The sequence below is a fragment of the Pleurodeles waltl genome, chromosome 7 (genome assembly GCF_031143425.1).
Source record: "Pleurodeles waltl isolate 20211129_DDA chromosome 7, aPleWal1.hap1.20221129, whole genome shotgun sequence".
Classification (NCBI taxonomy): domain Eukaryota; kingdom Metazoa; phylum Chordata; class Amphibia; order Caudata; family Salamandridae; genus Pleurodeles; species Pleurodeles waltl.
This window is the reverse complement of record NC_090446.1, coordinates 1,373,542,460-1,373,614,548: the sequence shown is the minus strand read 5'-3', so window position 1 is coordinate 1,373,614,548 and position 72,089 is coordinate 1,373,542,460. Positions and strand designations below refer to the sequence as shown.

At 46.9% G+C, this 72,089-nt stretch overlaps 1 protein-coding gene across 1 annotated transcript; it reads right to left on the bottom strand.

Annotated features, from left to right (window-relative positions):
• Positions 1–35,422: 35,422 nt before the first annotated feature.
• LOC138246334 (ferritin, lower subunit-like) lies at positions 35,423–62,578 on the bottom strand. The gene is made up of 4 exons (XM_069200845.1): positions 62,295–62,578; positions 46,378–46,524; positions 38,081–38,206; positions 35,423–35,845 (listed from the first exon to the last, which is right to left on the bottom strand). The coding sequence occupies exons 1-4, from the start codon at positions 62,394–62,396 to the stop codon at positions 35,696–35,698; spliced, it is 525 nt and encodes a 174-aa protein (XP_069056946.1). The 5' UTR covers positions 62,397–62,578; the 3' UTR covers positions 35,423–35,695.
• Positions 62,579–72,089: the final 9,511 nt, after the last annotated feature.

Below are 72,089 nucleotides of genomic sequence, written 5' to 3'. Positions count from 1 at the left end.
CCTGCATTCCTTAACAAACTACTCCAATCTCTACCATCCAACCACACATCTACACTCAGCCTTACTCAACCTCGCACTAGTTCCCCAGCATCTGCAGACGCAAGTGAAGGGGAAGCTCCTTCCCATACATCGCCGCCAAGGCCTGGAGTGACCTCCTGCAACACATCAGGATAGGAATGCTGACATAAGATTCTTAAATTTGTAAACCTGTATACTTTGTATACTTTTTACTCCTCTGTCCATACTCTATCCTATTCAATTGGTGAAGTCACGATGTTGTAGACATTTTCCACAGTTTTTATAATAAAAGCATAATTGTCTTTTTTAGAGTGCTACGGGATGGTAATTTTAAAGTTTTGCAGGGGAGAAAGGTGGGGAACAAAGGTCTTCTCTTTGGACCACTTTTCGCTCATTGCAAGCCTTTTACAGAGAATAAAGGGCCTGTAAGAGCCCAATTTTAACCTGACGATGTCGGCCAAAATTTTGCAATCTTTTTGGTGGTTGAGCACGCTGGACCAGTTTTCTTTTCTGGTGGTACGCCCCCTTGGTCACCTCATGTGCCGGCAAATAGTATTTAGTCGGGCTAGACCATGGACGTGCAGCGGGTAAGAACGCTGACACAAAATTCTTAAATTTGTATACTTTTTATTCCTCTGTCGTTACTCTATGCTATTCAATTGGTGAAGTCACGATGTTGTAGGCATTTTTCCACTGCTTTTTTAATAAACACATAATCGTCTTTTTTAGTGTGTTACGGGATCGTACATTTTCAAGTTTTGCTTTTTTGTGGGGGAGGAAGGTGGGGAATGAAGGTATTCTCTCCAGGCCACTTTTCGCTCACTACGAGCCTTTTACAGAGAATAAAGGGCCTGTAAGAGCCCAATTTTAACCTGACGGTGTCGGCCATATTTAAGCAATCTTTTTGGTGGCTGAGGACGTCAGACCAGTTTTCTTTTCTGGTGCCATGCCCCTTTGGTCACCTCCTGTGCCAGTAAACCGTATTTAGCTGGGATAGACCGTGGACATGCAGCAGACGTGCTGCCGGCATCCCAAAGGCAAGCCTAAGGCAAGCCCATCTGCGCCCGTCCACGCCAGACCGGGTCCAGGGGCCAGAGATGCTGTTGCCCACAATAAAAACACTTCCCAGATACAGTATACAGGGGCACAGCTCAGAAGTTATATACCCAAATCATGCTGTGAGGGGGGGAGGAGTTTCCTCTCCTTTCTGTTGACAGTTGGAGCCACAGTCATTGTACTCGGAACCTTGGAAATGATCTATTATTGACTGCACAGGCGGTCCTACTGGAACCCTCAAGAGTGACCCTTCCAGGAAGGTGAAAACAGCCACTCTAAACCTTTTAAGATGTGGGTTGATCAATGCCCGCTCCCTAATTAAGCACAGTTTGGAGATAAGGGAACTAATTGTGGAATCCAAATTGGATTGCTTATTCCTGATGGAGACCTGGACCAGAGCTGACTCTGGCCCGAACTTCATCACAGCTCTGCCTATAGGCTACGGTGTGGAGAGACTAGATAAGCAAGATAGGAGGGGAGTGGCGTGGCAATTATTTGTAATCATTTCTTGGGCTGTAGTATAGATTCATTAATGGTCACTCTGGATATTTGTGAAGGTGGTTACTTTAAGCTCAAACAAGGGAATTTGCTAAGAATAGAAGGGCTCCTAGTCTATCGCCCACCTGGACCCAAGAAGAAATTCCTAGAGAATTGGTCCCATATTATCAAACCATTAACCTCCATGAATCACAGTTTAATTCTTGGAGAATTTAACTTTCACTTAGAGAATAGGGAAGATGGTGACAACCTTACCCTACTGGACTCTATGACCTGTTTTGGTTGGAATCAAGAGGTCACTTCAAATACACATACTGGGGGCCATGTACTAGATGGCATTTTCACCACTCAGGAATTTATCTCGTTAGGAAAGTGCAGGCAGCTGGATTGGACAGATCACAGCCTGATCCCCTTTGAAGTAATATACAGGAGAGGAAAGGAATCCAAGCAGACTCTCACTACTCCCAGTAGAAACTGGAACCTCATTGAGAAAGAGGGTCTCACCTTAGCTTTAGAGAGATGTCAGGTGAAGCTTGAGGGAAGCCTTGGATCGCAAGTGTCAGTCTTTGACTCCTGGGTTAGAGAAGCAATCAACATGGTGGCCCCTTTGAGGGAAATTAAAACCAAATCTGGGAAAAAGGTTTTAGCACCATGGTATACCGAAGAGCTTAAGGCTCTCCAGAGGTCATGTAGAATACAGGAAAGGAATTGGAAACTTGACCATGGACCCACTAGAAAGAACGAAACTCAGAGAACTATGGATAACATACAAAAGCGCTATAAAATGTGCCAAGTCACACTATTTTTCCCAGAAAAATTAGAAGTGCAGGCAATGCCCTGAAAGAGCTGTTTAAAGTAGTAAAGACCCTAGCTGTCCCCATCCCCTATCAGGAGTTGGAAAATTCCCAGAATTTCTGTGACAGTGTAGCTAATTTCTTCAAAGATAAGATCATGAAGATATTTGCTGAATTTTCAGCCCCCCATCCTATTCTAGGAGTACAGGTCACTGAGTGAATGATGAAATAGCTGGAGGTGCTACCCTGGCTAAATTTACACCCTTAACAGCTAACCAAGTCAACTCCCTGCTATTCAGGATTCACTCTGGCTTCCCAAATGATCCCTGCCCCCCCAGAGTACTGCAAATGGTCAGCAAATTCATAACAACACCATTAGAAAATATCTATGCAGAAGTTCTAGAATCAGGAAGGTTTCCTACCATTTGGAAAGGGACTGTTAACATGACCATTAAAAAAAAAAAGCCAGGAGGAGATCCAAGATGACCTTAAAAACGTACGGCCAACTGCTCTCCTACCGATGCTGACTAAATTATTAGAAAAGCATATTAATGAAGAACTTGTTACCTTTCTGCTGGCACATGATCAATTGAATCTCTCCCAACATAGATTTCGGAAACATCATAGTACGGAGTCCGCCTTACTGGCCACCACAAATATTATAGGAAAACAGGAGGATCAGGAAGGGGGCGCTATTCTAATCCTACTAGATCTGTCAGCTGCATTTGACACCATCTCGCCCCAAATACTGATACACTGACTATGCCAGGCAGGCCTGAGGGGCTCGGCTTTAAGCCTTCTCGAGACGCTTTCCTAAGAGAGAATATTGTCAGTCAAGTGCGGGGACTTCTGCTTGTTGTGTAGCCATTTTAGTTATAGCTCTATGCACGTTATTTTCATAAAACCAGGCCTGCAGCTATGCACCTTCAACTAGATATATTTTATTCAGATCTTTTATTATTTTAACAATAGCCACATTTGTGGTCTTGTTTTATTTTCTCTCTATCTAGCTGTTCTTTGCCTAGGCCAGCACTGCCTTCTTAAACAAGCACTCTGTGCTTCTCTCAAGGCTGCAGTAAGATAGGTTGCTGGTAAACATGGTAACACTTTGTCTCTGGTATTCATAGAAGCATACACATCCTTACGTGGGGACACTTTCTCAGAATATTAACTGTTTTATTATAAAAACACTTCCCTGTCACATACACTTTAGAGGTAGATTCCAGCCAGAGGACCATGACTGTATGCTGATTGCTGATCGCTTCGCTACAGCTGCTTATGCAGACTTCAGGCCTCTTGCTCAGGTATGAGGGATGATGTCTTCCCAGGGGATCCTGAAGGGCAGAACTAGAGCTTAACATGCTGTGCTCTAATATAGCCTAGGTAGGAATTAGTCTATTGACTCTAATGACAACATAGTAGTGTTATTTCTATGCTTTACTTTCCTTGGCACAATTTTAATCCTGTCATGCCTTATTGTCCTTGTTATTGAAGTACACCCTTTATTATCTAAGATGCAGTTGCTTCATTAAAAACCTTATTGAAACATATACTATCTCTGTTTGTCCTTGAATATGTGAGATTAATGTAAATGAGAGAAACCGATGCAACCTGAGTGACCACGATTTCCCTGAGGAGTCAACTGTCATGCGCTCGGCTGCCCAATCATCCCTGCTCTTGGGTAGAGATAAGGCACTGCTAGTTAGCCGGAGCAAAAAAAACAGATTAGGCCGACAGGTGTCACCTGCAGTGGTTTAGACTCAGTCCCCCCCACTGCAGGCGACTCTGCCACTCAAATCCAGTATTTCTCATTAGAATAATGAGAGCTTACACAACACACTCAGCCCCTTACCAGATCCCCTGTGGGGTCCCCCAGGGACCACCCTTGAGTCCGGCCCTCTTTAATTTGTATGTTGCCCCTCTGTCAAAACTGATTCGTTTTTGTTTTTACTTCCAGGTGTCCTCATATGCTGAAGACACCCAAATTATTGTTACCATTCAAGACAACGTTCATGTCACAGCTGACAGGTCTCGAACCTGTTTGAGAGAAGTCAAAAAGTGGATGCACCAAAGCTAGCTAAAATTGAATGGGGACAAAACCGAAGTTATAGTCTTCGGTGCGAAAACCACCATTTGGAATCAAAATTGATGGTCCGAGACATGCAGGACATTACCTATACTAACACCCGTGGTCAGGAATCTCAGGGGTATTTGCGACTCAGCATTAACGTTTGATGCTCAGGTAAATAAAGTTACTAACACATGCTTCTGGCTAATTCAAATTCTAAAGAAAGTCCTACCATTTATCCCACAGGAACTTAGAGTGACAGTAACCCCTGCACTTGTGTTCAGATTGGACTACTGTAACGCCCTATACCTTAATATTAACCAACTATCTTTGAACAAGCTTCAACTTGTTCAAAATTCAGCCGCCCGTCTGGTGCTCGGGTTATCCAGGATCTCTTCCATTAAGGAGGGCATGAGAAATGTGTTACCTTTAAGACGTTGTGCCTGGCGCACAAAGCTCTTTATTCCCAGGGTTCAGGATACTTACAAACCGCAATCAACTGGTATACACCTAGTCACTCACTTAGATCACTAAATCTTAAAATGGAGGGGCCATGGCCGAGGCACCAAGATGGCAGTCGCACTTTCATAGTGCTCCGGACCCCTCCGTCATCCGCCTCCAACAAACACCCCATCCAGCCCCATCATAGCCATGGAATGACCCCAGACAATTCCGCTGCCCTCCCAGGACAAGACAAAATAATTGTGGCTTGCGGGCACTCGCTGGCCTGGAACGACTTGCGGCCCCGGGGGAAAGGAGCAGAGCACTGTGTTGCGGGGGGCCGGCCTCGGCTGGTGCGGCACGCAGCCTTGGACGAGAAAGAGAGGGGCCCCGTGCTGTGGAGGGCCGGCCTTGACCGGCGCGGCCGGTGGCGGATTGGAGTCCGCGGTGCCTTTTTCTCTCCAACCCCCCTCCCTCTGGTGGCTGCGAGCGGGAGGAAGGACCCACAGGAACGCCCGCCCCGGGATGGGCCAAAGATCTCTCCGCTGCAGCCTGGCCCCAGATCGGGGCCCGGAGGCACCAGCTCGCCGTGCGGCGGGGAAGGGCCGGGACGCCGCGGGACCGACACACGCCTTGGGACATCCCCGCGAACAAGAAACGCTGCGCTCCAACAGCGACTCTATGGGACTCCAGGGAGGCGCTGCCCAGAAGGTGAGCAACAGACCGGGGCACCCATTTAAACATTGAGCCACAACCCGCACTACCGTGGGTCAGAAGACATTCCCCTGTGTGTCCTCCTTCCTCCCCCCCATCCAAGTCTTTTCCGGGGAGGGAGGCTTGGACCAGGACCGCAGATCAAGGCCGGGAGGCAATCAGCGCAGTACACGGCGGGGAGAGGCGGAGGTGCGGCGAGACTAACACAGGCCTGACGGCGCTCCCATACGCGAAGAACGCTACACTCCATCAAAGAAGCCTCTGTAGAGGCGCTAGTCGAGGGTGAGCTGAATACTGGGGCAACCACCCAGACACTGAACCAAAACCCACAATATTGTGGGACAAGATACAGTTCCCCAGTGTGCTCCCCCTCACCTACAACTTTTCTAAGGAAGGCGTGTCCCCGGACGAAGGGGTGGCGGTTGGCTATCCTTCTCCCCCCAAGATGTGAGCCTGAGACCTGGGAGCATTATTCACTCGACTGAACTGGAAATCTGGAGACCGCTGCCCCCTGGGGCCCCGGGGCTGCCTGGAGGTCTACGGAACACGGGTGGACACAGAGGAGCTGGCCCCCAGAGACATTCCTGGCCTTGTAGCTACATGCAGTGACCCAGCCAGGCTACACTACACCTTCAGCACTTGGCGGTCTTATGGGATTGGAACCACATTGGCACCACCATGGGTAAAGATAAACCAGCGCGGCAGACAACGGCGCAGACTCGTATGGACCAATTTACTATGGGCGCCACCGGGTCCCAGACTGACGATCGTGCTCCAGGCGGAAACAGTGAACCACAGACAACATCTGGAGATCTGGCGACGATACTATAAGCGATCCAGGCCTCCCAAGCGGCCATTGAATCTAAAATAGGGGAGATTAGGGTAGACGTGGCCCTGGTCCGGCAGGATCTCCGAAACGCTACGGCCCGACTCACAGAAGCCGAATCCAGGATCTCCACGGTGGAAGACGACGTGACCGCCCTCAAGGCCCAGTTCTCCGCTCTGACGGCTCGCACCTCAAAGCTACACAGAAGAGCTGAAGATGCAGAGAATAGATCCAGGCGCAATAACCTTCGTGTGGTGGACCTTCCTGAAAACACGGCAGAATCTTTGCTGGCCCAATACCTGGAAGATTGGTTCCGCTCCTGGATGCCGACTGATCAGCTCACGCCATGGTTCGCGATCGAACAAGCCCACAGGGCACTGCAATCAAAACCTCCTCCAGGCTCTCCGCCCAGATTGGTGATACTCCGCCTTTTTAACTTTAAAGACAGAGACGCGGTGCTACAAGAGGCACGTGTGAAAGGTGACCTCACCTGCAACGGAGCAAAGGTCCTACTTTTCCCAGACTACACGAGGGAAGTTCAACAACAAAGGCGCTCATTCACCGAAGTGAAACAAAAATTAAGAGCTATGGACGTTCAATATCGCCTTCTGTTTCCGGTGCGACTCCGCGTAATTTACAGAAACAAGACTCACTTTTTTGACCACCCAACCACGGCCTGGACTTGGCTGACAGAAGAGGTCCCCTTGGGTCGTTGCACAGATGGGGCTGGATCCCAGCAGGGGTCACGGCCATATCGACAAGGGGATCAGCGGTCAGATCGACACCATCGCACACGCTCACGACGGCGCAAAACACCACGAGGATCCTCTCCCTCGAAGCCATCACCGGGGGCCCACCGGGTGGACTCACAAAGCCCGCACTCCGACCGGGGCTCTGGACATACCGAGAAAGACCCGGACACATTGAGAGAGAAAGGGGCCCTCTCTGAACCTCTGGAAGACACAGACCTATCTCACAGTCCAGTGCTGTGACTTAGCCGGCGTGACATCTTCCAGATAGACAGATATTGCTGGGTGGATGAGGCCTGGGCTACACCAAGATTAACTTATTAACGCTCATTGTGTGTTACTTAGATCAGATACGGAAACATGGAGGGGTCCATCACCTCCGCCGCCACCACCCCCCTATCAGTTGAGGGTTCATTTTACTAGTTGTAAAGTAAGATGGTATATAAGGGCGACAGATGCTTCTGGGGGGAAGTATGGGGTGGGGAGGGAGTTGAGGGGAATGGGTGTTTTGGCCTAGTTCCAAAGGCCGAAGTTACTATGTTTAAAGTAGGGTACTATTTTTGTTTTATGTCTAGCACTCAGAGCAGAGAAAATAGAGACTCCACCAACATAGGAGAAACTTATGCCCCTCAAGGTCAGATACTTGAAAGGGGATCCTCAGCAATCCCAGGCCCGACAAATGGAGGCCCTAATAGTCATAACAGAACCTTTCCGTACACATATCCACGTGAGTCAGACACAAGTAATCTCCTGGAACGTTAACGGTCTCTTGGACAAAATTAAACGCACAGCTACGTTTACATATATACACCAATATAAACCGGAGATAGTCCTGTTGCGGGAAACTCATCTCTGGGGAGACAACTGCCCCTTCCTGACACGTAGAGGCTTTGACATGGTATATCACGCTGGGTTCACACGTGGCTCGAGAGGGATGGCTATATTGTTACATCAATCGTTCCCCATGACAAACATCCAAGTGCGAAGAGACCAGCAAGGACGTTGTATAGCCATCACGAGTAAGATTGATGGGAACATGAATAGTGTGATTAGTGTTTACGCCCCCCCCCTCCACTAGCCCGTAAAACCCTCGAAGATCTCTCCCAGGTGCTCCTCGACCTACCACCAGGGCTCACGATGGTAGGTGGTGATTTTAATGCTACCCCAAACCTGGCTATGGATGTAGCCGGTCCACTTTCCACACACAGACATACAGCGGCGGCAGGGCTCAGAGGGTGGCTTTCGGCAACAGAGTTCTGCGATGCGTGGCGGGTATGGAACCCAAGACGGCGACAATTTACTCACACTTCAGCAGCCCATGGCTCTCAATCCAGGATAGACCTGGTACTGCTCCCAAGCTCAGACTGCACAGCCCTCTCCCACATCGAAATATTGGCAAGGGGAATCTCTGACCATGCTCCACATAGATTTATAATAGGTCCAGCACGGTCTTGGGCCCGTCCTATGTGGCGGCTGAATGCTTGGTACCTCCAAGACACAAACTACACTGAACAGCTGCGTAGGGCAATACAGGAATACTTTGACCTAAACGAAGGGTGGGTGGCCTCCACAGGCGCCCTGTGGGCGGCAAGTAATGCAGTGCTTAGGGGCACAACGAGGAGCCTGATACGAACTCGGAAACGCACACAGGCCCAACATATCGAACAGTTGGAGCTTCGGGCCAGGGGCCTTGAAAGCGAGGAAGAAACCCACCCAAGTGAAAGGGTAGCACGGCTACTATTCCTAACCCGAGAGGAAATCAGAGACCAGTCCCTAGCGGGGGCGAAGCACCAGTGGAGGGCTAACACAGAGAAAATCTATGGATGGAGAGACAAAACGGGGAAAATGTTATACTGGCTGGTGTCGCATTATCAGGCCTCCAGGATCGTTCCCGAAATCCAAGGTAGGGATGGCGATCTCGTAGTGGGGCACACAGAAATAGCAAACGCCTTCGCCACATACTACCGAACACTGTATCAAGCATCGGATAGGGTGGATCTTGATTTGGCCCGCCAATTATTGGATGGAGTCCCCCTCCCTCGGTTACCTGCGGCAGAGGTGCGGGTCCTGGAGGACCCCATCAACGCGGAAGAAATACAAGCAGCTATCTCGACACTAGGCGTTGGGAAAACCCCGGGCCCGGACGGGTTCCCCTCAGAATATTATAAAGCTTTCAGGGAGGAGCTAACACCGCATTTATTAAAACTCTTCACAGACGTAGAAAATAATAGTACCTTCCCACGGGAATTGGATGCCGCTGCCATTGTGGTGCTCCCCAAGACCCAACCTCCCTCGGTGCACTGTGCTGACTACAGGCCAATCTCACTGATTAATACTGAAGCCAAGATCTTTGCTGCCATCCTTGCTGCCCGTCTTAAGAGGGTTCTGCCCCACCTAATACACCCAGACCAATGTGGATTCATGGCTACTCGTAGCACCCAACACTGTATCCATCGGTTACACGTGGCCTCAGCCGAACGTCACCAACTGCCCCGGGACCTTGGCCTTTTACTTATCGACTTTGAAAAAGCATTTGACTCAGTGGACTGGGGATTTCTCCTGTTGGTGCGCCGCCGCACGGGCCTGGGCCCGAGGTTCTGTCATCTGGTCCACACCTTATACGTTAGCCTTACTGCCCGGGTGCAGGTTAATGGGACCCTGTCCTCAACCTTAGAGGTTCGCCGGGGCACACGGCAGGGATGTCCCTTGTATCCCCTTTTATTTACTCTAGCCATCGAACCCCTAGCCCAGATGATCAGATCTGACTCGATATACCGAGGGTGGAACTGGGGCCACTCACAAGACAGAATAGCGCTCTATGCTGATGACGTCCTACTATATATGGAGGAACCCAGCATAACGGGTCCACGCAGCCTTGACCTGTTGCGGCGTTATGAGCAAGCCTCGGGATTAAAAATGAATCCAGCCAAGTCAATACTGATCCCACTGGCAAGCTCTGGAGACTGCTTTGACTGGCAAGATAGGATACCTCTGCGCAGACTCAGCTTCAAATACTTGGTTATATGGGTGTCCCTACTGCCTGAGATGACGTGGGCCAAAAACCTATCGCCGTGGTTGACACATATCAAGACAGACCTGCAGAGATGGCATACCCTGCCGCTGAATGTAATGGGTCGAGTAGCCCTGTACAAAATCATGATCCTGCCAAGGCTCCTATACACCTTTCAGAACTTTCCACTACCTATCCCCCACTCCTGGTTCAGGGCTCTGGATGGCGCTACAGGGCTGTTTCTCTGGAAAGGAGCCAGACACTGAGTAGCGGCTCAACACTGCAGAAGAGGGATATATGATGGAGGTCTAGGTGCCTCAGACCTCTACCTGTATTACCTGGCTACCCAATTAATAGTAATCCATGACTGGTTTAATGGGGGATGGGGAGACCCAGCCTATCGGTGGAACTGGGGCTCTTGGGATTCCCACTCCTTCTAAATGTGATGTACGGGGCACCCTTCCCGCAGGGGACTGGAGAAGTAACAAGAGCGGTCTTCCTTGTATGGCGTGCTGCTTTAAGATTCACCTGCTGGAATGCCGCTGTCACCCGACAGACTCCTCTGTGGCGAAGGAAATGGCTAAGCGCTACGGCAGCACTAGAGGGATTCGCAGAATGGGACCTGGTGGGTATCTCCCTGGTAGGAGATGTATGGTCAGGAGAATCCATGAAATCATTCCAAGAATTACAGGGGGATTTTCAACTCGCCCCAACACAGTTCTTCAGATACCTCCAACTTAGACATGCCCTGAGCGTTCACTTGCCGGCTGCGGGCCCCCTCCCGGAATTCAACCCATTAGAGGCCAAATTAACCATGGGAAACCTGGGGGGGAAAGGCATTTCCCAAATCTATAAAACACTGATAAACAACGCACCCGGAGATCTGGGACCCATTAGAACTAAATGGGAGTCTTGGGTTGGCGCCCTGGAGGACACGGAATGGGGGGAAGCCATGATGGCACCCAGGTCACTGGCAGTATCAGCCAGACTCTGCACAGTGCAATTCTATTATTTACACGGTGCTTACCTAGCACTGAACAGGCTACACCGAGCGGGCTTACGCCCCTCTGCCCAGTGCCCACGATGCCCAAATTGGCCAGTGGATTTTTTCCATATGGCCTGGTCCTCCCGAGTGATACAACCCTTCTGGGACGGGGTGCTCCAGGAGCTGGGTAGAGCCTTGGGGAAGGAGGTATAGAGCTCTGCAAAATTGGTCCTGCTAGGGGTGATGGAGGAGATGAGTGGATCACGGGCACAGGGGGCCTTGATAGCCACGGACCTGTTGATCGCCAAGAGAGATATAGCCGCAGCCTGGAGCTCTCCCGAAGGCCCATCACTTCGAAAACGGAGAAGGGGAGTTGACTGGTGTGCTAGCCAGGAGAAAGTGGTATATGAATCCAGAGGCTGCCCTTGGAAATTTGAAAAGATATGGGGGAAATGGGTGGATATGATGTAATAAAAGGAAATGGGAACGGGTCTCAAACTGTAGTACTGAAACATATGATGTGGTCCACCCTTTGGCTCAAACTTTTGTCCTAATATTGCTGTTGCCTGGGAAATATAATTGCAATTGTTATTAGTATTGTTATTGCCGATCCTGACTCTCATTGCAATATCACAATGTACCATGAACGCTTTGTTCGAATTGCTCGATGTGCTCCTTTGCTTTATTTTGCTTAATTTTCTTCCTTTTCTCAGAAAATAATAAAAATTTGTTTATCAAAAAAAAAAAAAATCTTAAAATGGCGAGGATCCCGAGGAGCGAAAATGTAAAATGACAGGGTTTCCTCAATAGCAGCTGCTAAGATATGGACTTCTCTTCCAATTGAGATCAGAGGAATCTCATCTTCCTTCCATTTCGTAAGCAACTCAAGACTTGGCTATTTTCCTCCTAGATCTTAGAATAGCTTCGGCCAACTTACCTGTTTTTTAGCGCTTCGATACCGCTGGTCTGAATGCGCTCTTACAAGAAACCTAAATACAAAATACAAATCAGAACCACCCCATCACCACTCAACTTCCACAAGAAACTGAAGACCTGGCTTTTCAAGTAGGAGCTCCGCCAACCTAGGTTCCCACTCCAACACCTCATGGGTGATAATTTGCAACCTACAAATCGACTTAACATAACAAATAAACGTTATCACAGACTATAATGGTTTATCCATGTATTACTGAAATTTACCCAAATATCCATCTTTAACATAGCGCTAGAAATCTACCCACAACAAATCAGTCTGTACCCTCTATCATCACATAATGTTGGTTTTATTGAAAATGTATCACTTTAATTCGCAAAAACTACTTTTTTGGTAGGGAACTTTATTGCACTTTTATGCATGATTTTTAAAAGAACTTTCTACGAAGCCATTTTTTAAATTTGGCTTTTAGGGATATTTGTAACTCTCAACCACGTTGAGTACTTGTGGGTACTTGTGCATTCCTTTCAGTCTGTGCTTAAATGCAGTCTCGCCTCACCCCTGCCTGCCCCACCAAGGTCTGTTTATCCTTCTTTTCACAGGTACTTGCCGTCAGTGCATTCCTTGATACCCATTCATTTTACATCATTTGATTTTCAAATTGTTTTCCAATCACCAATGGTTTCTTCACTCTTCTCAAGAGAAGCCTTGAGCTCAGCCTGACTTGCACAGGCTGAGCAGGTCGATGTTTTAAGGAAGCGCTGCTCCAGTCACGCGAGGGTGCGCTTAGCCTTCCTTTCAAGTCTGGCAGAAAAACGTTCTAAACTATGTCCCATGCTCATATCTTTGTAGATCAAAGAAAAATCTCATAAACTGACAATCAAGCTCGGATTCCAAATTTAAATACTAAGACGATTGTGCTGGCACGTCTGTGCAACAAGTGTCCCCACTTCTGAAAGTGGAGATGAGTTAACTTTTGAGCAGAAACCCAACTCCAGTCTCCTTAAGCTCAAAGATTCAAGTCCCCAATCCTCCTGGTGACATACACTGGAGAAGACAAGTCATATACAAGATATGCTGGAGAGACGAGAAAAGTTGTTTTGACGAAAGGTCTCCTAATATGACATCCAGTATTTTAGATTTAAAGGGATGGGTGGATGAGTGGGTAAAAGGGTGGGTAGACGAGTAAAAGAATGGGTTTGTGGATCAAAGGATGGCAATGTAACTGTACTCTGAGAGGATGGATGGCAGAGTAAATAAAATCTGAGAGGATGGATAGATGGAGGGGTGGGTGGTGGTTGGTGAAAGGATGGAAAATTGAATGGAAAAGGGAAGGATGGATGAGTGGGTGAAATGATGTCCGAGTAAATGGAAATCTGGGAGGGTGGATGGATAAATGGGTGGGTGAAAGGGTGGCCGAGTAAATGGGAATCTGAGTGGGTGAAAGGATGGCCGAGTAAAAGGGAATCTGAGTGGATGAAAGGATGGCCGAGTAAATGGGAATCTGAGTGGATGAAAGGATGGCAGAGTAAATAAGAATCTGAGAGGCTGGCTGGATGGATCTATGAGTGAAAGGACAGCAGAGTAAATGGAAAACTCCGAGGATGAGTGGGTGACAGGATGGGTGAATGGGTTGGTAAAAGGATGAGTGGACAAGTGGGTAAAAGGATGGATGGTGAGTGGGTGACAGGATGGATAGGTGGATGAAAGGATGGCAGAGTAAATTAAATCAGAGGATGGAAGGACGGATAGAACAGTGGGTGAAAGAATAACAAAGTAAATGGAAATCTGAGAGGATAAATGGATGGCATAGTGAATGAAAATCTGAGAGAATATATGGACAGAAAAATAAATGGAAATCTGAGAGGATGGATGAATAGATGGATGAAAGGATTAATAAAATGTTTAATTGATGGACGTGTAAGTCACATGAGGGATGTATAGGTGGATGGATGTATGGAGGGTGCATGCACAGATGATGGATGTTTTAACAGGTCTGGGGCATCTTGAATCCCCTGTTTAGCAGCTACAGTGGGGGTGAAGTTTGTTATGGGCTTCTTATCTGTACCTTGGCAGATAAAAGTTCATAACTATTGCTAAAACATAAATTAGGGATGGGTTGATAGAAAAGAAAAGGAGGGTGCCCAGGTGGATGCATGAGAGGGTGAAAGTATGGACGGATGAGTGGATGAAAGGATGGGCTGCTTGGCGAAAGGACAGATAGATGAATGGGTGTAAGGATGGATGGGTCAAAGGATGGATGGGTGGATAAAAGGATGGATGATGAATGTGTGAATGAATGGGTGGATGTAGGTATGGATAAGTGGGTGAAAGAATGCATTGGTAAAAGGTTGGGCAGATGGGTGGGTAAAAGGATGGATGGGTTGGTTGTTGAATGGATGAGTGGGTGAAAGGATTGGTGGGTTAGTGGATAAAAGAATGATGGATGAGTAGGTGAGAGGGAGGGTGGGTGAAAAGATGAGTGGGTGACAGGATGGGAACATGGGTGCATGAAAGAATGGCAGGGTAAATGGAAACCTGAGGATAGATGGATGGAAAAGAAAACTGAAATCTGATAAGGCGGATGGATCGTGAAAGGATGGTAGTAGAGTAAATAGAAATCCTAGAGGATAAATAGATGGGTGGGTGGATGAAAGTATGGCAGAGTAAATGTAAATCATGAAGGATGGATGGATCAGTGGGTGACAGGACAGCAGAGTAAATGGAAATCTGAGAGGTTGCATGGACAAAATGATCAACTGATGGATGCAAGACTTTATTGATGGATAGGTAAGTTAAGATGTATAGATTGATGCATGCATAGATGTAGGATGTGTGAACGGATGGGTGGATGGCCAATGGATGGATGTAACTGTGAATGATTGAATGATAGATGAAAGAATGTAATGGTGGATACAAGTGTATGGATAAAAGGATGAATGGCTAGATGCTTGGATGGAAGGGGGAAAGGAGTTCTTCTAGGCACGTTCAGGCTCACTTGATTGGTGCCATTACAGCTTGGGGAGTATTTTATTTGTCGGGCTACTCCCTTGTGCGGCTTAGACTCACACTTTTAAAGGAATACTAAACATGATGTTTTTGCAAATAAAAAGAAACAAGCTTTATTAATTCATAATATAGCTCCTGAACAATAATTCTCAAACCAATTAGTGCTATTAGTCCAGGTATGTTTGTGAGGAAAGTGATGCAGTTGAGACTGTGGATGGATCTGCTAACGTACTGAAAACCTCAGATAAAGTGTTCTGTTCACAGAAATGTTTTTGTCTTTTTCTGGAAAGACATAGCTTTTTGCAAAGGGCTCCACAAGTTGGTGAGCTCGTATAGGAGGATCTGATGCAACTTCACCAGCATTAGCAGCAACATCCGATTATCACGACTTAAAAAAGAGATCAACTCAATAAAAAAACGAACAACAAATGTAAGGCGAGGCTGTTGTTTACGAAGAACCTGGGTTGGAATCAGCTTTGAACATGGCAAAAGGAATAGGTCAGTGGTTCCCAACCTGTGATCCAGGGACCCCTGGGGGTCCGCGAAGCCTCCTCAGGGGATCCGCGACTGCTCAGAAAATTAAATAATATTAACATATTAGGTCCCCACCTTTCAGTAATGACTCAGTGTGGGGTCCCCAGATTCTAATAATGATTCAGTGGGGGTCCCCAGGTTCCAGCAATGATAAAGTGGGGGTCCACAGAAGTCAAAAGGTTGGGAACCACTGGAATAGAGCATTCTGAGATGTACATAAGGGAAGAGTTGATCTCTCGAAACACAACATTGTGCAAACAGATCAAGGCACAATGTGCCAAGTACAAGAAAATATCCAAGGTCAACTACGGTGTGATAGTGTCCTGATAAGACTTAAGAAGGGCTTGAAGGACTTTGGGGGCAATGTGTGCATTGGGTGCAAGAACAAGACCCACATGGGAGTAAGATACCACTGTAGCAAAACATGGGAAGGAAGGAGACAGAGAGGTGAAGAGGTTACTTTGCTGGAGTATGTAAAGCTGGTATTGCTGTCAGGAGGCAGCATAGTACTATAGCCAAGCTTGAGCAATGACTACGATGGAGGGAGAGTGGCTGTGTGTTTACTGTCAACAGGGGGTATTAGGATGTCACTCACATCAAGATGGGGAGGAAACTTTAGTGGCAGGGAAAATAAGGAACCCCCCCTCATTGTAGGTGGACCACCAAGTATAGGGATCAGACCCTGACCACTGATGATGGGAAGGGACGGAGTTCTGATGAGCCGTCCGTTGTGTAGAAGAGTGGATGAAAGTAGAGTGAAGGGAACTTCAAGAAAATACTATTTGCACGAGGCCCCGAAGGCATTTCTAACACTGCAGTATTCTGGAACGGAGTCGTCGTCCTACAAGGAATCTCCGCTTCCCCCATCATATGAAGGATTTAATAAGCTCACAACCATTTACGTTTTCCACTGCCACTGCCCGGTCCATGTTATTCAAGTTGTGGTTTGATATTGTGGTGTCTGGTCATATGCATCTTTCACACTGGCTTTACTTCTCTCTTGTTTTTTAGGGTTGAGCGCTTTTAACCACGCCCACTACTGCTATTCATTCTTTGTTGTGCTGGTCTTAAATGCTTCATTTTTATTGGTGCATTTTGTGAAATGTCCCTCCTTTGTGTACTGAGTTCCCTGCTAGGAGATTTCACTAAGTGAACATTTTTGTTGGCCATCACACTAAGTCATGCTTCCTCCTGTTATAGAGTGTGATAGTCCCGCCTCCAGTTTCGGTTTGCCTTTTATCCCAGCCACGATCCTTTCTAGCCATTCATGTAGGGAGCCAATAACTCGCGCTCACGGCGGCCGTTGCGCTTTGAATCGACTTGCTAAAGTAAACTGTTTTACTTTTTATTTTCAATTTTTGTGGCAAGAAAAGTGCAGTTAGGAATTTACAACGCTAATAACTAACTCGAACAACGTGAGACCCTTTGCAATGCAAATGCTTGTTTTGTTTGTTTCTTTACGTATTTTTTGCGTCTAGCATGGGAAGGTTTTGCACTTTGATGGGAAAGGTTCTGACACTTAAAGTCCCGTTCTGTGTTGGAGTTCTGTTATGGAATGCAGTGCATTGAAGCGCATTGCTTGCTGCCCGGGAGAGGTAATTGCGAATAAAAAAAATTCTAGCTATCACGTCAAGAATTTTCAATTCTATTGAGGACACGGAGGCGAGGATTATGCTTTCTCTTTCTTTACTGAAACAAAACAGCAGCCAATCAAATACAAGGAACAGAAAAAACTACACATCCCAGGATGCATAACATCCTATCACATGGTCCAATCACTGTCCATATCCTCTGCTATAAGTCTTTTGACCTTTGATGTCACTTCCTCTTTCTTTGGTCAATACAGATAATATCAACTTGAAAACTAAACTTCTTACGTCAACACGAACTCCGATGGCTTAACATCTATTCTTCCAGGATAACCTTCTCCTGGCCGACTCGATACCGGGCATCAGCCGAAGCAGAACATGAAAACCAAACTATTCCAGCTGAAAATAGCTTCAGGAATTTTTTTGATCAGATCCTGTAAGTATAAAACAGGCAGGTAATATCTCCACAAATTGAAAAGTCTCAATAAACCGATGGTTCAATAATAGACAATCAAATGGGAGGGAGATAATGACAATAATCATAATTATACACAATAATTGGCATTCACTTATTCATTATATTTTAAAGGGGGGAATAATCCTCGCCTCCGTGTCTTTAATAGAATTGAAAATTCTTGACGCGATAGCTAGAATTTTTTGTATTCTATGTCAGGACCGGAGGCTCCGATTATGCTAGTTTAAAGCTGTTCCATTACTACAGTAGCACGTCCAATACCGGTTTATGATAAAACTTACGAAAAGTGTTTTCTGAAGACCAGTCTGCTGCCTTCATAATGTCGTCTAACCGAGAACCCAAGGCAAATGATTTGGAAGCCATAGCTCCTCTCACAGAATGGTCCCCGAATATAGAAGTGTCAATTCCTGCTTCACTCATCAACCATCTCAACCATCTGGCCAGAGTGGCTGAAGTCACTGGTTTGAATGGTTTTTGCAAAGAAATGAATAATTGCCCTTTAGAATTTTGACGAAATTCTTCTGTGACTACTTCATAATCTTTTAAACATTGGACTACACACAATTTAGAATTTTCCGTGTAAATAGGGTAGGATACTGACCTGTAGTTAGTTTTAGTTCTCGTCACAGAAAAAGTGACCCCTTCTGGGGAAAAACCTCTACCAGCTAGATCCAGAGCTCTGACGTCTGAAACCCTCTTGCAAGAGATAAGGCACAAGAGCATGGTTAGTTTAGCCGAGAGCTGTTTGCGCGATAAATACCTGGTGGTAGGCCAAGAATCCAATTTTTTTTAAATAATGGTAACATCCCATAATACAGAATATTTAGCTTGAGGAGGTTTGGAAAGACGTATACCTCTTAAAAGCTTGCAAATTAATGGATGTTCACCAATGGGTTTACCCTCAAGATGAGCGTGCCCTGCTGAAATAGCTGATCTAAAGTTATTAATTGTCCGATAACCCAAACCCGAACTTGCTAGTTCTGCCAAAAAGTTAATCATACCAAGGTGTGCTTCCACTGGATTGGCACCCCTTCCATCACACCAACTAGACCATCTGCGCCAAGCTGAGTCATATCTTTTATGGGTACTATCGGCCCATGCCTGCTTAATGAATTCCGCAGCTTGCTTCGAAACATCTAGGGTACTCCATCTCGACCTGAAATTACCCAGGCTAGAAGGACCAACTTCCCTGACAAGACCAGTGGATGTTGAAGGCCCTCCGGACTCAACAGAAGATTCAGACGAGGCGGAATCAGAAGAGGAGAGGCACAAGCTAAATGAAGAGCTATAGGGAACCAAGGCTGTGCTCTCCAAAATGGGGTCACCAGAACAATTTCTGTCTTCTGTCTCCTCACCTGAGACAAGACCCTGGCAATCATCAGGAATGGAGGGAAGGCATAACCTCGAAACTGGGACCAATCCTGAAGAAAAGCATCTGTCTTTAGCGCATAAGGGTCTGGACGCCAACTGAAGAATTTTGGAAGTTGGCAATTGATCCTCGAGGCAAAGAGATCTATCTCGCAACTGCCCCACTCCCTGATTATCTGTGAGAAGATCAGAGGGTCCAATTTCCAATCGCTGGAATCCGAGAGGTATCTGGAATTCCAGTCTGCTATGATATTCTGATCCCCAGGGAGGTATTCCGCTATGACCACTAGACGTTGGGTTAGGCAATAATGCCAGAAATCCTTGGCAATCTCCACCAAAATTCTGGACTTTGTGCCTCCTAGGTTGTTGACATATCTTACTGCTGAGACATTGTCCATCCGTAAGAGTATGCAACAATCTGTTTTCTGAGGGGAGAGGCTCTTTATGGCAAAAGATCCCGCTAGAAGTTCCAGGCAATTGATATGTAGAGTTTGCTCCCATTCTGACCATCTGCCCCCGGTCACTAGGGAGTTGCAGCGTGCTCCCCAACCCCATCTGCTGGCATCGGATTCTATCACCACTTGTTGATGGGACCCGAAAATTGCCATGCCGTTCCAAGCCTCCATGTGATGAAGCCACCACTGGATCTCTGAGCGTACTTCAGCAGTCAAGGGGATTAATTCTGAGTAACTCAGACCCTGTTGCAGATGTCTGATCTTGAGCCTTTGAAGTGCTCGGTAGTGTAAGGGTGCGGGGAAGATCGCCTGAATAGATGAAGCTAGTAAGCCCACTATTCTGGCAATATTCCTCAGAGAGACGGTCTGTCTGGTTAGAACTGATCTCAATTCCCTCTTGATGTTGCGGATCTTCTGAGAGGGGAGAATGAGTTGACAAGATATGGAGTTTATCTGGAATCCCAGGAACTCTATCACCTGAGAGGGTTTCAAGAATGACTTCTGCACATTGATAAGGAAACCTAAATCCTGCAGAAGATTGATGGTCCAATCCAGGTGAGATAGGAGAACTTGAGGGGATTGAGCCATCAGCAGAATGTCGTCCAGATATATAATCAGTCTGACACCTTTGGCTCTGAGCCATTCCATCACAGGTCTCAGAAGCTTCGTGAAGCACCACTTCGACAGACCAAATGGAAGGGCTAGAAACTCCAAGTACTGTCCCTTCCATTGGAATTGTAGAAATCTCCTGTGAGGAGGAAAAATTGGGATCAACAGGTATGCATCTTTTAGATCCATACGAACCATCCAATCTCCTTCTAAAAGGATGTCCCTTAACATATGGATGCCTTCCATCTTGAAGTGTCTGTAAAGGATCCAATTATTGAAATCCTTCAGATTCAGGACCAATCTGTGACCTCCTCCTTTTTTGTCTACTACGAAAATAGAACTGATGAAACCGTAAGGGTGAGGGGAGGCAAACTGGACGGCTCCTTTGTCTAAAAGAGCTTGTACTTCTTTGTCTATAAAATTTTGATTTGCTAGGGAAAAACACATTTGTACAGGAGGGAGGAGCTGTTGGGGAGTGCTGATAAACTCCAAGCGAAAACCCTCTACTGTTTGGAGGATCCAAGGATCTCCTGAAATTCGCTTCCAATTTGTCAAGCATAGTGCTACCCTGCCCCCAAGTTTGACCTGAGAAAAGTGAATAATGCTCACCTGTGAAACTTGAGTCTTGTATGGCTCCTTGTTGCCCTCTGTGTTGACCTCTACGGAAATGGGGGCGTCCTCCTCTAGAACGTGTGGGGTAGAAGGTGGGGTCTTGATCTCCGTACCAGCCACCTCTGCCTCTTGGGTAGTAGTTCTGGGGACTATTGTAAGTTCCTCGGCCGGGCATACGTCCCCCGTAACGACCGGCCCTGAGAAAAAGGCCTCGTTTAAAGACCTTCTTGAGGGACATTTGAGCCTTTTCCAGCGTAGAAAAGGTGGAGCAAAACTTGGACAAATCTTTGATAAAAGAGGTGCCAAAGAGCAGTCCTTCAGCCGAGGGTCCTGCTTCCGAAGACGCAAGATCAGACTTAGGGTCAATGCGCATTAACACTGATTTTCTGCGTTCTGCAGAAATAGCGCAATTCGAGTTTCCCAGTAGACAAATGGATCTCTGTGCCCATCCTATTAGGACATCAGTGTCCACCGGATCTCCAGATTCTTTAGCCACGTACGCCATTTCAAGAATCTTGGTCAAAGGGCCTGAAAGGTCCAACAACTTGTCTTGGCAGTTACGCCAGGAGCGATCCAAACCTTTTTTGGGGTCCTTAGAGAATTTCCGCATAAAGGTGACCATTGTGGGATCTATTTCTGGGGTCTCGGACACCTTGCCCTCTAGGTCAGGTCTAGGGCATTCCGCTTGTAAGCGTGATCGAACTTCCTTGTCGAAGCATTTTCGTAAATTAGATTGTACATATTGAGCCACCTCGGGTGGGGGAACCCAATTAGAAGCTCTGGGATGAATGATTTCCGTGGGATCAAAGTCTAGCACTTGGCAGGGAGGAGGCGCTTTCCTAGCTTTTTTACTAGGTCTAGGAGCGTCGGAGTCATCTGAATCATCAGAGGAGGAATTTTGATCGGAAGACGAGGAATGAAGGAAGACTTCCTTTTTTGAGCTGTAATTATGCTCTCCACTAAGTTTTTTTGCGTAGTTTTTCAAAAGCGTCTGCATGCAGACTACTAACCTCTGCTCTAGGATCCAAGTTTTTTGCTTTGTCCTTCACTTTTTTGGCCTCGGGAGAGGTTGTTCTTCTTGTGTCCAGCCCTGTGCACGAGCATAGTCAAATAATTGTCCTGGAAAGGGGCCCAAAGCTTTCACTAGAGCATCATTTACCGATTGTTGGACTGGAATCAAGGGCTACAACTATATCAACTTCTAGTTGATTGCTCAAATCATCGGTGTAATATTCTGCTCCTTGATCCTCCCACTGAGCCATGGTCAGATTAATAAGGTAAAATACCTTTAAAGCAAGTCAGCTAAAGATCAAGGAAGGGGGGAGTGCAAAAACCCCAATTCAGGCAATAGAGTAATATGAGGCCCTAATAGAATGTGGAGGGAGCTGCCTGCAAAGCACTCTCGGCAGAAGCCTGTTAGCAATTTTACAACCCACGCAGTCTTACTGCTGGGCGTCCGGGAGCAATCTTCCAGAAACAGAAAAAGGGCCTAGAACGCCCTCGCCGCACCTCTCACAAGCCGATCGATTCTGAAAACGAAAGGAATCTGCTCGTCGAGACGTGCGCGCGCACAAGTAAAAATGAAAAGGAGACTGCAAATGCATCTCCGCTCCCGCTCCCACTCCACGAAGAAAGGGGCTCTAGAAAATTGGCAAAAGGCCAATAAATCAGAGCGTACAATCGCTCAAATCAAAGCAACTGAAGCGCGCTGAATCGCGATGCTAACTAAACAAATATAACGTTCTAAATCATTAAACAAACACACAGTTTTCATAAGAGAATTAAATCGTGTACTTATCTGCTGCGAAGCAGCAAAGAAAGAGGAAGTGACATCAAAGGTCAAAGTACATAGCAGAGGATATGGACAGTGATTGGACCATGTGATAGGATGTTAGGCATCCTGGGATGTGTAGTTTTTTCTGTTACTTGTACTTGATTGGTTGCTGTTTTGTTTCAGTAAAGAAAGAGAAAGCATAATCGGAGCCTCCGGTCCTGACATAGAATCTGTCTCTTAAAATAAACTCAAAGGAGTGTCCCTACTTGCCTGGTGCGCCGTTCTTTATTGCTATGAACCACAGACAATAAAAGAAGAATGATACATGTAAGCTGGTGAAAACAGTCTTTGAAGGGACCATAAAAACTTAACCAATTTGGGCAGAAAGGGGTTAAATGTAAAAGTATTTTTCAAAAACCAGAATAGTCAGTTCGGCAGGCAAATCGCATAACCATTTGCCAAGTTTTAATCACCAAAGACTCGTTCATCAAGTGTCCACTAGAGGACGTCAGCGTGTCACGGTAATAACTAGAGCGCCTTAAAGTGCCATATTCTGACAGGCACCGGAGGGGATACGCAAAGTTTCTTAACCAGCAAGGAAGATGCAGGTTGTTTCTTTGTGGTGCTGCATGAAATGGCCAAAACACGGAACTCTGTTGATCATCTATGAGCAGGCGATGAGCACGTGACATCACCCCGGCTTCAGGCTTTATCAGGCTGGTTGCTCGTGACTAGGCCCCAGGCACATCACAGGTTCAAATTGTGGCACTAGATTTGATTCCTGTTGTAAAGGCAAACGTGCCCTTAGAATAAAGAAATGTTGGCAAACCTAACGATAGAAAAGCAGCAGGTATCTTCATTCGTGCACTGTACATGGCGATGCAAATGCAACTCGGAGTTAAAGCGCCTGGTTCTCCAAGTGCCTTTTTAGTAAATAAAGTAGCAGTACCGCTTCCTAAAGAAGGCGATTCACAAAACCTCCGCCTTGCACCTTTTTTGCTCACCGTCTTGCACTGCACTACACCGTTGCACTTGTTATAAATCAACAGCAATTTTTGTTATGGCTTTTGGATAAATAAATACTCTTTACACTACGTTTCTATACGTTGACTTGTTTGGACTGTGACCTAAATTCTTTTGCGTGTGTTTCTTTATTCTTATAGATTCCTCTCCTCCCACCACGAACCAGTTACCTATTGCAATAAAGCCCTCATTTCATAGTTAAAATTCAAACTGGCATGCCTTTTCCCCGTGCAGACTTTAAAAAAAAGAGCAGTGCTTTTTTTGTTGGATATGAAAATATCCTAAAATAAATGCCCCCTTTCCATAATTAACGACTTTTCTAATTTCCTCAAAATAAACACTACTTTTTCAAAAATTACCATATTTTCTGGGACTTGTGTTTTTCCACATTTTTGTTTATGTTTTCCACAAATTATTATCAGTTGACAAGACTGAATAACTGAATCATTGTTCGGAAAATAATAGCCAACACTTTCTTTATACTTTGTGTGATTTGCCTTACCTACCACTAGTTCCCCTAGACCTGGCTAGCCATGTATTGTTGAACAAACTATAACTAGACATTCACGTTTACATAAACATCTGTCTGTGGTTACTGCACGTGTCTGAAAGCTGTTGACTTTTAGGTCCGTATGGAGCAGTGGTATTCAAACTTGTTAATGCTGTGCCCTCCAAGTGGGAAAAAATAAATCATAGCCTCCCCTCAGAATTTTTCCTAACCATTCTATTAAGTTGGCAATGTTTAATTACATCTGGACTTATTTAAACATTGCAGTTAAGTTCTGTTACCTTTTTACAAATGTAATAAAAAAAAATCTGCTTAAAACAAAGCACTATTATCTGCATAATTTTTCTTTTGGCCAGAGCCTGGAGCCCCCCCTTGGAATCCCTTGAGGCCCCGGGGGGGGGGGGGGGGGGGAGCCCTCAGTTTGAAGACCCCTGGCATGGAGTGATGGCTCGGGATGCTGAATGTATACCAGTGGATGAAGTATGCATTCACACACTAGTGCAGTGGGTCCAAACTTTTTAATGCTGCGCCCCCCAGTTGAAAAATAGAAATCACTGGGCCCTCTCAGAATTTTTCACAATTATTTCATAAAGATGGCAATGTTTAAATAGGTCTAGACCTATTTAAACATTGCAGTTAAGTACGGTTACCTTTTTAAATATGCAATAACTTGCTCCTGCTTAAAACAAAGGCCTGTTATCTGTATAATGCTTCTTTCAGCAAGAGTCTGGTGCCCCCCTTGGGATCACTTGAGGCCCCCCTAGGGGTCCCGCCTCCCAGTTTGAAGACCCCTGCACTAGTGATTAGTCTCTGGATTCCTATGGATGGCTATTCACTCAAACCTAAAGCTTGAGCCTCACGTAACAATCAGCACAGGACCAGATAGGGTCATTCACTGGTCAAGTGGGTATGTTGGAGAGCTAGCTGGACTGACTGTGATAGAGATCATCAGTGTTTCAAATTTTGGATTTACATATATTGGTATGTTTTTCCAGACTTAAATGTAACCTATAGTGGCATGCCCTATACTAAACTACAACATTTTTCAGCAATGTCGCCTCCCAAAATCTAATAAAATTTGTCCTGAGAATCTTACTCTTGTGTGGTTGGCTGTAAATCCAAAATGGTATAATTATTCCTAATCTTACTCTACTTCAGAAAGATCTCTCACGTGATGTGAGCAAACATAGGGATATCCCAACATGCTTCTTGGAGAGACTAGGCTGCCCTCAGGTATCACAAAGGATTCACAAACCACTGAATTACTGTGAAGTTGTCTTCATGGACAAATGAATAACTCTATCCAATGCAAGAAAGGTCACTGTTTATACATTGGTTAAGGTCCATCTGAATTTTTAAGAAATATTTGATCTCATGCAAAGTATGAGAGAATACATGTTCAACATCCATGACAAATGATCTAGTGCAGTACTATCCCTGCTGGACCTCTCATGCCACTATCACGTCACCTTCACATAGTCTGGTATTGGAAGAAAAGCACTCACTTGCGTAAACATATTCCTACAAACAGGAAACAGTCAAATTAGACCAATTCACTTCCAAAAACTCCAGTCACCCCTCTCACCAATATTTTTCAATATGTACATATGTCCCCTTGCAGATGTGAGTGCATCTTTTTGTCAGAGCTTTCTAACCTTGGAGTCATCCACATTTTCGTGGGGGGCTGGGGGGGGGGGTGGAGTTATACACATAGCAAGGGAATGTGGATGGGTATGTGCACCTGCCTTTTTTTTCCCACTTTGTGGTTTGTGGTTTGCAGTAACAGGATTCATAGTGGCCCCTATGACAGACTGTTATTTCTGATGGGAAGATAAGAAATTAAAACAAAGTAAATTCAAATGCAGATATCCACTGGTGGTTGCTTGTGATTCAGAATTCCAAAATGTCATTTTCATTCACTGTGTACTCACAAAAAGTTGAGATATCATGTTCTAACATTAGAAGTAATATGATCCATGGGTCCTACTTTTATAAAAGGGTGTAAAAGAGGAAGCCCTTTCTCCATAAACTGAAAGGATTAGGCTCAGTTGTTGGACGAATTCCTTAAGTAAAAAAAAGTGTTTTTTAAAATATTTTAGGCTGTACCGAAGTGATGTTATTGGCAAGCATCTTCACTTTGTTTCCAGCACTACTGCCTGTTGCACCGAAAAGATTTTTGGGGAAAAAACATTAATTTATGCAACAGAAGCCCTAACTTGTGATCTGCCTCGCTCACTGCAGTATAATATGTACATGAGTGAAATATTAGCCATAAAAAAACAGGAGGGCAGAGTCAGGTATATGGGCCTCAGCCCTCAGGGTGCAGACACTGTGAAGTGTAATGAGGCAGGTAGTAGTTGCCCCACTGCTCTGCATCTCTCAAACCAGCTATGGCCGTGGAACTATATCTGGATGGTCTGCCGTGGACAAGCTCCTTCTCTCTATGACCACCTGGATCCATGAAGAGTTCAGCATGACCCCGTTTCCACCCCAGGTGCGAGCACGGAATTCGGGAATGAAATAGATCCACTCTGAGGCCCTGTTTGAAACAGGCATTGAATGAGCCAGTGAATTTGGGGTCATATAACGAACCCAGATCTCACTACTTTGCCCATGTTCTGCCTGCTCTTGATCACATCCTCAACGGTCTCCCACTTCAATCCTCCGGTCTTATGGTAACAAACCATTGTCAATATTTGGCAGAACTCATGTCAGCCCTCCTCTCAGGTGTGTTGCTCTTTTCGGAAGATGGAAGCTCCTGAATCGGGGCTGCAGCTGGCTCGGTCAAAAGAGACACGCTTCCAACGGGCCTGACGTATACGGAAATAGCATTTCAGACGTCTGACGTCATTTCCTTTAGTGCGCCTTCCATTCTAGGGGCACCACTTAAAACATGGCAGCCCCGGAAAGAACGTTTAAAACGTCCCCTTCAGGGACGTTTTGTAGGTGTGACAGGCATCTTCTCTTCACAGCCAGTGGTCACTACTTCTTACCGGTCAACTCTTGGGTTGAGCACAGGATGTAGACTCCATACCAGGGTCCCAATGGTAATCACTGCTGAGTAAATGGAGCAGAGGAATCGATTAATTATCCAGATGCCCATCCAAAGGGCAGAGGCCTTCAAACTGTGGTACACCCTCCCCCCCCCCCCCCCCCCCCTTTTTGACCCCACCGCTTCCCGGCCCCCTACTTAAAAGTTGTGATGTACAATGTTCAGTTACACTAAAAGAATTGTGCTTCTAGGAAAGAGTTCGTTAGGGTGAGTGGCTCGCTTTCAAATATTTTTCTCTGACTGCCTTGTGTAAAGTGATCTTTTTCAAAGCCGAGGCTGGCTCCGAGCTGGAGCACCCAAAACATGGGCACAATTAAGTATGAGATCTCCCTGAAGCAGCCATCAGGGTCAAAGATCAGGCCTGGCCTAGGATTGTTTTCTTCTTGAAAAACAAACTGCAATTCCACCCCTACCATTCACTACATGAGTGCTTTGGAAAACAAATATGCATCTCCTTGCTAAGCAAAAAGGCTCCTGGATTTTTCGAAAAGGTAGAACAAAGTACCTCATTAACAACACAAAAGAATGATGGACGGAGTGCTGACAATGCAAACACTCACCCCCAGTCACAGATCTGGGTTTAATCCATCGTTTTTTTGCTGCCCATGCCATTCCAGTTTGGACCCAGCCATATGCAAATCAGTCTTGACCCTGTTCCCCATGGGAACAGTCCAGCCCGAACTGCCAGGCCAGGTCTTCCCTGGACTGGAAACAAGCATCCTGGGACCGGTTTCGGGGTTTCACCCCTCATCAGCCAGGCTAGCTTGAATCCAGTGGCATGGGAAGCACGGGACCCACGTCTGGGCATACCCTTCCCACTTAGGGCGACATTAACAACACAAAAGAATGATGTTCAGCATTCCGTCCATCACTTGTTGTTTTTGCTTTGTCGCCCTAAGTGGGAAGGGTATGCCCAGACGTGGGTCCCGTGCTTCCCATGCCACTGGATTCAAGCTAGCCTGGCTGATGAGGGGTGAAACCCCGAAACCGGTCCCAGGATGCTTGTTTCCGGTCCAGTGAGGACTTGGCTTGGCAGTTCGGTCTGGACTGTTCCCATGAGGAACAGGGTCAAGACTGATTTGCATATGGCTGGGTCCAAACTGGGGTGGCATGGTGAGCAAAAGAACGATGGATTAAACCCAGATTTATGACTGGGGGTGAGTGTTTGACAATGTTCAGCATTCCGTCCATCACTTGTTGTTTTTGCCAGAACAAAGTACCTCCCCACCTCACTTTAATACCCTACATAAATGCAGTAAATACACTTCCACTGTCTGGGGGATCAGGAGGTGTGGGTTCCAATTCTCACACCCATCCTGCAGAATACTAAACCAGGGACATTCACATGGATACCGCTTTGCTATTAGTACAGAGACAAACCTTAAGGGTTAACTTCAAAAGGCATTCACACCAGCTTTTATAGAATCATGCTTGTGTTCGAAGTTTCCATTACCACACTGCATATTCTCTCACGTGGCATTGATAAGGTTATGCTTTATTCCAGCACAGCCTAAAGCTCTTACTATTTCCCTATATCTGCATCCAACCATACATGTATGCTTACAATGTCTGGGCTAAGCTGCTGTTTTTGCTGAAGTGGTGATCTAGAAGCACCTTGGCAGCAGGCAGACTGTTTGCCTGGTTCTATGGCCTATCAAAATGTAACCAAAATTATCACTCTCTCATATGCAAATAATGATGTTTGTTTCTCACGTTTTGCATCCTCAGAGCACATGCTAACTCAAAGGTCTACTCCATGTTCCCAAAATACTGCATCAGAATGTTTTATCATGCCTCCTCTCTCATAGCACAGTCTACTCTAAATTGTGGGCATGTTTGCCTTATCTCTATTATTGTGTTTCAGCAAATCAGCACCTCATCACAAAGCTCAAAACCTGTCCTTCTTTAAAAGTCATACCCTGCAACCTAACAATACCCAATCTCTTTTTAGCTGATCTACTAATACAACCAACCGTCTGCATGAACTCACATACCCCACTAATGATCACACCCAGATCACACCCAAATCCTACTAATTTAATCTACCACAAACACACTGGAGAAAAATGCATGAAAAGGTCTCCTTCAGAGCACAAGATTAATCCCAGTAATTAACAACCACTGAACAACTCATTAACCTTGGGTTCCGGAGCTGCATGGTTCGTGGCGTAAAGCGCTTCAATACCTCGTCAGGGGTAGAAAAGTCTGTATAATGAAAATGTCACTTACCCAGTGTACATCTGTTCGTGGCGTCAGTCGCTGAGATTCACATGTTCTGCAATAGCTCGCCATCTGGTGTTGGGTCGGAGTGTTACAAGTTGTTTTTCTTCGAAGAAGTGTTTTCGAGTCACGGGACCGAGTGACTCCTCCTTCTGTGCTCATTGCGCATGGGCGTCGACTCCATCTTCGATTGTTTTCCCCGCAGAGGGTGAGGTAGGAGTTGTACTATAGTAATAGTGCCCGCGCAATGAAATGTGTAAGTATGTACCTATTAAAGGTTTAAATAATATATATACAAATGTACAAAATTGAAGGTAACTTCTGAACTGCTACAGGCTTCCGGGGAGGTGGGTGGGCACATGTGAATCTCAGCGACTGACGCCACGAACAGATGTACACTGGGTAAGTGACATTTTCAGTTCGATGGCATCTGTCGCTGTAGATACACATGTTCTGCATAGACTAGTAAGCAGTTATTTCCCCATAAGCGGTGGTTTAGCCTGTAGGAGTAGAAGTTGTCTGAAATAGAGTTCTTAATACAGCTTGACCTACTGTAGCTTGTTGTGCGGATAGCACATCTATACAGTAGTGTTTGGTGAATGTGTGAGGCGTAGACCATGTGGCTGCCTTACATATTTCATGCATTGGGATGTTTCCTAAAAAGGCCATTGAAGCACCTTTTTTCCTTGTTGAATGTGCCCTGGGAGTAATGGGCAGTTGTTGCATTTAACTATCCATCTGGCTATACCTTGTTTTGATATTGGGTTACCTGCATGAGGTTTTTGGAATGCAATAAATAGCTGTTTAGTCTTTCTGATGTTCTTTGTTCTGTCAATGTAGTACATTAATGCTCTTTTGACATCTAATGTATGTAGTGCTCTTTCAGCCACAGAATCTGGCTGTGGGAAAAAAACTGGTAGTTCTACCGTTTGATTTAGATGGAACGGTGAAATAACTTTTGGTAAAAATTTTGGATTAGGTCGTAGGACGACCTTATTTTTATGTATTTGTATAAAAGGTTCTTGTGTTGTGAACGCTTGAATTTCACTTACTCTTCTTAGAGATGTAATGGCGATGAGAAAGGCAACTTTCCAGGTTAGGAATTGTATTCCGCAAGAGTGCATGGGTTCGAAAGGTGGGCCCATGAGTCTTGTTAGGACCACGTTTAGGTTCCATGAAGGAACAGGTGGTGTTCTTGGTGGTATAATTCTTTTAAGACCTTCTATGAATGCTTTGATGACTGGTATCCTATACAAGGAAGTTGAATAGGTAGTCTGCAGGTATGCAGATATTGCTGCAAGGTGTATTTTAATAGAAAAGAAGGCTAGCTTTGCTTTTTGTAAATGGAGCAAGTAATTTACTATATGTTTTGGAGTTGCGTGTAGTGGTTGTATCTGATTATGATGGCAGTAACAAACAAATCTTTTCCACTTACTTGCGTAGCAGTGTCTAGTGGATGGCCTTCTGGCCTGCTTTATGACTTCCATACACTCTTGGCTAAGTTGTAAGTGTCCGAATTCTAGGATTTCAGGAGCCAGATTGCTAGATTCAGCGATGCTGGATCTGGGTGTCTGATCTGTTGGTTGTGTTGCGTTAACAGATCTGGTTTGTTGGGCAGTTTGATGTGGGGTACTACAGAGAGATCTAGCAGTGTTGTGTACCAGGGTTGTCTTGCCCACGTTGGTGCTATTAAAATGAGTTTGAGTTTGTTTTGACTCAATTTGTTTACTAGATAAGGAAGGAGAGGGAGAGGAGGAAAAGCGTAAGCAAATATTCCTGACCAGTTCATCCATAGGGCATTGCCTTGGGATTGCTTGTGTGGGTATCTGGACGCGAAGTTTTGGCATTTTGCGTTCTCTTTTGTTGCAAATAAGTCTATTTGAGGTGTTCCCCAGAGTGTGAAGTAGGTGTTTAGAATTTGTGGGTGGATTTCCCATTCGTGGACTTGCTGGTGATCTCGAGAGAGATTGTCTGCCAGTTGATTCTGGATCCCTGGAATAAACTGTGCTATTAGACAAATTTGATGGTGGATTGCCCACTTCCATATGTTTTGAGCTAATAAGCTTAACTGCGTTGAATGTGTTCCTCCTTGTTTGTTTAGATAATACATCGTTGTCATGTTGTCTGTTTTGACAAGGATGTATTTGTGGATTATGATTGGTTGGAAAGCTTTTAGTGCTTGAAAAACTGCTAATAATTCTAGATGATTTATATGCAGTTTTGTTTGATGTATGTTCCATTGTCCTCTTATGTTGTGTTGATTGAGATGTGCTCCCCACCCTGTCATGGAAGCATCTGTTGTTATTACGTACTGTGGCACTGGGTCTTGGAAAGGCCGCCCTTTGTTTAAATTTATACTGTTCCACCATAGAAGCGAGGTAAGTTTGGCGGTCTATTAACACCAGATCTAGAAGGTGACCCTGTGCTTGAGACCACTGTGAGGCTAGGCACTGTTGTAAGGGCCTCATGTGCAGTCTTGCGTTTGGGACAATGGCTATGCATGAGGACATCATGCCTAGGAGCTGTAGTATTGTTCTTGCTTGTATTGTCTGATTTGGAGACGTGTTGAATGACTCTGTTGAAATTGTGAATTCTTTGTGGAGTTGGCGTTGCTACTCCTTTTGTCGTGTCTATTATGGCTCCTAGATATTGCTGTACTTTGCTTGGCTGAATGTTGGATTTTGCAAAGTTGACGGTGAACCCTAGTTTGTAGAGGGTTTGTATGACTTGATTTGTGTGGTTTGAGCATTGTGTGAGCGAAGTGGTTTTGATTAGCCAGCCGTCTAGATACGGGAATACATGTATTTGCTGCCTTCTGATGTGTGCAGCGACTACTGCTAGGCATTTTGTGAATACTCTTGGAGCGGTTGTTAAACCAAAAGGCAATACTTTGAATTGGTAATGTATTCCTTTGAATACAAACCTTAGGTATTTTCTGTGTGATTGATGTATTGGTATATGGAAATATGCGTCTTTGAGGTCTAGGGTTGTCATGTAGTTGTGTTTTTTGAGCAATGGTAACACTTCTTGTAGTGTGACCATGTGAAAGTGGTCTGATTTGATGAATGTGTTTACTACTCTGAGGTGTAGAATTGGTCTCAGTGTTTTGTCCTTTTTTGGTATCAAAAAGTACAGTGAACAAAATCCTGTGTTTATTTCTGTGCTTGGTACTAATTCTATTGCATTTTTTTGCAGTAGTGCTTGAACTTCTATCTCTAGAAGCTGTGAATGGTGTTTTGATAAATTTTGTGATTTTGGTGGTATGTCTGGAGGGAATTGCAGGAATTCTATGCAATAACCATGTTGGATAATTGCTAGGACCCATGTGTCTGTAGTTATTTCCTCCCATGCTTCGTAATATTGACTTATCCTTCCCCCCACTGGTGTTGTGTGGGGGGGGTGAGTGACGTGTCAGTCACTGCTTGTTGGTAGTGGTTTTGGGGCTTTGAAATCTTCCTCTATTCCTAGGGAATTGCCCTCCTCTATACTGGCCCCGAAAGCCTCCCCTGTACTGTCCCTGGTAGGTGGACGGTGTGGACTGTGAGGTACTAGCTTGTGTGGCCTGACCCCGAAACCCTCCTCTAAAAGGTGTTTTGCGGAAGGTGGTATAAGATCCTCTGCTCTGCGGGGAGTAGAGTGCGCCCATGGCCTTGGCAGTGTCAGTGTCCTTTTTGAGCTTTTCTATGGCTGTGTCGACCTCCGGACCGAACAGAAGTTTTTCGTTTACTGGCATGTTAAGTACTGCCTGCTGAATTTCTGGCTTGAATCCAGACGTTCTGAGCCATGCGTGCCTACGGATGGTAACCGACGTATTAATGGTCCTTGCGGCTGTGTCTGCTGCATCCATAGAGGAGCGTATTTGATTGTTGGAAATGTTTTGACCCTCCTCAACAACCTGTTTTGCTCTTTTTTGTAGATCTTTTGGGAGATGTTCAATGAGATGCTGCATCTCATCCCAGTGGGCTCTGTCGTATCGCGCTAGCAGCGCTTGTGAGTTTGCGATGCGCCACTGGTTTGCTGCTTGGACAGCGACCCTCTTCCCGGCTGCATCGAACTTTCTGCTTTCTTTATCTGGGGGAGGTGCATCCCCAGAAGTGTGTGAATTTGCCCGTTTTCTGGCAGCCCCTACCACCACAGAGTCTGGTGGCAGCTGAGAGGTGATGAATACAGGGTCCGTAGGAGGCGCCTTATACTTTTTGTCCACTCTAGGCGTTACTGCCCTACTTTTAACTGGTTCCTTGAAGATCTCCTTTGCATGGCGTAGCATGCCTGGGAGCATAGGCAGGCTTTGGTAGGAGCTGTGGGTGGAGGAGAGGGTGTTAAATAAAAAGTCATCCTCTACTTGTTCAGAGTGTAGTTGCACATTATGGAACTGTGCTGCTCTAGCCACCACTTGTGAATAGGCTGTGCTGTCCTCAGGTGGTGATGGCCTAGTTGGGTATGTGTCTGGGCTGTTATCAGACACTGGTGCATCGTACAAGTCCCACGCGTCTTGATCTTGGTCATCGTGGCTCATGGCGGTGTGAGCTGGCGAATGTGACGGGGTGTAAGTTGGCGAAGCCGGAGTTACAGGTGGAGGCGAGGGAGGAGGTGTTACCTTCTTTGCTGTTTGTTGCTGAGGAGCCTCTAGTGCTATAAACTGAAGTGTTCTCTTTCTTTTGACAGGTGGAAGGGTACTGATCTTCCCTGTCCCCTGCTGAATAAAGATACGCTTTTGCGTGTGATCCACTTCAGTGGATTGCAGTTCCTGTTCGAATCTGTGTTTTTTCATTTGTGAAGACATAGAATGCTCTTCAGTATAGGAGCCTGAAACTGGGTCTGTTGGTGCTTTTTTCGGCTCCGAAAACCCTGTTGTTTGTCTTTTCGGCTCCGAGGTAACCTTCCTCTTCTTTTGTGCCGAAAAATCTTGGCCTCTATGGTCTTCGGCGCCACTGTCTCGGCGTCGATCCGTGTCGACACCGAACTCTCGGTGTCGATGCTTCTCTTTAGCACTCTCTCGGTCCCGAGGAGGCTGCGTGCCGGTGTCTCGACCGGAGTCGGACGATCTCGACACTGAATGGGCCTTTTTCGGTGCCGATTGATGGTCACCGGTAATTTGGGTTGAGCCATGGCCGGTTGGCAGTGGCGTCCCCTGGGCCTTTTTGCCTTTTTTAAGTTCTGATCTCGACGTCTTACTCACAGTTTTTGTATTGTCGAGTTCGTCGGAGTCTGAATCCTGGATGGAAAAGGATTCCTCCTGTTCCTCTTCTGTCTCGAACTGTCGATGCTCCTTTGGCGTGGACGCCATCTGCAGTCTTCTCGCTCGACGGTCGCGCAGAGTTTTTCGGGACCGGAACGCCCGACAGGCCTCACAGGATTCTTCGCTGTGCTCGGGTGACAGGCACAGGTTACAGACCGAGTGTTGGTCCGTATAAGGATATTTGTTGTGGCATTCAGGGCAGAATCGAAACGGGGTCCGTTCCATCGGCGTTGTTCTCTACGCGGTCGGGCCGACTAGGCCCCGACGGTGTGCCGAAATCTACCCCGAAGGGCACCGAAGCGCTTCGATGTTCAATGCGTCGTCGTGTGTGTTTATCTCGAACCGGATCGCAACGATACCGTCGAAAATCTTCCGTTTTCAGCTATCTTTCCGTTCCGAAACTCGGAGCGACAGGAACACGTCCGAACCCGATGGCGGAAAGAAAACAATCGAAGATGGAGTCGACGCCCATGCGCAATGAGCACAGAAGGAGGAGTCACTCGGTCCCGTGACTCGAAAACACTTCTTCGAAGAAAAACAACTTGTAACACTCCGACCCAACACCAGATGGCGAGCTATTGCAGAACATGTGTATCTACAGCGACAGATGCCATCGAACATGCAATTACTGCTACAATGGTCTTTCTCCCCATACCTAGCTCCCACAAATTGGGCAATTCTTAGAGGGGTGACTTTTTGGGAGCATGAGTTTAGCGGCAGGAGTTAACATTGTCATTATGTTGGACAAACATGAAATAGATATAAAAATGGGTTTGCATCTAGAAAAGGTTATAAAGCTATGTTATGGTCATATGTCTGAGACTTAAATACATTAATGGAGAAGGAATAAAATACACAGGCCTCAGCACCACTGTTTTATTACACGCTTGAGTTCCAGGTCCCTCAAGGTCAAACAATAAGAAAAGCTTCTGAAGTGTATAGAAAAATTCATGGTTAAAAAACACCTACAGTCTTCAAGGCTTTCTGGGCAGAGCCTCTGGTCCCAGCATGGCTTTTTTGTTCCAATACCCGTGTCCAGACCCCCAGCGGTCTGAACTATGTGGTCCCCTACTGCTCTAGATCCTAAAAGACTCCATTCTGAGGTGGTCCCTCCAGTGGTTACAATGGACATGGCTCAGCCTAGGGTGTGCTTGTCGAAGAGGTATTCTGCCATGCTCCCCTGGCCACTGTTTCCAAGCTTACGCAAGCTAGTGACGTGGTCACCAAGGGTCTTCATGGTGTCCACACTGCTGGTCAGGAACGGCGAGTCCAAGAAATCACACATCTGTGGACATAAGAGCAAATATGGAAGGAAATTAGCAATGGACGGGAGGTTACACAATGAACTAGTTGTACATATGATCCAGCTCATGGCTGTGACTGGCTGCCAGCCCACATTTCCCCCACCATAGCCATGCACAGCCTTCAACGCAGAGCTTCGCCTGGCTGCGCCTGTGTCCATCTGCTAAAAGTCTCCTCTGGCTTTACCGACATTCCTTCTCATCTCTGACCGGTTGCTTTTTTACATTCACCAGCACCATCCCTTCCAAGTCTTCTTACTGGGTAATGGAGTTTACCTATTTAAGTCCTAAATGTTCCAAATCCCATATGCCACTAGAAACAGAGGAACCCATTCATAATTGGTTAATAAGCATTTCCATGAGAACTCCACTCATCACACACGTCTTCTTGTTTACAGCCCCGACTGATTTCAACCCTCCTCCTCTTCACCCTCTCTTAATTCATTTGAAATAAACAGAAGTTAGGCCGAGGAGATTTTCCTTAGGCAGCAACCACTGGGACATCATCTGGCCCTGCTGGAAGACAGCGCCACCCGCTGACTATTTCAGCACAGACTGTGTACCCTGACTGTGGCCATACACTGCCCTATTAAACTACAACATCCTGTACACTCTCTTGGGCCAAACGTAGCTAAGAACACATGCAATTATTTTTGTTGACTTTTTTACTGAAATTAGCTGGTCTGTAGTGCCAGCCTTGCACTGCACTCCAGCTAATTAGAACACAAAAAAACACACACTGCGTGCACACTTTTCAGATTATTAATCTGACTGCTGAGGGTATAGGACTGACCGGGTCTGGAGCGAGTGGGTAGAGGCATAAAATGTAAATAAACTTGAGGTTGTCCTTTGTTCTGCAACTGTTATACATGGAACCTTCAGGCTACACACACAGATACAACAATACCCGCAGACTCAAGTTGTTACAATGGAACTGAAGTCTATACCTGCAGGTGTTAGAAATTCTACAGCATGTGCAAAAGTCCAACTATTCCCACACTCTTTATGCAACTGAGATCTTAATGCCAGGGCAGATTTAAAAGGCTTGAATTTAAATCTACCCACCGGGTGCAACATAGTGAAACTAAAAGCTGCTGCAGGATCTAGGAGCTAACCCGTAGGGGAGCTAGTGACTGCTGGAAGAACATCCCAGCATCTTCACAGGAGGGAGGTCAGGGTGCCCTGGACATTCCCAGGGATGGTGGAGCGAGATCATTGATCGTTCATAGTCTCCCTTCTGCCTCTCACCATTCACAGCGCCCCTGGTGAAAGGCATGAAAGGAGACCAGCAATAAAATAGCACTGCCGCCCAATAACCTTAACTGCGGTGGACTAGTTGTTAGTGCCCACCACTTCACTGGAAAACATGTACAAATTAAGCATTGTCCCCACCTCAGATCAGTAACTAGCTGAAAACTACCTTACCAAGTACAGCCTTGCATGAATGCACGTGCTCAGCAGTTCTTTGAAAGTGTGCACCCAGGGCCTGCTTTCAGTAATTAAATGCGTGCACCACCGGACAGGCTACATGCTATACAGCTCCCATACTTTCTAACCAGCTTTGCTGCAAGGATAGTCGGAACCCGAGCCAAAATGACAATTTGCCTCCCCCTTCAATTTATCGCAGCACGGAGTCCTGTGCAAGGTCCACGCGACAGCTGCCTACGCTGTCCTTGATGTAACACCGGCTCGGTTGTTGACAAGAGTCTGCTCTGTATGTGGGGCATGGCTGGGCCCATATTAGGGTGTCCAGGCGCCATAGATTTGCCAGTTCAGTGCTGGTTTTTCACCAGTTCTCCCTGCAGATTTCATCCAAATCTTCTCATGTCTCGGTTTTATGGGGGGGGGGGGGATGAACATTTTGGAAGCACGTTCTTGTGTGTTCCAAGCAGGACTAGTTAACAGCTGTTATCAGAAAGCAATTTAACTAATAGAAACGGAGTTTAAAAATTGCATTTAATGTATTCACTTAGTGCTTCGTCCTTTGTGTTTCCTATGTTGATGACAGCTGTTATTTAAGTCATTCCGCACCCCTCGGCTGATGTAAAAATGTAGTTCTTCTATTTTTCCAAAATGTCCCGGTTTTTGGTTTTTAAAATCTGGTCACCCTAGCCCATATACTGCTCCCAGCATGGATATATCAGATTCTTAGATAGAGGCAGACACCTCAAAACTAGCAGTTTTACCATAGGTTACAAACAAGGAAAGACTGTGCTCACGTGGGGGTCATTCTTATCACCAGCCAATCTGTGCAGGTCCAGCACCGCCTGGTTCACGGTCTTCTCCAGCTGCAGAGCCACCTCCATAGCCTCCAGCCCGCTACCCCACTCATCCCGGGCCGGCTTCTGTGAGGGGCAGAGAAAGAAGAAAAGAGCACTAGAACAGCAGGCCTGGGACATACTCCTTAAGCTCCAAAACAGACATCAAACCAGTTCTTGGAGACCACAGAACAGATCCATCAACCTGCAAGGTACAAGAGGCTCTCACATGCATCTTAGAGGTTCACGCTCACAAAATACAACTAGCGTGCACACAAAAGACAAACTGTAAAGTGAGGAAGACACATGAGCTCTGTTGAACATAAGAACAGCATCATGTGAGGCCTAGTAGGTGAACACGTACCCAGGTCACCTGACATTACCTGGTAGAGGGCACATATCTGCATGCACAGTGCAGTAGACAGACACAAACACATGGGGTATTTTATCCAGCAGGATCACATCAGATTATAAGAGCAAATACGAAGAAAAAGCAGATTTCATGATATGGAAAAGTGATTAGTTCTTACAGCCTCCCACATTCCGCTTTACAGGCACATAACCTTTGTATCAAAAGGCCCATATGTTTATAGTGTATCACAGACTTCCCTGACATTGGTCTAAGAGTCTCGCCTGTACTGTGGCCTACATGTCCACAGTGGCATCAAAGCTGGGCAGAAGGACAGCCAGAAATAGCACATTTATGCACCCTTCGTTTACAGGACACATTTCCATTGAAAATAATGGCTATGTTCTAGAATTCTTCAGTCATAAATATGCCAGATACATTTGAGAAACTCTAATTGGCATTGGAAAAAGATTTAGGGGAGCTTCCCGAACAGGACTGGGAAAAAAGGCCCACAAAAGTAGTTATTGTTACTACTAGATTGTCTCAGGTGTCATATGGACTCATCCTGCTTGAACACTAACAGATATAAACTGGCCTCAAGTAACCTGGGACTAGTGATAGTGAAACACAAGCCATGCCAAGGCCTGAAGAAGCAGCGACACTCCGGTTCTTGAGACGTGACTGAGGAATGGACCAATGTACGACACTGGAAATACCACTATAAAACACAGGGAACTCCTCACGAGCATTCCAAAGTCTGGGAAGAATTAATACAATTCAGCGGTATCACAAGGAATGGGATGAGACGAAAAAAAGGGCCTGATATTTCGGTTTTAGAATAGTTTGTAATGATAAATTGGAGAAGTTGACTATGGGTGGTCTACAGCGTTCATGATTCCATGCAACATGGTGGTGCAAATGGAAATGTGAGTTCCTTTTTGATCATGCTAAGATGAAACTATGTGATACGTCTTCCTTGAAAATTCAATAACGTTTTATACACACACACACACCCTCCCCCCCTTACAGGTCAGAGCTGAATTTTACAATGGGCAATGAGACATAAATAAGAACACTACAGGTCTCAGTGGGACAAGAGTGGGTGTAATTTTTAGGTCTCACCTACAAACAGCTGTCTCAATTGTGGACAGTTCTTATAAGGGATTTTGGACCAGCCCATTGACCATCACTGGTTGGCTTTCTTACCAATATCATTTGCTTGATTCTTATTCTGTGGCTTTCCTTCCTCTTCGTGCATTTGTCCTTCCCCTGGAGCATAGCTTCTTTGCTATCCTTTTGGATAACTTGCATCTTTCAACTACTTACATTGAGGCATACTTTCTTCTTTCAGCACTCCAAGAAGTTCATTTATTTCTTCAGTCTCTCCCTCATGTGCTGCTCGCCCAAACCACAATTCCCCACAGGTTATCTGTTTTTAATTTCTCAGCCTCTCCGCCCAGTTTCCCTGTTGCCCCACCACCCCCTGCTGCTGCTCCCACAACTTGATGGTATTTACTTATTTCTTCATAAACCCTCCCACCCACTATTCTGTCACTCCCTACCCCTCTGAGTCCAGTTAAAATAAATAAAATAAAAAATGTATATATATTCCCCCCCCTCCCAAAATCAGGAAAAAACTAATGTTAAAGTGATATCATAGCGAGGTATGGTAATAAGACCTTAAGCCACATTACGAAACCCACATATTCACTGCCAAAAAAGCAAAGGATAAACTGAAGTTATAGTTAGATGTTGAAATAACAAAAACAAACAATTAAAAAACCAAAATACCACTGAAATTCACTTGTGACCGTTTACTAACCCAACTATAACTAGCGCCCCTGCCATGCACTGGTTATCACCTCACATACTACATCACTCTGGCCAGGCTCTGTGCCAACCACTGCAGACTAACAACCCCAGCCCTACTGTGCACAGCCAAAAGCCATCCAGAGGAGCATTCAGGGCAGAGCCAAATCCAGCTCTGGTAGCCAACCCCCACAAGGAGTACTTTTTTTTTTTTAAGACCAGGAAAATGCAGGACCAATACTTACCCTCAACATCCCCAAAAACGCTTTTAAACATCTCTTTAGTTTCCAAGAATGATTATGAATTTCAACAAGGATTAAAAAAAAAAAAAAAAAAAAGAGCTCATCAGCCCTGTAAGAAAGTAACCTTTTTGCCTGCTGTCAGTGTGTTTTGACCAAGTTCACTGGGATCCTGCTAACCAGGACCCCAGTGACTGTGCTCTCCCTCTAAATTTTGTTGTCTAGGACACTGCACACCCCACAATTGGCATATTGGTGCCCCCTTATAAGCCCCTAGTATATGGTACTTGGGTAGCCAGGGCACTGGGACACCTTGACTTCGTGAGTGCGGGGGCACCGTTTTATGAGTGTACTGGACATATGTCACTACCTATCTGGACAAAGGAAAGGTGAGTGAGCACTCCTCTGTCCATCACCACCCCAGGTATGGTGCCCAGATCTCCTCCAGGTGACCACTTGGTTCTACCATCTTGAATCCAAGATATGCAGAGGCCTCTGGGAGCATCTGAGTGGCCAGGTCAGGCAGGTGATGTCACAGCCCCCTCCTGATAGGTGGTCACCTTGCAGGTGACCAAACTCCTTTTAGGGCTATTTAGAGTCTCCCTTGAGTGGGTCTTCAGATTTGGCGTGCAAGATTCCAGCAGGACTCCTCTGAATCATTTACTTCATCTTCTGGCCACTGGGACTGCAACTCCCAACAAGGAACCAACAATCTGCAACTTCAGCGACGACTCAGCTCTGCAACATTGTTTCTCCGGTTCCTTCCAGCAACTTTAACATTTTCCCGGCTGTGCATCCTATGAGAGGGCAAGTCTTCAGCCTTCACAAGAAGCATAAGGAATCTAAGGAGTCTCTCTTCGAGTGAAGGAGTCACTCCCCTGCATCTGCAGGCACCAACTGCAACTATGACCGGCTGCATGAACCTTCTATCCTCCGGAGCGGAGTGGATCCTGCATCACAGGTGGTGGTCTGGAGTTGTCCCCTTAGTCCTCTCTACCAGCTGTCCAACTTGGGAGACGGTAAGCCCTTGCATTTCCTTGCAGGACAGTACCTCTTGCATTTACCAAGGCTTGTTTGCGCCTCTTCCAAGGCTCCATGCAGCCCTGGCCCCCAACACTTCTTCCTGCAACACACCGTCCCCTGCCTGCTGCTCCAACAACGTGGAACACTTCTTCAGGTGCGCTGAGTAGGCCTCACCGCGACTCCTGTGCCTGCTGCCAGTGGGTTGCCTGTGAGTGCAGCCTCCTTTTCTTGGGACTCTCTCAGCTGCTGAGGGTCACCTCGGACTCCCCTCCTTGGGTCGAGTCTCCTGGACCTTGCTGGTCCTCTTCAGCCTTGCAAACCTTCTTCTCCGTCTTCTGTATTTGCCAAGGCTTGTTGGTGATTTTCCAGCACCATTTACCAACTGCATCACGACCGCCGACGTGGGACATCACTTGCACCACTCCTGGAACTCCTCTTCTGCTCCTGTGCTACACTTCTGCCCCTCTTCGTCCATTGTATACTTGGTCCTGCATCCACAGAAGGATGGATAGTGGCTCCTGCCACAACTGTAAACTGCCACTCGAACTGGACTTGGTCCCCTTCCTTTGCAGGTTCCTCTTCTGTCAGGATCCACCTTTGGGTTCTTCCAGTCTTGGGGGGGTCTTGCACAATACTTTTTCAAAGTCCTCCTGTTGGTTTTGGGGAAAAACAGGTACGTACCTCTGCTCTCCTGGTCGCTGGGGGAGGGGGGGGGTCACCCTGGTACTCACCTCTTGGGACTCCTAGTTCCTTCAGCTCCCTTCTCCCGATTCCACATCCTTGGGTGGGGGACTGCCTTTCACATTCCACTTGCTTAGTATATGGGTACCCCACCCCCCAACCACTCAAAAGAAAAAATATCACCCCCATAAGAATTTCGGACAAATGTGGCAAATCCAAAGATGGAGCAGGTCATCTAGGTTGGTGGGTCAGGACTTGCCTTATATTTAGTTGGAACTCGTATGAAGCATCTGGGTTTCCTGGAATAGTTCAATAGCTTCATGGGTGACGCTTAATATCCTGATTGCCTGTGTCTATAAAATGAAAGTGACATAAGAATTATGCACACTGCACAACCAGGCATACTGACTCCAGTCTCTATCGCTGACACCTAGAAGAATAAATGTAACAATTGGGGAGGTTGAACAGGGCAAATCTTTACATGTCACCAATTGCACAACCAAAGCATTTCTACAAAAGCAAAGTAAGAAATAATTTTGCCCGAACGTGCAGGTCAGCCAAAACACAGCACAATTTCACCATCTGATGACTTCACAGAAAGAGGATGTTGCCAATCAACTTAAAAGGAGGATGGCAGCAACAAGACAGGCTTATTCCCCGTTCCCACTTTCCTGTCAAGCGCCAGGGATGGCAAGATGCAGCCAGATGCCAAATAAAAATGGAGGAGCAAACAAACACAAGTGATAGACAGAATGCAGAGCCAATCAAACATTCACCCCCAGTCACAGATCTGGGTTTAATCCATCAATTCCTTTGCTCACCATGCCATCCCAGTTTGGACCCAGCCATATGCAAATCTGCCTTGACCCTGTTCCTCATGGGAACAGTCCAGTCCAAACTGCCAGGCCAGGCCAGGTCTTCCTTGGACCAGATACATGCATCCACGGGCACGATTCAGGGTATCACCCTTCATCAACCAGGCTAGCTTGAAAATGGAGGACATGGAGGTTCATTCACTAACTGACACTGAGGCATCAGTAAGCATGGTACAGCTTGTGTAATAGAACTACCCTGAAGACTAAGGAACCTGGGCTAGCACACTAAAGAAAGTTGAATGTTTTCACAAGTTACATTATTTTGGGTTCAGGGCCTTTCATGTGGTGCACCTATATTATTTCACATAGGAAAATAGTAAAGCAATATATGAATAGGCCAACGTTTCCGAAACTGTAGGTCGCAATACACTAGTGGGTGCCAGACGATTTCTTGTGGCTGTGAAAGAGTAATAAATAAAGATTCCTTTACGTTTATCTTGTCATATTTGCTCTGCATCAAAGACAGAGGCCAAATGTCAGGCTATGTCTTCTCACAAATTGTTGCTTAATCTTTTCTCATGGGAATTGATATTAACTTTTCTTTCTCTGACTACAAAATCAGAGAAGTTTTTAAAGTGAAAATGTTGCTGGGGTAGGTGGAGTGAGAAAGGAAAGGCTCTAGGATGTCTTTTTGCTACAACAAAGTTTAAATATATGTAAATGAACTGTATACATTGTAGAATATTTTATCCTTTAGGATAGCAAAAATGAAGAACACTTGTTAGTATGTATAATGTACAGAAATGGAATCGCCTAGTGTATTGATGTGTTTTCATTGTATTCAAATACTTTTTTCACCAATCTTCAGAGTTACAAAAAATATCAAATAAATGTTTACTTTCCTAATTCTGAGATATTCTGCAATATGCGCACAGTTCATTTTGTTGTGTGCTAGAAAAAAAGCCTTTTCCTCAGGCCAGTTTGTCACATAAATCAACTCACTTTGAATTCAGAGAAAGAAAAGTAAACACCAAGCTACCTCGGAAGGGAGAGCCTGACATTGGACCTCTGTCTTTGAATGGACAGCAAATATGACAAGTTAAGAACAAGATTTAAAGGCCTGTTTTCAGAAAGGGAGCACTCGGAAGGATACATTAAATAAGGTATGGGCAACAGAAGGAACGAACTCAAGCTAGACAGCCTAAAACAAAGCCAGCAAATGGAAAGCAAGAAAATGCGAGTCACAAACCACAAAGTCAAAAGCAATGGGCAAAATGCACTCGCAGGGAAGCCTGCCAAAAATCCCCAAGATGTCGTTAGCAAGCCAGACAGCTTTGACCGTGGATAATAAATTTAGCCAAGGGCTGCAGCATATCAGAACCAGTGCACCAGGAGCAGCATGTGTATTTGCTGCGGAATGTTCTTGTACGTGAACAGATGACATTTGACGATTGAACTGAGCTTGTGTGCACGTAGTTGAGTTTCAGTAGACATGAATCAATGTTTGTCAAACGCTGGCGATCACAATCAGCTTACCTATACTGCTAATTAACTAACTCTGAAGTATCCTGTACGAGGGAAAATATACATAAATCCTTTGAGATCATGTGTTTGTAACAAAATACATGTATTCCTAAAGGTATGATTATGAATAAATCATTCATTTGTTCTAAAAAAGACCATTATGAAGAGCACCAGGTGCTTTAGAAGTGAAGCACACATCCTGAATATTATTACATCAGCTACCCAGGGCATTTACCTTGAATAATTATTTCTTGGAGCTCAGCCCTAGAGAGTCCTTACTCTTTACTTTGTTGAACAGATGCAACAGGGTGTTGGGTCCGTGTGGACCTACCCGCAGCTTCGAATTTCCATAGTGAAGAACATAGACTGAAGATCTCAGGCTGCAGAATTTGGTTTTGGAAAAAATTCAAAAAGTGATAAAAAGATTTCCAGCAAAATCTAATGAAATAGCAAATCCGGGCTCAAATTTATTTGCAAGTCTAATTCGGTTAGTCAGATTTTATATATATATATATATATATATATATATATATATATATATATATATAGAGAGAGAGAGAGAGAGAGAGAGAGAGAGAGAGAAATTTCAAGAGCAGTAATATTCAAAATATACTAGATATTTTGGTGCTTTAGCACAAAGTGCAGAGGCATAAAAATCCATATTTCACAGGGAACTGTGAAACATGGGAAATATTTCGCAGTTGCTCTTGAAATACAGATTTCATGACAGCCCCAAACAACACTTAAAAGCTATGAGGCACAAACAACATGTTGGTAAATCAGCAGGGTTGCAAATTATGTGAAAAATGCAGTATGTGTGCAAATATGCAGTAAATGCTACAGCCACAGAATCACAAAAATTGGCTGACTCTCACAATTGCCCTTTGTCTTCTTAACAATTTATTCAACAAAGGTCAACAAATCTTAAACATTCTAATCCCAATCAATACCCATTGTTTGCAGCACTTTGAAGATAACAGAATTTTCAAGCTAACTACCCCAAAATATACAAACAACATAGAACTGTGTGATGTGTACCATTATAGTGCTATGTTCCAGGTCAGAGTTCTGGTGACATTTAAAAAAACACGTGGCCTTTTGGTTTATGGTGTTAACAAAACCCCTTGATGGCAATATTGAAACATACAATTATTCATTATGTATAATATTTGTCAATTTTGTAGGATTTCCAGGAGCTTGATGGGAAGGAGCTGCAAAGGATGTGTAGGAACGAAGTAAAAAAAAAAATATATATATATATATATATGAAAGCCAAGTGGAAAAAAAAGTTTCAAGGTGATGAGAAGAGGGGTGGTGGTTCGAGGGATGCCAGACAGTATGGGAGAAGGAGTGAGATTTGACTGCCAACTGGTCCTCGTAAAAAGGAAAGAAAAAAAATCTATTAATTGGACAGAAATTGAACCTGTAATGCGTGTCCTGGAAATAAAGTATAGTCAGTATATACCAGGCTTCAGTGTCTTTAAAAGTGGGCAACTTCTCACCGTGAAGCAGGGCCTGCCAGAGGCATTACTTACAAGTCCTCTCTGCTCCATACAAGCCCTCGAAAGCCACAGCTCCTGTGGGCACTGAACGGAGCTCACATTAAGGGATGTCCGCAATACAACAGTATGTGTTTTCAAGATGGCTCCTAGCATCACTCCACCGAAGCGTTGGACGCGGGATTATGCTGGACATCCGGGGAACTGGACTAGAAGAACCCTGGTGCTACTGGCCTCCAAGAGGCCCAACAAGTCAGTACGGGCCAGCCAGACTCTGGGCCGGTGTGTAAGAGGGGTTGGGGCAGGGGAGAAACATTACCTCTATGCTCTGTAGGAAGACTCGTCCACCTCGCTCGTTCTGGTACTTGACAAGCTTCTCTGCCAGTTCCCTCTCGCAGGCCGAGCGCTCCCGGAAGAAGCGGGAGAAGTTCTGCAGGGCCACGTCATCGCGGTCGAAGTAGTTGGACTGGCGAGAAAACGGGAGAGTGTTAGACAACAAAGAGTGGGCAAATCTAGAACAGTGCGTTCTGTTGTGTGGTTCCATCTCCAGAAGGAGAACATCACACTAAAGAGAAACTAGAAATGGACAACCATCACATTTCACCTCTTCCCTTATGCACAGTGAGGCAGCACTCACTGAGAACCTGAATATGCTGTTACTCTCCCTGTCAAATTACTGGGCAGGTCCTCAGCAGTGCCTATTAGTATTTGTATCCACAACACATGGTGCACGGTTAATCATGTGTGTGTTGGGCTCCTTGGACATTTCAGATATCAAAAGATATTAGGAGAGAAAACTCACCCACCTTAAAAGTGACATGCTTCAGCATTGGTGCCTTCTTACCTGGTGGGCTCAACCTTTGCAGGGAGTTTGTTATAAATTGTTGTATCTGGATAGGAAAAGGGATCCAGTTAGTTTGAAAATACCTCAGGGTATACCCAGGAGATTTCTCTTTTATTTTGTGGGTACCCTAGGTAAAGTTAAAAAGGCCTGCTTCTAGACGTTAACTGAAATGCAATGGGTGCATTAAGGACTGGTCAAAATGCTTTAAATGTTATGTGGCAAGTCCATGCGACACCACTCGATAGACTCAGCTTAAACACGTATGTTGTATGCCCAGACTAAAAAAGCACAACACAGAGGTATGGAAGTGACAGAGGTACACAAACAGCTGGCCACATTGAATGACAGCTCATATGAAATACGAGACCAAGTATTTACAATAATTGAGCCAAACAGGAGATGCAGTTACCCACGAATGAGAGTAACTGCATTTTCCTAACTATGCATGCCATAGATGTCTTGTATGTTGTGAGTCTATCCCGAGTCACTGAAGATGCTCTAGCGAAACGTGCACTCTGAATGGCCCAACAAAAATAGAATGAAAGACTTGCCTTCTACCAACTGAAATGTGTGACTACAGGGGAGTGTCTCCCCCACAAACCGAGCCAATGTAGTCAGAAAAATCCCATCAAAGGTAAGCTAATTAAACCAGGAAATCACTGGTTGTTACGTGCTGTGCCGATTCGAGAATGCTGTGTTTAGGTTTGGAATGAGTCACGATTGTGTTTTTAAACTAGCTCTTTTTTTTTAATTGCCTACGTAACACATAATGAAAGAGAATGCTGTTTCGTTACTAATTAGAATTAATGTATCAACACGTCTGTTTTTCGAAATCACATATAATTAATAAAAGAAAAGCGTAATGCCTCCTTTCTTTATGCATGGAAAAAAAAAAAAATCACACTAACTAGATAGGGATCCTTTCCTTATAGCCCTTTAAAAAGTCGGAGACCTATATGAGAGAAAAAGATGGCTGAAACATGTCAGCAGAAAAATAAATGTATGAAATATTGCATTTCAGAAAATATCTAGAACAGGTCTTTTTAACCATACCTAGGGTCCCCACAAAATAAAACAGAAATGTTTTGGGTATTCTCTGAAGTACCTTTAATTTAACTGGATCTTTGTTCCTATCCAGAGATGAACATTTTGTAACAAACTACTGCCAGTGGTTGAGTCCATATGGACGGTATTATCCTGCTAGGTTGAGGAGAAGGCACCGATGATGAAGCATGCCATTATGAAAAGGTGGGTGAGGAGCCTTTGCGTAATATATTTTGATATCCGAGGCATCCAAGGAGTCCAACACAAAGTGGGGTCTCCATATGATAACCCATGCACCATTTGTTGTTTATATGTTTGTGATTTAGAGAGGCGTGTGTATAGTTATCCATTTTTGCGTCTCTCCTTTGGATGTGAAGTGACCTGTTAGAACCTGCCCATTTAAAGCACTGCTTTCATTACTTTATATTCTTCCAGCCTTCCTGTAAAACACTGCTCTTTCAGTAAAGTTTCCTCACTTAGCAGGCGGAGTAAGTGGAGATGTTCATGCAGGCATGTGACAAAGGCCTCGGCTATGCGGTAGTGCCAGGATAACTGGATAGTGCCTATTCTTTGCATGCCAAGTGCCACAGAGGCAGCACCCTGAAATGGCCATTAAATGATGCGCAGGTTCCCATCTTTTCCACTTGTGTGTTTATACATGCACAACACACACTTTGGAAATGCACAAGTAAGGCAAGTTGCTCAAAGCACCCTTAGAGGGTGGGTGGAGGGGGATCCTCCCCTCTACAAATCTACCGGAAACAACAGAACTCTCACACAACTTACCAGGAGCAAGACACCGACCCACACTCTAAGAAGGCCACTGAGAAACAAAGGTCAGCTCACACACGTGTAAAAATACACACACACCCCCAACTCTCCATCCCTGCAACCCCAACATAAAGATTTTCCAATTTAGCATGTAAAACAATGTACACCGAAATGCAGAACGTTGAATCCTGCATTTGAACATAGTGGGGCTGTATGGTGCTGGGTTCTGGTTGCAGTACCACCCCTGCCCCCCAAACAACGCACACTTTGCCTGGTTTTTAGATGCAACTTTGACTGAAGTACCCTGGGTTCATGCTAACCAGATCCTCAGTGCCAGTGTCCCTGTCCTAAAACAAGACACCTGGTCACTTAGGGCCAGATGTAGCAAAATGCAAAATTGCGACTTGAAATTTGCGAGTCAATCCGACTCGCAAATTGCAAGTCGCAATTTGCTATGCAGTACGGTGTCTCAGACACCCACTGCGACTCGCAATGGGGTCGCAATGACCCACCTCATCAATATTCATGAGGTGGGTCGCAATTTGCGGCCCCATTGCGAGTATAGGCACTCGCTAACATGGAGGCCTGCTGACGTCAGCAGACCTCCATGTTCGTGACCTGCTTTTCAATAAAGCAGTTTTTTTTTTTTAAGTGTAGCCCGTTTTCCTAACAGGAAAACGAGCTGCACTTTAAAAAAAACGAAACCTTTTGTTTCGGTATTTTTTCAGGGCAGGGAGTGGTCGCTTGGACCACTCCCTGCCCTGAAAAAATATGTTTGGGTCCAGTCACAAACTGGAAGGGGTCCCATGGGGACCCCTTCCAATTTGCGAGTGGGTTACCATCCACTTGAAGTGGATGGTAACTGCGATGCCATTTGCGACCGCGTACGAGGTCGCAAATGGTATTGCACCCCAAAGCAACTCGCAAATAGGAAGGGAACACCCCTTCCTATTTGCGAGTCGGAAATGCATATTGCGAGTCGGTAACGACTCGCAATATGCATTTCTGCATTGGGAAACGCGTTTAGCGAGTCGCAAACGGCAAATTTTGCCGTTTGCAACTCGCTAAACGTTTGCTACATCTGGCCCTTAATCCCCAAGTGACCAGGCCTTCAGCCCCCTGTAAGTCCCTGGTAAATGAAACCCCTAGTACTCAGGGTATGGGTACTGAAGAGGGCCCCTCAGAGCTGCAGCACAAATTGTGCCACTTTGAGAGACCCAGCACCAACCTTATGCAGGCTGCCATTGCATGCTGCATGGCAAGATGCAACCAAAAGCGAAAACACGACCTGGCACACACACCATGTCCCCTAAAACACTGCTTGTAATATCTGTAAGTCACCCCTACTGCAGGCCTTCGTCCCTAAGGCATGGTCGGTCAATCAATCAATCAATCAAAAACATTTATAGAGTGCGCTACTCACCCGTGAGGGTCTCAAGGCGCTTGGGGGGGTTGGGGGGGTCAAGGAGGGTCACTGTTCGAACAACCATGTTTTGAGTTTCTTTCTGAAGAGCAGGAGGTCTTTGGTTTTGCAGAGGTTGGTGGGGAGAGAGTTCCAGGTTTTGGGGGTGAGGTAGGAGAAGGACCTGCCTCCTGTGGTGGTGCGTTGGATGAGGGGGACTGTGGCTAGGGTGAGGTCGGCTGATCAGAGGTTGCGGGAGGGAGTGTGGAAGTTCACTCTGTCGTTGAGGTAGGTTGGGCCAGTGTTGTGGAGGGATTTGTGTGCGTGGATGAGGATCTTTAATGTGATTCTCTTGTCTATGGGGAGCCAGTGAAGGGATTTGAGGTGTGGTGAGATTTGTTTGTGGCGGGGAAGGCCAAGGACGAGGCGTGCGGCTGTGTTCTGGATTCTCTGGAGTTTGCGTTTCAGTTTGAGTGTGGTGCCGGCGTAGAGGGCGTTACTGTAGTCTAGTTTGCTGCTGATGAGTGCATGGGTGACTGTCTTCCTGGTCTCTGGGGGAATCCTTTGAATGATTTATTTTTAGAGTGCGGAGTGTGTGGAAGCAGGAGGAGGTTAGAGCATTGATTTGCTGTGTCATGGAGAGGGAGGGGTCCAGGGTGATGCCAAGGTTGCGTGCGTGGTTTGCGGGGGCTAGGGCGGTGGGCCACCAGGAATTGTCCCTTATGGTTTTGTTCGGGCCGAAGATGATGATCTCGGTTTTGTTGGTGGTTAGTTGTCATCCAGTTGGCGGTGTCGAGGAGAGCAGCTTGTAGGTTGGTTTTGGCAGTGGTGGGGTTGCGGGTGAGGGAGAGGATGAGTTGGGTGTCATCTGCGTAGGAGAGGATAGTGATTTCGTGTGATCGGAAGATGTTGGCTAGGGGGGATCATGTAAATGTAAATGTTGAAGAGTGTGGGGCTGAGGGAGGACCCTTGGGGGACTCCGCAGATGATCTTGGCAGCGGTGGAGTGGAAAGGTGGAAGGCGGACTCTCTGGGTCCGGTCAGTGAGGAACAAGGTGAGCCAGTCTAAGGCTTTGTGGCGAATTCCTATGTTGTGGAGGCGTGTGCGGAGTGTGTGGTGGCAGACAGTGTCAAAGGCTGCGGAGTTGTCTAGGAGGGTGAGTGAGACGGTCTCGCCTTTGGTCCTGATGTCGTCAGTGCATGCGATGAGGGCGGTTTCCGTGCTGTGGTTCTTGCGGAACCCGGATTGTGAGGGGTCAAGAGTGTTGTTTTCTTCGAGGAAGTGGGATAGGCAGGCGTTAACTAATTTCTCGGCAACCTTGGCGGGGAAAGGGAGGAGGGCGATGGGGCGATAGTTGGAGAGGGTCTCCGGATCGGCTTTTTTTTTTTTTTTTTTTTAGGAGAGTGGTGATTTACGCATGCTTCCAGGGGTCTGGGTAGGTGGCGGAGTCGAAAGAGGGGTTGATTATGTCGCGGAGTATGGGGGCGATGGTTGGGCTGGCTTTGTTGTAAATGCGATGTAGACAGGGGTCAGAGGGGGATCCGGAGTGGATGGAGTTCATGTTTTTTTCGGTTTCTTCGTGTGTGGTGGGGGCACAGGTGGTGAGTGTGGGGGGGGGTCGTGAGTGAGGGTTGAGCTGGGTGAGTGAGGGGTGTGTGTGGATGTCCAGGATTTTGTGGTGGAGGTGGTTGGAGAGGGCGTCACATAGGGGCTGTGTGTGTGAGGGGTCTATGCTGCTGGCTTTGGGTTTGGCTAGTTCATTAATGACGGTGAAGAGTTCTTTGCTGTTTTGAGAGTTGTTGTCAAGGCGTGTCTTGTAGTGGTCTCTTTTGGCGGTGCGTATGAGTTGGTGATGGGTGCGAATGGTGGCTTTGAGGGTGGAGAAGTTGGTTGTAGAGGGTTCTTGTCGCCATATTTTCTCCGCTTGGTGGCATTTGCGCTTGGTGTCTTGAAGTTCGGGGTTGAACCATGGGGCGCTCTTGATGTTGCGGGAGGCGGTGTTTTCTGAGGGGGGCTAGTGTGTCTGCGCAGGTAGTGATCCATTTTAAGAGGTTGTGTGCTCCTGCGTTGGGGTCGTTGGTGTGGGGGGGTGGGCGTGTTGTGAGCCAGTTGGGAGTTCAGGCGTTCTGTGGGGATCTTGTCCCACATGCAGTAGGGTGTGGTGTGTTGATGGCGGTGTGTGGGGGGCTTGGTGGAGGAGAAGAGGACGCAGTGGTGGTCAGTCCAGAGGAGTTCGGTGGTGTGGGTGAAGGCTATGTGTTGGCTTGAGGTGAAAATTGCATCGAGCGTGTGTCCTGTTGAGTGGTTGGGTGCGGTGACCAGTTGTTTGAGTCCGAGGTTGGTGAGGTTGTCTATGAGGGAGGTAGAGTTGTGGTCTTCTAGGTTCTCCAAGTGAAAGTTTAAATCACCGAGGAGGATGTAGTCTGTGGAGGTGAGGGTGTGCGAGCTGATGGTGTCGGCAATGGTGTCGCAGAAGGCGGGGTGTGGTCCTGGTGGTCTGTAGATTAGTGTACCTCTGAGGGTGGAGTTGTTGTTAATGTGGATTAGGAAGTGCATGTGTTCTGTGTTGTCGATAGTGTCTTGGGAGCTGGTGGTGACTTTGATGGCGTCCCTGTGTAGGATGGCGATGCCACCACCTGGCCTGTTGAGGCGGTCTTTGCGTTGGACTTTGTATCCCTTGGGGGTGGCGATGGCTATGTCAGGTTCCGAGCAGGGGTTGGTCCAGATTTCCGTGAGGAAGGCGATGTCAGGTGAGTGTGATGTGATGAGGTCCCAGAGTTCTATGGCATGTTTGTGAAGGGAGTGGGTGTTGAGGAGCAGGAAGTTGAGGTGGTTGTGGTGGGTGGTGTTGGTGTGGTGCATGAGGGTGTTGTTGCGGGGTGTGTTCTGGTTGTGGGGTGGTGTGTTGCGGGGCTGGTTGGTAGGGGTGGGGACAGAGCAGGTGTGTGTTGCTTTGGGGGTGTTGTGTGTGTTGTTGAGGGGGTCGCTATGGTTGGTGTGTGGTGTGAGGGAGGAGGAGCAGGAAAAATGACAGGTGTGGCAAGTGAAGGGGCCATGAGTGTGTGTGGGGCTGGAAAGGGTGCAGGTGGGGCGAGGGCCTGGGTTGAGTGAGTGGAGGATGAGGGGGGAGTAGGTTTGTCTGCGAGGGCCAGGAGGACTGGCGCTGGGCGCGGACGGGCCTGCCTTTGGCGCGCCGCGGCTGCCATAAATGGGGTGGGAGGGAGGGAGTGGCAGCTGGGAGGAGGGAGGGATGGACGAATGGGAAGGCTAGGGGGTGGGGCCGCAGGGGACGCAGCGGCTGGGGAAGCTGGAAAAACAAAAGGAACGGACAGTGAGGAGAAGGGGGGAGGCGGGAGGGGCCGCAGGGGACAGCGGCTGGGGAAGCTGGAAAAACAAAAGGAACGGACGGTGAGGAGGAGGGGGAAAGGGGGAGGTGGGAGGGGCCGCAGCGGCTGGGGAAGCTGGAAAAACAAGGGAACGGGCGGTGAGGAGATGGCGCTGGGCGTCGGAGCGGACCTGCCTGCTAAAGCAGGGTCAAAGGTTGCTCCTCGTTACCGCGCTGCGGCTGCCATAAATGGGGGGCAGGGAGAGAGAGGCAGCTGGGAGAAGGGAGGGCTGGACGAATGGGAAGGCTAGGGGGGGGTGGGACCACAGGGGATGCAGCGGCTGGGGAAGCTGAAAAAACAAAAGGAACGGACGGTGAGGAGGAGGGGGAGGCGGGTAGGGGCCGCAGCGGCTGGGGAAGCTGGAAAAACAAGGGAACGGACGGTGAGGAGGTGCCGCTGGGCGGCGGAGCGGGGAGCGACCTGCCTGCTAAAGCAGTGTCAAAGGTTGCTCCTCGTTCCCACGCCGTGGCTGCCATAAATGGGGGGAGGGCTGGACGAATGGGAAGGCAAGGGGGGTGGGGCCGCAGGGGACGCAGCAGCTGGGGAAGCTGGAAAAACAAAAGGAACGGACGGTGAGGAGGAAGGGGGGAGGCGGGAGGGGCCGCAGCGGCTGGGGAAGCTGGAAAAACAAGGGAACGGATGGTGAGGAGGTGGCGCTGGGCGGCGGAGCGGGGAGCGACCTGCCTGCTAAAGCAGGGTCAAAGGTTGCATTATATTACAAGTGAGGGCATATATGCATGAGCAAATATGCCCCTAATATGACTTTTAAATACAAGTGCTGGACAGTGGTCACTAGGAGTTCCCCAGCTACGTGATCACTTCTTTGAACTCAGGGATGATTGGTATCAAAAACCTCGTATTAATAAACCCTCACTGATTCTAGTGACGGATTTATTAATACATGAACCCAGGGGGCATCTTAGAGGTTCCCCCTGAAAAACCTACCAACTGCTGCTGAGCTCACTGGCCAGTTCTGGCCAACCTGCCACCAACAGATGAGAATCTGATCACCCAGGGGGAGAGCTTCTGCTCTTCAGAGGTCAGAAACAAAAACCTATCCGGGCTGGGGTGATACCCACCCCTCCCCACAGGATGACCTATATTCCAAGGCAGGAGCATCTGAGAAGCTCACTGCCTTTGGTATGCAGATCTGGCCTTCCTCAGAAGAAGATGCCAAACCCCCTGCCTCAGGGCCCATCTAGCACCTGGGCAGGTGGGAGAATTAGCTAAGAAGGAGGTGTGTCACACTTCCAGACTAGAAAAAGTGGTCATCACTTTAGAAATTCTACCATCTTGCATGTGGTGGAATTTAGGATCTCTGGTTAGGGTGATGCCCACTACCCAAAGAAAGTGGGGGGTGTAGTGACCCCAAGGGTAAGTAGCCCATTGGCTACTACCCTGCACTCCCCATAAAGCTCCCTAAATTGAGTATGTAGGAGATACCGTGATCTTTGCTGGATCCAAAAGAAGAAGTAGACAAGAAGACAGCTGGACCTGAGGAGCACGACTGACTTGGCGCAAACCCCGAAGGGCTGCCTGTTATACCTGACCCTCAAGGAGCAACTGACTCATCCTGTCGCTGCAGCCTCCAAGAAACGTGGAGAGCTGACAGTGCTTCATCAATCACCAGGAGGAACTCCCTTGGAGTAGAAGAGCTGCTCTTCCGCATCTGAAGGCACCCAAGAAAGCCTTGAGGGGACGGGACCACCAGAATCCGATGCTGGACATCACCACTGCATCAGTGCTGCCTAGCCCTTGTGGAAGTGGCCAATGGTGTCAATGTGGTCTCCAGGCCCTCTAGAAGAGAAGCCCACCCTGTGCTCACTCACTGTGGACTTCACCACGGCGTCTGCAGACTTTTTCTGCATAGCCCCCTGCCACCCAGACTGACCAGGAGGCAAAACCTGATGCCCTAGGACACCTCTGCACCTGTCTGCCCCAGACACAGATGAGAAGAACCAAGGTGTCCAAAAGTCTTCCCACCTTCTGAGCCCACGTGTTGGCTGGGTCATACCTCTTAATAAATCTCTTCACCCCACCTTTAGTTACCTCTGTATGTGCATGCTTCTACATCTTTATCGTTGTACTCCTCAGCTTTCTACATACCACACTCCCCTTGCCACACTTCACTGCTATTTCTCACCTCATCTTCTTGTATCTTTTCTCGTCCATTTTGTCTCTGTCTCCCTTATTTCTCCATCTCTCTACAGTACACCCCTCTACATCTCACTCCTCTACTTGAGCTCTCCCTCACTGACTAATCTGACCCTACACCACCTCTTTCAGTACCAAACCTCTCAATCTACTCTGCATTTTCAGTACTTCATCTCCTCTCTCTTCTTACCCCTGCTTCATCTCTCCCACAACCTTATTAATTTATTGCTACCCCTATTATCTTTTTGCACCTCCTTTTCTATTATAGCTCATACTTTCACCCTCTCTACCCCACCTGTCTCTACCTAACCCTCTTTCGCTTTACCTCATCGCTCTCTTTCTGTCCCTCATCTTTAGCTCTCTAATTCACCTTCCCCCTTCAACTCATGTATCTTTCTTCACTTCACCTATCCATCTTTTGCACCACCCCACTTCTCTATTTACTTAAACTGTATTTATATAACATGTCTCTGGTGGTTAATTTGTAAATAAAAGCGTGCCAGTGCCCGAAGCTGTCCTCTGAAACATGCAGCAGCTGCATTTAAATGTGCAAGCACATAATACAGAGGCAGCGTAATCCTAAAGTTATCTTGGGCCGCTTTAACCCATTTACAACCACTCCAGCTCACTCTTGCAGCTTTCTGCTGTCTCCCTTTGTGAAGCAAAGTGCTGGAGGGGGCACTAGAGAGCCGGCGAGCAAGAAACAACAGATAAGGGAAGATGCCCGGACAATGGGGAAATGAAATCCCTTTTCCTGGCCATGCAAAGCAGTCCGGCCTCCATTGATAGCAAGATGTGCCCCAGGATAGATTCACTCACTAATAAACTGGAAAATCAGGCCGGGCAATGAACCGAAGCTGCACAAAGGATCTCAGCTGTGGAAGATAATGTGCACACTACGAGTGTATAACTGTTACTAATGGAAAAGGTTTTAAAGCTTATAGCGGCCAAAAAGGAAGACCTTGACGCTAGATCTAGTAGGAATAATCAGCGCATAGTGGCCATTCCAGAATAGACAGACACTGGCCGCATAGAACAATATGTTGAGTGCCTCCTTACTACACCGTTTGGCACAGATTTATTCTGTAAGCTATTAATTGTGGGAAGAGAGCACAGATCTTTAGCTGAGAGGCCGCCGCCCGGCGCTCCTGAATTACAGAGTTAGGGACACTGCCTTGAGGATGGCGCGGGAGCGACGAACATTGCACTTTGTAGGTAATAAGCTATTTACCAAGATTTCACCATGGCATGCAAGAGGCCTGAAAGAAGTTTACTACTGTGAAACAAACATTACAGCAGGCGAACATCCCGTACATCATGTTATATCTAGCCCGCTTGCGGATTGCCCATCGAGGCAAAGATTACATTTTCAACCCCACACAGCGGGCTAGAAAATACCTGAAGCGGAGATGTATGAGAGAGTCACCGTTGACCCCCGATACCACCAACCCCAGCTTTTTGTCACCTAAGTCAGACCAGGACTGACCGGCTGATGGGGAATCCTCCAGGTACTTGATGTTCGTCTGCAAAACGACCTCGCTTAGGACTGTATGGACTTCATTCGGCCTGCAATAGCGTGCTGCTTCTATGGCCATCTAGGGCCGCTGTCAACTCTGGGTCTCCTCAAAATGCAAACAATCTACCCTGGAACTGCAACATGAGTAGAGTCAGATATGTTGGGCCCCCCCTAAGATAATTGTGGACCTCCCCGGGCACACTTGTCTACTGAGGAATACTGGCACAACTCACTGGATGACTTCACTAGGGGACACCCCTTTGTTAACTAGACAAGCTGCCTTATTCGGAGTACATCTGTATGTTCTCAAGCCTCTTTGGCTACCATTGCGGCTTCTTTACATTACACAGATTCTTTTGGTTTGGCTGTTTTGGGTTTCAGTGCGCTGGATAATACTTGATGGGTTTGGGCAGTCAGTGTGGGTGGGGGGTGAGGCAGAGAGAGGAATGGGATGACTGGTTATTCAACTGCACATGCCTGACACTCCACTTGCACACTTGAGGTATAGATTAGCCCTGCTCATTGCGCCTCACCCTTTTATTATGATACCATATTTATCGTTAGATGTCGCCAGACATGTCTGAATGCAAATCTCTAGATTCCGGCTGCAGCCTTAATTGTCTCACATGGAATGTGAGAGGGCACGGTAACCCACACAAAAGAAGATACAATCTTGCATACTTAGACAGGCAAAACATTCATTTGGCACTACTGCAGGAAACTCACTTCACTGCTGGTGCATACGCATCGTTTTCAACACGCTGGGCCTCCTATCGCCAATTACTACTCATACTTGCGTGGCACTGCCATCTTGGTGCGTAAGGGCATGGCATATGTGTCGCAGGGCGCTAGAAACAACCCGCTGGAAGATACACAATTATATGGGGCAAATTAACACAACAATCTATCACTATTGCTAATTGCTATGGTCCCAATACTGATGATCCCTCCTTTGATAGCCTTTGGGGACACATTGCTTACACTGGGTCCACACAGACGCTATGGAGGGTTGGGGAAGATTCCAATATCGCTCCCAATGCTACCCTAGATGAGAATACCAACAGCTCTGCATCCCATTCAACGGCTGCCACCTGCTTGCCACGAGTGCTCATGGTCTACTGGCTCCACCCACACCACAGGGAAGGTACTTTTTACTCTGGTGTGCAGGACAGCTGGCCCAGGTTAGATTACTGGTTAACTTCCCACGCCCTAGTGTCATGGGTGAATGATATCACACACTTGGCTCGCACCTACAGACAACTCCCCTGTCCTTTTGCGGCTTATTCTACCGACCCCCACTTCCCCTCATTGTATGGTGAGTGTCTCTCCTTGATATCCCCTTTCGAGACAAATTGCAACAAGAAATGGTAGAATTTTTTGCAACCAGTTGTGAGACTGTACCCAAATTCTGCACAGTTTGGGAGGCCTTTAAGGTCATGTTGCGAGGTCTCTGCCTGGCTTTGCCCCGAGCCATACGGGCCACACTGGCCCGCATTGAGGCTGACATTCAATCCTTGGAGGGCGCCCTGGCATCTCCCACACTGACTGAATACCAGGAGATGACTGAGCATGAAGTCCTGTTTTGAGGCAAATACGTGCAAGCACGATCCTATGGTAAAGGTGAGCCACCAGGCCATGCTCTGACCACTACAATTTGTGCATCACATTCCTCTAACACTATCCTGGAGATACAGGATGATGCCAGCCTCTTCCTCCTTGACACTCACGATATTTTCAAGGTGTTTACGACATATTATGAAAGCCTTTACACATCGGGTAGGGAAAAACCGCTAGACATTGACTATTACCTGGAAGGCTCAGTGATGAGCAACGTGAATTCTTAGCAGCGGACATTGAACATGATGAGATTCTGGAAGCCATTATGCAGCTACAGTCAGGAAAAGCCCGAGGGCCTGACGGTCTACCTGCTGACTCTTAAAAGTCATATGCGGGCACCCTTGCACCCCTGCTAAAAGAAGTCTCCTCTGGGGCCAAACAAGAAGGACTCCTTTCTTTTCCGTGAGTGAGGCCCTGATTATTACGCTGCTAAAGCCCAACAAATTGGCTTCCAGCTGCGACTCCTACAGACTCTCATAAACTGTGATGTAAAAATCTTGGTGAAAGTCTTGGGTAACCAAATCAGCCTTTTAATGACCATTCTGATTAGGCCAGACCAATCAGGGTTCATCCCTGGCAGAGCCACCTCGCACAATTTACTCATGTTTTGTGCACTACTGCAAAGCATTGACCCGGATCTCTCCGCAGCAGCTGTTTTTCTAGACACCACAAAGGCATTTGATTTGCTCGAATGGCATTACCTGATGGTCATACTGTGGCGGATGGGCTTTCCACCTGCGTTCAAGTCCTGGATTGCACTCCCTTACACCAGCTCTTCGGCACGTATCCAAGTTAACGACACATGATCTGCGAATTTCCTCATCACCCGGGGGACACGGCAGGGGTCCCCCTTGCTACCCCCTGTTGTTCGCCCTTGCGATGAAACCCCTGGTTTCCAAGCTGCTCCATTACAGTACACATGCGTTTCGGACACCAAGGAGGCACATTCTAATATCACTTTATGCTGATGATGTCCGATTGTACTTCAGAAACCCACAGTTAGCCTCAATGCAATACTGCGAGTTTGTCCGACTCGGTCGTTCAGCAGGCATTCAAGTTAATTGGAAAAAATCTCACATCTTCCCGCTGACTGCAAACACACAACCCTTCCACCCGGACCATCCTTCGAAATGGTGCGACTCTGGCCTCCGGTATTTAAGCATCGAAGTGTCACGGGACAAAGCAGAACCAATATGGAGAAATTATGGCACTGCATTGGAAAACATGTATTTCCGCTGGATTTCATCACCCCTCTCATTAGCTGGTCGAATCTCCCTGATGAAAATGGTTATATTATCTAAACTACTAGACTTATTTCTTAACATACCATACTCACCGAGCCGACACTACTTTAACATGCTTAAAACACAGTTGCTCCGCCTAGGCCGGTAAACAGCCACTGTTGAAATGGGAAGTAATTGCCCAACCGTTTGCTTGTGGAAGGGTGTCTTTGAAGCTCCTGGTATGGAACTATACCATGCCTGTTATGCACTCTACTGGTACCGTTCCCCCCGCCCCCATATATGCCACACTTCGCTATGGGGCGGGGATATATGACCCCAAGTCCCTCCTCAGCTTATCTGGGCTCGGCACCCCTTCATTCCACCATGGCCTACACCCAGGTTGCTTGGAGCAAGCTAAGCAAGTGTGCAAACATCTGCTGTATTCACCAGTCCTGCCCCCCCAACCCCCCACCATCGGGTTATTCTTCCAGGTACCTGCGTGACAGCAGGCGGAAACATGCCGAGAAGAGCCGGAGTGCGTACATGGGGTCAATTCATAGACTGTGGTGCCTTACTGCCCACCTCGCTGTGGACTCCACTGGACATCTTCCTATTTACGCATCTTAAACACAGCGTAAAGGCTGTCACACCAGACTTTCCCCCAAGAACCTCCCACGGTTAACACACTTCTCAAATCGGATGGTCCGAGACATTTAGAGTCAATACTATTTACAATATAATAATAATAATAATAATAACAGCCGGCATTGCGTACCAGGGCTAGAGAGGGCTGGGAAAAGGAACTGCTGGTAGACAAACAGTGGCTACACTGCTGTCAAGGATTGCTTCGAGCAGTAGATTACTCATCAGCAATTATACATTGCTACACAGACTATATTACACACCGATGAGTCTACATAAGTATGACACACGACTAAATGATGTATGTGCCTACGGATATCTAACACTTGGCATGGGCCTGCCCAAAGTGCAACACTTCTGGAGGGAGGTTGCATCTGCCCTAGCCCTCATGGATTCTGTGCTGCTTACCCTCACTTCGCTTGAGCCATTATTAGGATACAGAATAGATGCAAGATACCGTAAATCTACTTCTCAGCCTATTGCTAGCTAAGAGAAGGATTGCATGTAGATGGGGTAGAGGCCGTGAACCAAAATTTAAAGAATGGATATGTGATATAATATATTGTAAGGACAAGCTTGAAGTTTATACTGTGTGCTTCTCTCGCTTCCTCACGTCTCTACCTCTTTGGGCCTCTAACTCACCTGCCTTTCTACCTTACCTCTTTCTCCACCTCACCCCTTGGGGCACGCCCCACCACCGCCCTCTCCTCTCCCCGCCCCCCCCACCTCCTTCTTATCTACCTCATCCCAGGAGCCTCGACGTTTGGAGATAAGCCACCATGGGGTCCCTGAAGGCTTTTTGAGGGAGCGATACCGGAAGTGTATAAATATAAACTCAAAGCATTTTCTAGGAAAAGTCAATTTAAATTAATGCAATCATCATCTTTTCAGCACAGGTCTACAGCCGTGTATTGGTTTTAGGAAGCCTCTCAAATAATGCATCTTTTCCTGGGCTCTAACTTATTTTTAAATAATGTTGATTTCTTTACTCAGAACATGTTAACCATTACTCAATTACGTAAACTGTAATTTGAGAATTCTGGGTCCCAGGTTCACGGTGTTTTTTTTTTTTTAGCTAGACGTGGTGTCTCTGGAATAGAAAAACCGGAATATTTTGCTTAGATATTCGACAAAGGTCTTGTTTAGAGTGCTGGTGGTAGTTACTGTATTTTGGGCTGGAAGGGTGGCTTAGAAAGTCACAACCGTGCAGCCGGAAGCAAACGAGCAAGTGCACTCTGAAACACTTCCAGCAGGTCCAAAGTTGCCGATATAAAAACACAACTGCCCCGCAATCCCCCCACCCCCAACAAAAAATATATATATATAAACCCCGAATCTCCTCACAGCACAAAATGTGTGTCTGTGTGTGTGGGGGGGGGGGCTAACGTGCGAGCTCTTGCTCCACACCGGCAGCACAAACAGCAGTCAGCAACCCCGCACTAGTGTGCACCACAAACTCACTCGGTCACAGTCGCCATACATACAAAGAAACGTTCATTCACCGAGGAGCACAGCCACGAGAAGCGCACAAAGAGGACGAGTATGCAGACGACGGAGCAGCCATCGCACGTCCCCCTCCCCCCCTGCCAGGGACATCCGCGCGCGCTAACAAAGCCACGAGCCCGCGCGCCCCTCACCAGGGAAAGGTAGACGTAGGAGGCGTGGTACTTGAGGTTGATGGTGCGGTTGAGGCCGGCTTCACACTCCTGGTGGAAGTTCTGTCTGACCTGAGACTCCATCTTGGGCTGTTATGTGCACATGGGGCAGTGGTGGGGCGAGGGGCCGGCTTTCTACACCTCCCCTTGCCAGCAGGACCCCGCAGCCTCCCACTAGCCCCGCCCTCTCTGCGAGGAGCCTCTAATCACACGCTCACAGGCACTGCCACCCCACGCACACACCCACACCAGCGGCACGGTGTTTTTTGTAGATCTCCCGCTCGTACAGACACCCACTAATCTCTCTCACCCCGCCCCCCGGACAGACACAGCAAGCAGAACACATATCAATCACCCCACCTGTCAGCACTCAGGAGCACGCCTCTCATTCCAACCAGCATTTAAGTTTTATATAATGCGAACTGGCACGACGGCATTGGGCCGCTTTACCTGAGCACCATATTACTCTAAATCATACACACTTTTAACTGCACAGACACAGCAAGCACCTCACCCAGACAAGCGGCGTCAGCACTTCACACTTGCACAGGCACAACTAGCTTCTCATCTCAAACATCCAATAGCAGTACACCAACACAGAGCCCTTAGCCAAGGCACAGTCAGCACCCCCACATCACAAACACCAACACCTCCCCCTTGCAGACACGACAGGCATCCCACCTTTAACACACCGCAACAGCCAGCACCCCAATTAACACACACAACACCACACCCTCATTGCAGAACTTGGTGAACACAACGCCCCTCCTCCCAATACATACCCACCAAAGGCTGTCAGCACCCTCTTGCACAGAAACAACCAAAACCCTCACTTCACACAGAAACTAACGCATCCCCGTCATAAAAAAGACGGGTCAAGACCCCAATTCACACATGCATAATACTCCCTCCCTCAGAGAACGTGGCAAGCAACCCACTTATCTCTCTCACGCAGACACACACCCGCACCACAAAGCTTTCACCACCTTTCACTCGCACAAAGCCAAAATTACATCTTCACACACAAACATCACCTTCCTGTTAACGAGACACAAACAGTACCAAAACTCCACCTCACACATACCGGACATCACCACCTCCTCGTACAGTGATAGCCAGTACTCCATAACAGACGTTTCAAAACATGGGCAAAGTGGACTCTGTCCCGGGGCCCCAGCCTTTCAAAGGCCCCCCTGATAGACCACCTTTAATAATTCTTACATAGATTGCTTTAAATACCGCTTTCCTTTAATTTATCCTTATTTGGGTGGCGTATGAGAGTCTGTTACATTATGTACAGATATGTTGTTTGTTTCATGCAACATCCATTAAAAAAGTTTATTTTAGATCAAAACAGGACCTCACATATGAGAAATGAGAGGGTATCGCAGAGATTATTTGCAATAGCAGTGAGCTACTGCTGTGAAAACACGACTTGAAAACACGTCATTCTTCCTGATTATTAGATGTAGACACATTTAGAATTTGGACCAGTGTGCCTGTGCATTGCCAGTGACTTGGCCAAAGAGGGCAAAAAAACTAACTAACATTGGAACATCAATTCAAAACTGTCCTGAACAGGTGCCCCCAAACTATGCTTGGCCCAGGGCCCCCAAAATCCTTGATATCCCTGCTCCATAAGACTCGTACACCATTTCCACTGGACACATAGCTAGCATCCTTGCCTTCCCCTTACAGACACCTGCACCACCATACATCATACACACCAACAGTACTGATATAGCTAGCACCACACTTCACACACAGCAACGGCACCCCCTTTTACAAATGAGAGATATTTCCCTTGCACATTTAGCCAGCATTTTAAAAATTCACTTGGAGACACAGCTAGCTTTCCCATCTCATTCGCCAACAGCATCTCCACCTCACACAATACCACCCCACCAACAGTTCCTACAGTTCTCACAGACAGACAGCACTTCATCTACACCCACCTCACACAGGCATAACCAGTCCAAAATTCACACATATCAACAGCACCTCATGTAGACTCAGCAAATGTAATCACTCAGCAATCACTACCTTTGAGTGCATGGTCACATGCACAGCACCTCCAGTCACTCTCAGCTCTGGCAAAACATCCTCGCTCTTTCACGCACAAACTCAGAAGCACAGGGGCATTGATATGGAAGTACTGACAGATGTCTACTTCCATCTTCAGAAGACTACTCACGAGTTGGCTCTTCCCCACATAACCACCAGATTCAAATATAAATGAACAGCATATCCCTTTGTATATAAGCATTTATTTGAATTAGATATGTGTATGTAGATATGTGTATTCCTTAGTATAAATGTGTATAATAATTATGTTTATAAATATATACGCCAGACCCTACCCCCAAAAACACCACCCGCACCAACCGCCTGACCTCCTGGACCAACGTCAACGACACAGAGACACGTAAGATCATGAACTCCATCCACACAGGATCTCCGTCAGACCCATGCCCACACCACGTGTACAACAAAGCCAATGCTACCATCGCCCCCCCCCCAACTACGGAAGGTCATTAACATCTCCTTCGAAACAGCGACGTTCCCGGACAGTTGGAAGCACGCCGAAATCCTTGCCCTCCTCAAGAAGCCCAAGGCAGACCCCAAGGACCTCAAGAATTTCCGACCCATCTCCTTTCTCCCGTTCCCGGCGAAGGTCATCGAGAAAATCGTCAACACACAACTAACCCTTCACCTCGAAGACAACGACATCCTGGACCCTTCCCAGTCCGGCTTCAGACGAAACCACGGCACTGAAACCGCCCTCCTCGCTGCCACAGACATCAGACGCCAAATGGACAACAGCGAAACATCAGCCCTCATCCTCCTGGACCTGTCTGCTGCCTTCGACACAGTCTGCCACCGCACCCTGAAAACGCACCTCCACAAAACCGGAATACAAGAAAAAGCACTTGACTGGATCACCTCCTTCCTCTCCGGCAGAACCCAGAGAGTCCGCCTCCCTCCCTTCCGATCCGAAGCCACCAACATCATCTGCGGCGGCCCCCAGGGCTCATCCCTCAGCCCGACGCTGTTCAACATCTACATGGCCCCCCTCGCACAAGTGGCCCGCCAACACGACCTCAACATCATCTCTTACGCCGACAACACCCAGCTCATCCTCTCCCCCACCAAGGACCCACGCACCGCCAAAATCAACCTCCAGGAGGGAATGAAGGCCATCGCTGAATGGATGAGAAGCAGCCGTCTGAAACTGAACTCGGACAAGACGGAGGTCCTCATCCTCAGACCCACCCCCTCCGCCTGGGACGACTCCTGGTGGCCTACCTCCCTGGGAACCCCACCGACGCCGACCGACCACGCACGCAACCTGGGCCTCGTCCTTGACTCCTCCCTCTCCATGTCCAAACAGGTCAACGCAGTCTCCTCCTCCAGCTACAACACCCTCTGCATGCTCTGTAGAATCTACAAGTGGATCCCAACAGAAACAAGAAGAACAGTAACACAGGCCCTCGTCAGCAGCAGGCTAGACTATGGCAACGCACTCTACACAGGTATCCCAGCAAAAAATCTACGATGCCTCCAACGCATCCAAAACACCTCCGCCCGACTGATCCTCAACGTCCCCCCACCGCAGCCACATCTCCCACCACCTGAGAGACCTTCACTGGCTTCCCGTAGACAAGAGGATCACATTCAAGCTCCTCACCCACGCTCACAAGGCACGCCACAACACCGGACTAGCCTACCTGAACAACAGACTCAGCTTCTACACCCCCACCCGTCAGCTCCGCTCCGCAAACCTCGCCCTCGCCGTCGTTCCCCACATACAACGAAAGACCCCCGGCGGCAGATCCTTCTCCTACCTCGCCACCAAGACGTGGAACACCCTCCCGACCAACCTACGGCAGACCCAAAACCTACTCACCTTCAGAAGACTCCTCAAAACCTGTCTCTTCGATCAGTAGCAGCAGCACTCCTCCCTCCCTCAACCCCCCTCAGTGCCTTGAAACCCTCACGGGTATGTAGAGCGCTTTATAAATTCTATGATTGATTGATGGATTGATTGATATTCATTAGTTATGCTTAAAGAATGTACATATTTTTTATGATTATATTATTCTATGTTTAACATGTACATAGGTGAATGCATAAATAAGTAGTGTTTTAATATACAATACAATTACTTCACTATTGAACTAAAACATTAAAAACAATTATAAATTAGCTTAAAGTACAGCAAAACTTGAAAGTCTGAGTTTTTTAAATACAACTTAAATCTAGATATATTACCTTCCTTATACATATATACCTTCCAAGTATTTATGTATCTCTATATTTATTTTTTCACTCCTAATTCAGCATCACCAATGCACTACCCTATATCTCACCCTATACCTCTCTCAATATATCTTCTAACTCCACTCTGTGACTCATCCCAAACCTCATTCTACCACTCTCTTCAATGTACTACCCTAGTCCTCACCCTATACCTCTTTCAGTATATCCTCCACCTCCACTCTCTAACCCATCCCCTTTCTACTACTATGACCCCCAAAATAACACTTTATAGACTATTCCCTCCTCTACTCATCCTTGCATCATCTCAAACCTCTTTTACTATTCAGATCCCCCCAAAAAAGACTCTCTAAACCTTTCCCTCTGACTCCTCCCCCTCCACCTCTCCTTTACTCATCCCAAACGTTCCCCTAGTGCCATGATCACAAATTAAACACTTTATAAGCCCTTCCATCTTCTATCCCTCCACTATCATTTTCAATCCAACACTCACATGTACAAGGTTCAAATTAATTTCATATTTCCGTATACTAATTCACCACTAATCCGTTTTGCATTTTTGAGTTCTGGAGTAGCATGCTACGAGCCGAAAAAAGCTTTGATGCCTTGTCAGGGGTAGTAAGTGCTATATAAATGCAAACCCTTCCCTCTTCTATCCTTTATTCAAGTCAACTAACAGACTCACATGTCCACCGCTCAAATTAATCTCATATTTCCCTATACCAATTCACCACTAATCCTTCTCAGGTTCCAGAGTAGCGTGCTACTCGCCAAAAAGCATCTCAACACCATGTCAGGGGTAGTAAGAGCTATATCAATGCAATTAAAATTACAATTACATGGTGTGGGAGCATCCCCCTTCTCTATCCAAGCTAGTGAATTCCTAAGAAGCCAAATCTTCTTAAAGCCAAACTATGTTTCTCTATAAAATAAATGCAAGAGGGTAAGACAACCCAGTTCAGAACAAACAAACAAACAAATTAATCTTTATTTCGGCCAATTTGGCCATAAAAGATGTACACAAAAAACACACATGTAAACATGTAGAACCATCAAGGAAAAGTAAACAGGGAACACATCAGATAAAAGACCATACAATTAAAAATAAAACTTAAAATTAGATAGGAGCCTGCAACTTTAAAATACGGGTACGAATATGCCAGACATTGGTAAGAAATTTGGCTAGTGCAAACACAATTGGACCTGAAACATCAGTTTTTAAAATTCTGTACACCGGAAGGAACTCCCTAAAACCAAGGTTTCTAATAAGTGGTAGGAGCCAATATTTCCTGGCGGCCTTGTAAGTTGGACAAAACAAGACCACATGCAGATCGCTTTCCTCTGCTCCCACACATGTCGGACATAGCTTGGTAGATGGCAGTGTTGACCAGGAGCAGGTGTAAGATCGCAGAGGCAATGTGCCATATCTCCATTGGAGAAATAGCTTCCTGGCCAGCACAGGAGACATAGCATCCAGAACCCTCTCCAGGCGGTATGAGTCCTTGCTTTGCGCGAATACAGATGTTAATGACCCCTCATTCTTGCAGTCTAGGGCCATAACTAATTTCTGCTCGTGGTAAGCACTGACCAAAGCTCTTCGTGGGATCCTTAGTGAGGCGTTAGCTTGATCCGACCACAGATCAGGGAGGCCCAATCCCATATAGGACTTTTTTATATATTTTATCCACGGGATCTGTAGAGCTTTAGGGTGGGTTAAAAACTCCCTCAGTTCCGCCCTATAAGAAGATAGTTCTTCGGTGCTCCATAGCCTTCGCCAGAAGACTATGGGTCTGAGACCTAATTCATCTGCTATTGGTCTCAGACCCAGATCCATCCTCAGGGGGAGGAGCGGAGTACTGGACGGGAGTGCTACTATCTGTCTAATGAAGTTGTTCTCAGTTATAGACAAACTGCAGGAAGCTGTGTGACCCCACAGTTCCGCCCCGTACATCAGAGCTCCTCTTGCCTGTGCCTTGTATATCTGGATAAGCGGCCCCAGCGGTCGATATGTGGAGCTTCTCATCAACCAAGCAATGCCGCCAGTGGTCTGCACTAATTTAAGATTAACCCTAGTCTGGTGAGTTCCCCAGGACATGGTTTCATTCAACGTTACACCTAGATATTCAAAGGTGGAGACTCTCTCTAAACGTGAAGCTCCCAGTAAGGGGTTCGGGCGTGATCTTGGGGTTGGGTTCATAACCATAAACTTGGTTTTGTTAGCATTGATTTCGAACCCCCTATCTGTGCAAAAAGCCACAAAAGAATCAAGGATCCTCTGTATCCCCATAGGGGTTTTGGACAGCAGCAGGGTGTCATCTGCAAACATAATTGCAGGCACCCTGCTGCCATTCAATTTTGGGGCATCAGTGTATTCAGTTCCATTGAGATGGGCGATTACCCCGTTGATGAAGAGGCAGAACAGGGTCGGTGCCAATACACAGCCCTGTCTAACCCCCCTGTCAACGGGGAATCTGTCCGTTAATTCCCCGTGTTTCCCGCACCTGACCCGGGCATAGTTATTATGGTGCAATCTCTTTAAAATTATCAGGATGTCTGGGGGGACCCCCATCTCAGCCAGAACACTCCAGAGTTTCCCTCTGGGCACGAGGTCGAACGCAGCCCTCAGGTCCACAAATATAGTGTATAAACTACCCCCTTCCAATATTGCTGCCCTCCAATAGATAAGGTTTAGACGAAAAACCTGGTCCACTGTAGAAACTCCCTTTCTAAATCCCGCCTGATACGGACTGAGGGCACCCGTTTCTTCCACCCAGTCCTGAAGCCGATTCAGCAGTATCCTGCCAAACAGCTTCTGTGACACGTCAATTAGACTGATTGGTCTGTAGTTGGCTGGGAGCAGGGGCGAGCCCTTTTTAAATATAGGAACCACCTCTGCCCCCAGCCAAGTACTCGGAATTTCCATGCCACACAAAACTCCATTAAACACTGCAGCCAGATAGGGGGCCCAAACACCGGGCTCCTGCTTGAACAGGTCCCCGGGCAGGCCGTCCAATCCTGGCGCCTTTCCTGCTTTAAGTCCCATTAGTGCTACCTTCACCTCCCCCACTGTTATCAAATCCCCGCCATACTCTACCAGTCCAGTACCGAAATCAATCTTAGTTTCTCCCTGCTCGGAACTGTAGAGAGACTGGAAGTGTGCCTGCCACACCCCTGCTGCAATATTTGGTTCTATTGCCGAATGGAGGTTCCCCGACCCCCCGTTTACTACTCTCCAAAACATTCGGTGGTCTCTTGTTGCGAGGGAAGTGATAAGCTCCTCCCACTGGTTCTCCTCCCATTCGGTTTTAGCATGGATGACCAGTTTTTTATAAGCCCGTCTGCTTTCTCGCAGCTCCTCTCTATCTGTTCCCTCCTTGATGCATCTGAGGAGTTCTCCCTTTGCCTTCCTACAGACTGCATTGTACCATAAGGAGTTATGTTGTTGGATCCTCTTCTGATTCTGGACCCTGGTAAAAAGCTCAGAGGCCGCTCCCTTTATAAGGTCCTCATGAGCCTGATATAATTTCTCATGGTGGACTATATTGCCCACATCGTTGGCTAGCTCTCCCACTTTTTCCAAAATGGGGATTAAACCTGCGTAGAGCTTCGAAAGTTTCACTTGGCTCGTAGCTAGTTTATCCCACCTGATTCTTCTCCTGTTATTGTCTAATAGTAGTTCAGGTTTGGACTCCCCCATGGTTGTTATGGAGGCCTTTGGCCCAGGATGGCTAAGATCGAGTTCAAGGGCGTTATGGTCACTATCCAGTCTCTCCACCACCCTAAAGTCCAGGATAGAAGACCAGTTCACTATCTGTACAAGAGCATAGTCCAAGCGGGACTCTCTTCCCACTCTGTTGTACGTGGTTTTGCTTGGTACATCAGATTTAATACGTCCATTGCAGGCTCTAATTCCATGCTTTAAGGTGAGAGCAGTAATCTGCAAAGCCACAGGCGTCCATGCCTTAGGGGAAGGTGCTACAACAGAGGGTACTGACCACCTGAACTCTTCTTCCGTGGGAAATCCCTCTACGAGACCGACCAACGGCTCGAAATGGGAATTTAAATCCCCTCCCACTATGTAAGGGATATCTCTTGGCATTTCCGCTAAATATACTGAAAGCTCCTCTATAGTGGGGGATTCACGCGAAGCTCCCAGTGGCCTGGAGTAAATATTTATCAGGGCAAGTTTCGCTAGGTTCGGCCAGGCTAATAAAACCACTAGGATATCATCTGATGGCACCGGTAGGCGTGAAGCCTGACATCCTAAGTGGGAAGCCACCCAAGTTGTGAGTCCACCAGAGGGGCGGCCCTTACCCTCCCACCTAGCCGAGATGGAAAATGACTCGTAACCTTGATGGTTGTAATCTTCCCTTGCCCAAGTCTCTTGGAACATGCAAACATCCCCGGACTCAATGTAAGTTATCCAATCTTGGGTGCCCAGTTTGCTGGCTAAACCAGCCACATTCCACCAAATTAGTCTCATGTGCGCTGGAGAAGCCACAGAACAGATTGCAGGGATGGAGTGGGGGGAAGAGCCAGTACCAAAGCCAGAAACTACACCAATTGCTCTAGCAGGGTCATTTTCAGAAGTGGGTTCAGCCGGATCAGGCAGTTTACTGGGACCATTATCCAAGGTCACAGGATTTGAGTTCGGGTTTGGGGGCAGTCAGTCCACACCATCCAGACCATTCAGGCAGTTAAAACGATTGTGGTCCAAAAAGGGAGTCTCCGAAGGTCGATAAACTGGACGTGGAGCATATCCCCTGTATCTAGATCTTCGATCCACCCTTGTCCAATTACCTTGTGACAAGTCATGGTGCAAGCGAATGGGAGGAAAAAAGAAAGAAACTGGCAAAGTCTGTATGGTAGAATCCAGTGATCTAGTTGACCCAGCACAAATGTATAGTACTGTTCCAGGGTCTCGAAAAGACACAATGATACAGTCCCCTGCTATTGATTTCCCCGACTTCCCCAACCATGGTACCCTTCTTACCATAATGATCTCATTATTGAGGTGAGCTGGAAGAGGTCTGTTCCAATTCAGCCATTTAATGGTTTTCCTCTTGAGTGAGTGATAGTTCTCATTTTCACCCAATTCTAGAGAGGGAACACCAGCCAACACCACCATGAGGCTGTTAGCCTCTGGTGGTAAGTCGGGTCCTCGTGGTCTAGGGGCAGGCTTACCAGGGAGTATACATTGGAGTGCTGGGCCATCTGTTTCTGATGGTAGGATGTTAGAGTTAGTAGGTAAAATTGGAACTGGGATAGCCATAAGTGGCTGTAAAAGAGGGGCGGCAGTGGTGCCCAAGGGAGGCCCCGTGTGGATCGGTGGGTTTTGTATATTGGGGAAGGTTCCTATTGGTAGATTGGACTCAGTGGTTCTACTCTGTTTGTTGTCCAAAATTTTCAGGGTGGTTAAGGTTGCCTCCAGAGTGGTCAGCCTGAATTCTATTTTCTGCAAGCTCTCGCTAATGGGCAACAAGAGTGATCTAATTAAAG

Excerpts from the sequence above, each read along its gene's own strand:
- LOC138246334 (XM_069200845.1), bottom strand. The coding sequence starts at position 62,396 with ATGGAGTCTCAGGTCAGACAGAACTTCCACCAGGAGTGTGAAGCCGGC. Across the intron at positions 46,525-62,294 it reads CCTACGTCTACCTTTCCCTG|TCCAACTACTTCGACCGCGA; the intron begins GTGAGGGGCGCG and ends TTTTCTCGCCAG. Across the intron at positions 35,846-38,080 it reads GTGATAAGAATGACCCCCAC|ATGTGTGATTTCTTGGACTC; the intron begins GTGAGCACAGTC and ends TTATGTCCACAG.